A 71,427-nucleotide genomic window follows, 5' to 3' on the forward strand; every position below is an offset into this window, starting at 1 on the left:
CCACCCGCTTCCCACGGCGGCCATTATCGTCTCCGCCTGATGTAGCTGAAGGGTTCCTTGTTTATTTCTTGCAGGTCAGTTTGGAGATGAGCGCATCCGCCTCATCTCTCTGCATCTTGTCCTCGCCCTCCGCTTGTTTGATTAAACCGGGTCTGGGATGCAAGACAAAATCTTAAATATGTCTTTAGTCATGCTAGCACGAGGATGTTTGGGAACTTTTCACCACCGAGTTGCGGTGACCTCTGGGCTTGTGCACCGCCAGGGGTCAACCAACAATAAAACGGAAGCAAAAAGTAAAATAATCAAAGTCTCTTTCCTGAACACATCCATGGTATGGCAATCTCGCTCTCATGCTGACAGGACTGGGAGATGACAACAGTTTCTCTTTTACATGTAAATAATATGAGATCTGTTGTTTTTTGGAATGGATGCACGAACGCGGTAGACTATGTCAATTTAAAAAGAAGATACACCCAAGGTCTATCATTTATATCTCTTAACACACAGCGGGTTGCCGTATTGTTGGCCATCGTCCCTGAACACTAGTGTTTCGTGGACCACTGGGGTTTATTCGACTCATACACCTAACACCGGCTACTACTACTACTACTACTACTACTACTACTACTACTACTACTACTACTACTACTTTCGGCTGCTCCAGTTAGGGGTCGCCACAGCGGATCAACCGTTTCCACCCAACACCGGCTCCGGGCTTTAAATGGACAACAGGGATGGCATATGAAAAACACCTGCAGCAGTTCTTGATCATTTCTAAATCTCTGAGGGGAAATTGGTCTTTTCCCGTTTGCCGGGAGATGTACCGTGACGTCAGTTTGCAGAAAGAAAACCCACAGCCTACGTAATTAGGTTTCTAATTTTTTGCTCCGATCTGCTCTAAAGATGCCGTTCGAAGAACACGCCCTCATTCTCTCAGCTAAACTACTGTAGCGATCGGGGGAAATCCCCTTCTTGCAAACGGGACAATACACCCCTACCTTGTTCCCTCACAGGACACCGTGCCCAAGGCACCGGGTGTCATGGGCTTTCTTCTACCGTACCCCGGAGTTGGCCTGGATCTGGCGGGTGTTGTCCTGGACCACTTGCAGGCAATCCCTCAGTCTCCGGAGGTAGTCCATCTCTTTTTTTCCACCGCTTATCTCAGGCTCAGGCGGGGTCCCAAACACCTAGTCCACCGGTGTCCGGAGTTCCCGCCCAAACATGAGGGCAGCGGGTGTGCACTGGCTGGACTCCTGAACAGCAGTCCGGTAGGACTACAGGACCAAGGGCAGGTGGCGGTCCCAGTCCCACTGACGTTGGCTGGTGAGGATGGCAAGTTGAGTGGTCAGGGTACGATTGAACTGCTTCACCAGCCCCTCACTTTGAGGATGGAGCGGTGTCGTCCTCGTCTTCTTCACCCTCAGCCGCTGGCAGACCTGGACAGGTCGTGGACCAGCTGTCTGAGGTGGTGTACTGGGTGCGCATGCCCGGCCAGGCCCTGCGCATGATGGTGCTGCACCAGGGCAGACTCTCTCCATACCGCCCCCTTGCTCCACCTGTTGTTGGGGCCAGGGCTGACAGTAGCACCCCATGCGCCGATCAGTGTGCTTCTTCTCCAGTTGCTTCCTTTGAGCCATAGGCGGCCTGTTCGCCAGCGACGGCCCCCTGGACATTTGAGGGACTATGTCTTGAGTGAAGGGGTTGTCGAGGACAACTGACCCCCTTAAGGGGAGGCTATGTAGCGATCGGGGGAAATCCCTTTCCTGTGACCTCAGATCAGACGAGACAACCCGCTGAATTTATGCATATTACTAAGTAGAGGAAAAGAAACTAACCAGGATTCCCCCAGTAGCGGCGAGAAAAAAGGGAAGAGCCCAGCGCTGAATCCCCACCCGCAGTGGGCGTGGGAAATGTGGCGTATAGAAGACCGCTTGCCCAGTGTCGGTCGGGGGCCCAAGTCCTTCTGATCGAGGCTCAACCCGCGGACGGTGTGAGGCGTGGCACCGGGGTCCGGTCTTCTCCGAGTCGGGTTGTTTGTGATTGTAGCCCAAAGCTGGTGGTAAACTCCATCACAGGCTAAACACTTGCACGAGAGTTGCAAACGAGAGATCTCTATCGCTCCATTCTTCCACGCCAGCTCGCCACACTATCTTTCCAACCATGGAAATGACATCACATAATATTAGTGCATATGATTTTATGTACGCTTGTGCGCAATGCATTCTGGGACATGTTGGCATTGTGGGAATGGCTCTGTGTTACCAGATGCACGATAATTATTGTATTTGTACGATAATTTTGCCCTCTGTACGATCAAATATGTCAAAAGTCCCATAATGGACGATAATTTGATCATTTTTGTGACTCTTAGTATTGGTAGTTGTAATACGTCTAGGCCAGGGGTGGCTAACTATGTGCCATGGAGAGCCATGTGTATGCAGGTTTTCATTCCAGCCAGACTCCACACCGGTCGATTTCACTGATTAGCAACCCTTCAACCAAAGAGGAAGACTGTGTGGAGTCCGGTTGGAATGAAAACCTGCATACACATGGCTCTCCATGGCACATGGTTAGCACCGCTGGTCTAGGCCATCTCATTTTGATTCATTTCCCGACGCGATCAGGATGGTAAAATATGGGCATCCCTTCTCACGTGACGTCTTTTCAGCCAATCACGTTTCTTGTGATGATGAATGCATCTCACGAGAGCGGCTGTCGTCCATCCATTATCCATCCGAACCGCTCGTCCTGCCCTCAGGGTCGCGGGTATACTTTAAACCCTCTCTGCACAACATAGAGCAGCCTATTTGAAGATTGCACAACTTAACTCTGTGCAACTGTGTGCAACTTAAGCTAACAAGGTTAGCATGTTATTTATTCAGTTTCCATGTAAATGCTGTACAGGCTACAATTCGTGTTGTTATAATTTACTATTATAGCCTTTACGCTTTTGTTTCCAATGTTGGGACACTTTTATTTGAGTGAGTCCTGAAAGACCATCCCCTCCCACGCATCATGTAACTACGTCAGCCATTTTCAATTTTGTTTTAAACAACCTGGCTATATCTGTAGGCGGTGTCATCAAGTCGTTCCGTCTCAATAAATACATTTTCTGAGATCACACATTTACGCCAATTTTTTCCCCTCTTGATTAGGACTTGCGTACAATAATTTCCCTCAAAATATGATCATGTTAAGCCTCTGGTAGGATATCTTAACGTTTCCCATCTGGCAACGCCAGTGAGGATTTTACTGTTCAATCGACCACATTACCCATCAGCCCTGACTGCACAATGCTGGCTTTTAAATGTCATTGATGGGTGGTTTTGCATAAAATGATGTGTCTCCACATCACTGGGAAAAACGGGTTGTTATTATTAGAACTTCTTTGATGGACTGGTGAGGTCATCATTGGTGTCTGGCGAAAGGGAAAACCCAGGTTTCCTTCGTCAAGTTGAACAGGGAGGTCAGCCGCATGGGAGAGCAGTCTCTTTCATCTCTTCTTTTTCACTGACCTGGCCTTAATACTCTCTACCAGTCACCAGCACATTGTCTCGACTGGGGCTAATTGAGACCCGTGTTTATCATTTTTATGACTTTATCCGTGAAGACAGAGGTATGGTGGACTTCCTGCTCTCCAGGCTCCTTCTCGGAGCAGTCCCACTATTAGGTTCAACCTCAGCTCCCATTGCATCGCTGCATTGTTTTCAGTGGTGCAATGACCGGCCTCTGAAACTGATAAGACTTGTCTATTTCGGGGCGTTTTCGCGGAGTGATTTGTCCTTGACACATGAGTATGAGCCTGAAATAACTTCAGTTTCTTTAAAGAGCTTTTCACAAGCTCTCTCTCTCTCTCTCTCTCTCTCTCTCTCTCTCTCTCTCTCTCTCTCTCTCTCTCACACACACACACACGCACACACACACCTAGACACAGAAACACATATATATGCATACACACACAAACATACAAAGACACATCTATAAACAACTAAACCACACACACTTAAAAGTTACACATCTGACATACTGTTTTGTCCGTGTTTCAAGTGCTCGGCCATATGAGTGAACTCCTGCATGACTGCCGGTGAGGGAAAAAAAAACAAGAAAAGAAAAAGAAATGACACATTGTGTTCAAGCATCATTATTGTTTATCTGACAACCCGGAGCCCCATAAATACCAGTCTCCACAAGCTGACCTGCATTTGACCCTCCGCCCCAAGAAGTCCCTCAATCCATCTCTGGACTGTCTCGCAGCAACATGATGCAAGCTGAAAGAGCAACACTCTCACCCCGTAGTGCACAAATGCACCGTGGGTGCTAACCACACAATATCTACACTTCGACTCGGTGTTTGATGCGCGGGTGATGAAAGCCGGGGAGTTAATTACTAATCACCGTCTAGACCGGGTCTTTGGAAGCGAGGAGAGAAACAGCGAGGCCTTTGTATATGACAGTAAGGGTGTGAATTGATTCCTCGGCCGGCCAAACACTCCGAATCCTTTCATGTGTGGCCTTTGCCTTGCTGAGGCGCTGAAGTGTCACCGCACAACAAAACGCTGATACCCCCGAGGGGTGCTAGCATACCACGACGTGGGCTTGGGGTGACCGGTTTTGATCAATAGTGTGTGACCAGTGGCATCGCACCCACCTAAGAATTCTGGATCGATATATCCGAGCGAGGGAGCTGTGGAGGAAGAGTTATCTGTCTCTCAAACAGAAGATAAGAGGACCCAGTATCTGCATCGCCGATGACACGCAGCCACTCGGCCATTTCATCGTTTTTCTTTGCCGTGAAAAATAAAACCCGTACTGTTCATTTTCTGAAATTACAGAAGATGTACCTGCAAGACTCATTACCAGAACTTCCCCCCTTGGATGCAGTCACTTCTCTTTTGGTGGCTTGTGACACGTGCTCCTTAAAACTGTCACCCTATTTCCACCTAAATATCTACCTGCCGATAACGCAAGACGTCGACACAACATCGCCACGGTACACATGCACGCACGCCTTGCCTACACTGGCGGTGGAAACGAGCGCGGCGGCGATCTCGATCGCTCGGAGGACATGCAGGTTTGACAGAGTTACATCAGCGACTGCAGTGCGTTGAGACCCTATTGTCCTTCATTGTGTTAAAGTGAGAGAAAAGGCAGAGGAATGCACTGTGTGTTGTTTTCACACAGCTGTGGTTTTATGGAGGAAATGCACTGTGTGTGCGAGTGCTTCCTCCCTGGGTTGTTCCCTTTATAATAATGGCGTGTAGAAACAAGTATCGCCTGCACTTCCTGTAATCATTCCTTATACTTTCTATCTATCTATCTATCTATCTATCTATCTATCTATCTATCTATCTATCTATCTATCTATCTATCTATCTATCTATCTGTCTGTCTGTCTGTCTGTCTGTCTGTCTGTCTGTCTGTCTGTCTGTCTGTCTGTCTGTCTGTCTGTCTGTCTGTCTGTCTGTCTGTCTGTCTGTCTACATTCTCGTGCACTGAAATTACATCTAATTTGGTTATCTTAATGAATAATAATGTTCCTTAGAGGCTCCAATAAATTCAGTATCCTGCAATATTTGTTCTGCTTCAGTGCAGGTGGTCTGGGGTCAAATAACGGATGAGGGGGAAATCAACCTCATCTGTGTAACTTCACATTTCTGGTCTTCCTCTTTTATACCATGTCCTTTGTTTGAGAACCAAGAGAAGAGCCATATTAATCTATACCCCAAGTAATTGAATGTATCCGGCCTTATTGATTATAATCATGTTCGGGGGGGGGGGTGTCACGGTATAATATACACTGTGAGATCATTTTATCAGTTCACTATCTCACATATCTTCCATATCTTAAAACTTCAAGGCGATCCTGTGTTTGAGCACACCTGAGTTCACCTGCAGTTAAATTGGAGATTGTCTCCTCGGGGTGATTAACACACAATGGTCTGGTCTGGATCATCGGTAACCCCCCACCATCACCACCGCCGCCACCATCAAATGCCACTCAAACGACAGAAAACAGGATTTGCTCGCGAATATTAACTACGCTGTGGTAGAGAAACATCTAAACCAAACCCTCTCCATTAACTTCGGCTGACCTTTGACCTATCAACTGTACCTCAACCGCTAACATCAGCTGATCCACCCCCCCACCACCACCCCGCTGTGATATTCTCATGAGATAGGAAACACTTTTATCAAGGAAACTGTGGGGAAACCCCTTACTGATACGATCGTAATGTGGATCGGCACGACATGCTTCCGACGGCTCCGTCTCTGGTCCACCGTTTGAAACGGCGGAAAAGTCGGTGGATTACTGCCACCCGCGGCTCACCGATGGCGCACGAGTGTCGAGATCGATGCCCGTCGAGCAGAATTTTGAAAGGCGTCGGAGCAACTAGTGCATTCTGTGCGACGGCAGGTTATACTTTTTTGGCTCGGCCCCATCCAAAACATCATCTTATCGCAACAGGCTGTGGAGTATGGGGCCTTATCAGATGGCCTTGTGGCCTAACAATAACACAGACTCTATCATGCCTCAGCAGACTCGTATCTGGCAGCAATGTCACAGAACAACAGCTAGTTGCTGCATGCAGGCATTCGACTCCATTTTTACGCCCCGCTGAGATGCTGCCGACGTGTTATGGACGTTTACTAGACAGAAACGACATGGGCACGAGACGAGGGGGAGAAAACGCCCTGGTTCAGTGCCACATGTCGCGTGAAAGCGGGTCAAGGAGCTGGAGAACAGCGCTCCAGCATCTGCCAGAAGGGCAGATTCAGACTCTCAAACACGAGTGCACGATCTCTCCGACGCGATGCGCATTTTGCCACAGAGTCGACCACACGCCACCTTTTGTTGTGCGAGGTCTCCTTCCCCCTCGTTATAAAGCACAGATTCTTTTTTTTCCAGAGTAAATCAAAGCTGCCAGTTTCCTCAGCTCAAAGGAAAGCCCCGTAGAGGAGAATGAGCTGATAATGTCCCAGTGTGCCCATGGCTTCCTCTCCGATAAATAAATACATAAATAATAACACGTCCGACCACTACAGATTTATTGTTCCTCTCTGGGCTGTGAAGTAGAAGCTACATTGTTTATAATAAATGAGTCCATTAGCAGATTTGGTCCAGGTGGGTGACAGAGGTTGTGTGATTACACCCCCCCCCATCCTTCCATCTCCCCACTTCCAGACCCTAACAGGCACCCATACACCACCCACCCCCAGGCCACAATGCTTCCATTTAAGGCGGTGGTGGGACGAGGAAAAGGGGGCTACGGAGGTTAGTGTTGGTTCGACTAGGCTGAGCCCATGTCACGTTTTCTGTAGTGATAAGGCCAGGAGCAGGAAGCCATGAGAGGGCAGGAAGGAAGAGAGCTCAGGCCTGGAAGGAGAGGGGGAGAGAGAGAGAGAGAGAGAGAGAGAGAGAGAGAGAGAGCGAGTATGTGTGAGAGAGAGAGGAGAAAGAGGTGGAAAAGCGAGGGAGAAATAGAAACGTAGAGTGGAGCAGAAATGTTGTAAGATCAACACCGGGGGGTCAAACAGCAGCTAACAAGATATACGCCATTATGACTATAGTAGTGTGTTTGTTGAGTCATGTTAAAAGCTCAATAGAGGTAGTAACGCAAGCTGTCTGTGCAGCACCATGTCACATGCGGGCACGTGTGTGTTTGTGTGTGTGTGTGGGTTGGGGTGGGGGGTGGGGGTGGGGGGGTAGCATATTGAGTGAACAGCCACACCGGACTGAGTTCTGTGCTGGGAAACCCAGGGGGAACCTGGGATCAGAGGGGAAGTGAGCGTTATGACTAAATTTGGTCTGAAAGCCCACACATACACCTGTTTCCCACAAGCAAGTGAGCCACACAATGACCACAATATCAAGCAGTAGGCCTCTTTGTCTTTTAGTGGGCAGACCAGATCCTAGCAGTAGTAAAACGGGGGTGGGATGTCTCGCTCCACTTTCCGTAAACTGGAGGAGTTACTGCTGTAAGTGAACGGAGGTGTAAAAGCAGGTACGCAGGTTTCAGGTGGGTACGAGGTGATGGGGGGGGGGGTACCAGCGAACAAAACGGGCTTGTAAAACCCGTCGCTCTTTAGACTTGCTCAAAGAACAACCCGACAAATAAATGTGACTCTTGTATCGTTTTCATATTCCACAACGCCAACTCTCTGAACCGAAGCGAAGTGTCAGTGTGACGCGGATAAATAAATAAATAACCCCGGCCGGACCAGCGCTTCATTATTTGGTATGACTGAGCTGGCGGTGCTCGCGGCCCTATTAAGGAGACCCAATCTGAGATGTGGGAAGACGACGTGTGTCTTTTGAGAAATCCCAGGTGAGGATGTCACAAGCTCAGTCCCACCGCACGCTGGTCTTTCTTTTTTAATCAACCTGTTCATCTAAAAAGGATTTCTCTATTTTGAGATTTTAATCCAATGTGTGTGTTAATCTCTGAGACTCAGGGATTGGAGGAGGGGACCGACGGGACAGCAAAGCCACTCAACTTCGGCCCCCTCTCACAATTACACACACACACAACACACACACACACACACACACACTGCACATGCACACGTGCACACACACACACACACACGCACACACACACAGGCATCAAGGCGACCAATAAATCAAGGCCATCATAATTCCTCTCTGAAAATTAATTTTGCGAGGCTCTAGGCTTTTGGTCATGTAGGTCAAATAGTCACCGCTGGTTCGGTCGCTTTTCGGGCATTTTTCAGTCAGATTAGATGATGCAGGGAAAGTGCTGCGGTAAGCAGAGGCAGGTTTGTGGCGATTTAAACAGATCAAGTGTCTTTAAACTGCGAGGCTTTACATTCAGTCAACAGTAACGATAGTAAATAACCCACTGTGCACTTGGGTCACAACTGTTGTGTCTACAGTGCAACAGCAGCTGGCCGATTAAGAAGCCGTATTGATCTGCATCTGAAATGCAAATCCATTAAGACGGACTGACATCATACAACGATGTTCGTTTTATGCTTATCTACGCGCGCGCGCGCGCGCGCGCGCGCGTGTGTCATATCAAGTGAACTGATTTATTTCATTTGCACTCAATAGATGGTTAATGGACTGATGTGCTCTGGCAGGCGCTCCAACAGAGTGGGCCCTCTGCTGGAAGCAACAGGTAATGCAGCCAGGGCAATCCACAGTGTCGACGTTAGTCTCTATGGCTCCTATATATTAAACCTTATACTGCAATCAGCTAGTATTTCTATTGGTCAGGTCAGGTGCTATAAGAGTTCAAAACAGAGTATTTTTTCAAGTGGTGGGGCAACAGTTTTATGCCACTTTATGACACAACATACTTCTCCGTGTTTGAAGGGCTGCACAGTTGCAAAGCAAACAATGCAACGTTACTATTATTAATCATAACTATTGTGAATATAACCCACATCAGAAAAGATATTGAAGGGGCACCCCGGTGGCTCACCTGGTAGAGCACATACCACATTAGGCTGAGTCCTTACCGCATCGGCCTGGGTTTGAAGCCGGCCCGGGTCCTTTGCTGCAGGCCTTTCCCGTCTCTCTTGACTATCACTATCTAATAAAGGTGGAAAATGCAAAAAAAAAAAAAAAGGTATTGAAAACAAGCAACAACACTGTGTATAGCGGCCTTCACCGCTACATACAATACAACGTGTGTTTCTCTACCGAGCGACAACAGGTTGAATGTGCAACTTCAGGTTCTTTTCGGTGTTTTACTTTTGTCTTCGCTACTAAACACAAGTATTTTTTTTCTCTATTTGTACCAGCTCAAAAGGCGCCGAAAACCCACGCCGGGACACCTCTGAGCAAGAATGGAGCAGATAAAGTCTAGCCTCTAGTTGCCCTCTGAAGGGCCTCCATCAGAGGTCTATTACAGTAAAACTGCTATCAGCCATGGGGGTCTCCCTGGCTGCCACTAAGCAGTAAATAAATATGAGCCTATTGTATTCTTGTAGCCCAACTGTCCTTGCTCTCCCATGCTGAGTAAACGCACACATACAATGGGAGGCCGGACTGCCTTGTCATTCCTGATCTCTCTGGATTGCTCCTCTACCTCCCCCACCCTGGGAAAGTGGCAGTGGAGGAAAGACGAGGCAACAAAAAAAAAAAGGAGGGAGGGGGGCGTTGCTTTTATTCATCATGTGGCAGGACGTAGTTCGATCCTATCTGAGTATGCTTCTCACACATCCAGTCCCGCCGTGTCCAGGTTGTCCTTGCAGAGCGCCAAAGGCCAGAGTCGGAGTCAGTTGTGTCGGCCACGTACCTTCTCTCAAGAGGCCTTTGACTTGGTACGCTATTCTCAGCTACACGTAAGGGCGGGGATGTGTAATTAACCGAACTAAGCAAAAACTCAACGCAATGATTATAAGAAATAAAGATATCGTTAAAGATAAAGATGTGATAAAAAAAAAAAAATAATAAAAAAAAACAAGGACATGGCATGAGTACCCAACCAAGTCTGAGCAATATCCAAGGTGAGTCATAACACGGCCGTCCAGCATGTCGGCCCCGGTGAGCCGAGCTCAGGGTGTAGCATGAAGCCTTCCTCGCCCGCCGTGAGTAGATGCGTTAACATGTTGTACAGCGGGCAGCCGAGGAGTCTGTTGTTTGTGGGAGCGTGTTCTCACTGAGGATAAAAGAGAAAAACTGAAAGTTGTGCGAGTCTCAGGGCCACCTCAGGGTGGTGGAGCTTCCTCTGCTGTTCCTCCACAGGAAGACTGCTGACACGGCTGCACAGACTCAGGGAGTTCCTTGCGTGGAAAAAAAAAATTAGAAAAAAAAAAAACGAGTCCTTGTGCGAGGAGAGGTGTTGGGACAAACCCTGGCGGACGAGCGTTACTCAGAGCAGTCCCCCCCCCCCCCCTCCGTCTCTGGGGTACGGGCCCCGGCCTGCCGATGCCAAGCGCAGGCGGGCCCTGCCATCCTGTAATCACCGATGACATATATGAAGTAGTTTTCCAGATAGGCCTTCCTGCCCTTCCAGCTGCGTGTCGGGCAAACAGCACAGGAAGAATAACACAAGTTGCAGCTCGGGGATTTTGGCCTTTACAAACACGGCACAAATACTTATAGAAAAAAGAAAAAAAAAAAAGGAAAAAAGAAAAAGTTAAAAGGCCCACTGCTCTATTCCAGGGGGGCCTTAGAGGGAAGTGAGGCCACGTCCTGAGAGAAGGCCCAACCTTCCTCAACAGCCCTACGGACTCAATAACACCCTGCCAATCACACCCTGTTTACCCTGACTCACCGACGCTGCGCCACCTGCAAACGCCGCCCTGCAGCCCATTGTGCAGGCCATGCCACACGCCGTTACACGCTCCCTTAGACTTACAGGCGAAACGCCGAAAAACATTCAGCGTTTCACCCACTGCGGCCACCGTGCCGGAGCCCCCTTTCTCTTTTTTTTTTTTTACCTCCGCTTAGCACACAATGCGGCGCCGCCGAAGCGCCACCAACTCGCTGCTAACGGTCGGACGCCTCGGCGAGGGTCACGGCAAGCCGTAATGCTGGGGCTTACCCAGCCACGGCAATCACTGCAGGTGCTAAAGACCTCACCTCAACACAAACGTGCAGGTGGCCACCACTGAGAAGGAGGTGTGTGTGTGTGTGTGTGTGTGTGTGTGTGTGTGTGTGTGTGTGTGTGTGTGTGTGTGTGTGTGTATGAAGGAAGGAAGAGTGTGAGGGGTTGGTATCTCAAATACAGTGACCCTGGTATTGTCATTGTATGGAAATGTGCCATTCCTTTTTCTCTCTCTCTCTGCACACACACACACACACACACACACACACACACACACACACACACACACACACACACACACACACACACACACACACACACACACACACACACACACACCTGCTGCAAGGATACCATGGTAGCTGGCTGACCCTGTGCCTTAAACAGAGATTTTCCTTTTTCCCTGTGGGATTCATACAATTTCAAAAGGCAAAACCCCATAACCATAACCATAACACACACACACACACACACACACACACACACACACACACACACACACACACACACACACACGCCGCTATGAAATGAAAACCTTTATTTCCCACAAGTCATTAGTATCTTTTTTAGCCTTGATCAATAAATGCCTTTCCAGCTATTTTCAATGACTCACAAGTGAAACACCAGTAACTAAAAGGTGAATGAGTGAAAAATCAGTCGCGGTTTGAGCGTAACTCCAAACCCAGCTGGGACGTTTGAAAACACGACACTGTAACTCACTTATCACCTACCCAGCCACTATCTCCTCTAGACTGCAATATTGGCATAAATAATCTACCTTATCATTAATAATTACATCGTAATCTATTTTATTTCAGTAGAGGCAGGTAGTGCGGCCATTCTAGTAGTGGAAAAAAGCAAAACAAAAACAATAAAAACCCAGAATGATAAAGCAGAACATCTTAGGTGTGTCTCTGTCTGGTACGAGAATAACAGAATTAATCCTTTCCGTTCTGTGTTTACACTGGAAATCTGGAAACGCCATTAAACCCAGTATCCTAAAAACACGTACGCTCACTCTGGACTCCTACACACACACACACGGACACACACACAGACACAGACAGACACACACACACACGCACAGACTCATATACATACTCCACGACTGAGTCATAAAGCAGTAAGGGAAGTGGCATGACGTTATTTCCAGACAAAATAATTCAGCGGCAACGGTGTCGCACAAACATCCACGATGCTCTCTTGTGATGATAACACTCCAATCAGATCACACACGTGTACAGCTATCAACTGCCGTCATTTTGATTTAGCATTTTTTCTTAATAGAAATTTGATGAAATTCATCAAGAACACTGCACACACACACACACACACACACACACACACACACACACACACACACACACACACACACACACACACACACACACACACACTTTTTGAGTCCTAACAGTGTGTTTGTTAATCATCCTCAGAGTGTGTGTTGACAGGCGGCGGTGTCAGTATTGTATCTGCCCAGGAGGCCACACTGACACACCCAGGTGCTCCTGTCTGTTGGGTCCGTCTGTCAGACCCGGTTACAGTAATCCTCTGTGTGTCTTGTCTAGTTACTGCCTGGCTCTTATCAAGAAACACATCTCGCTTTATGATAACCACCTACGCCATCTCTCTTTCCCTTCATGAATGTTGACTGAGTGCCCCCCCTCCCCCACCCCTCTCTCCTTTTCCCTTAAGGAAACCTGGTGCGTAAAATGATATGATGCGTCCAGGAATGCGGCTGTAAAACTACCGATTCACGGAAAATGGCAACGCAGCGGCTGAAAATGTCTTACTTCGAGCCTACGCCGGTGTCTGTGAGTCCTATCTGAAGTAACGCAGGCCGCTGAGCACACAGAGCTGAGAGACACACAGGTGAAAAGCCTTGAAACGCTGGGGCCAGGATGGCTGTGATGAGGTTATAGTAACCTGATAGGGCCATTTAGAGCTTGATTAGAGCTGGTGCAGACTGACACACTGACACAATGAAGTGCTGCTATCGCATTACTTTCCTATCAGGCACAGACCTTTCAGCCCCCCCCCCACACACACACACACTCAAAAATCATTGTCCTACAAGTCCTGCATAGCCCATTTACAAGTGAGACTTCAGTTAGCCCCCTTTGAGTGTTTCCTATAGGCATCACTATTTGTTTCATATTCTTTAATTGCAGCAGGGAATCAACGAAGCCCTCGCCCTGCTCCATTATTATAAGAGCACGTTTTAGCAGGATAAGAAGCTGTCAAGCGTCTCACTTCGCACCGTTTCCTGTTTGAATTTCCTCCTCAGTCCCAGGCAGAGGAGACATCCCTGCACGATAATACTCCTGTGAGCATTATCTGCAAGGAGCAGCCCCGAATTTACCCAAAATGCACCCCGGGCAGGAAATCATTGACGACCTTCGTGTTTTAGTTAAGAGGAGTAGACCTGATTATGACACAAGAAATCTCAGGAATGCACCCAGGTAAGTGAAACCGTCTATTTCTAGTTTGATATAACCCCCCCCCCCCCCAGCTATTTTGCACATCAATATTTGACATACTGGACTGACATATTTACAAATTCAGTCTCTAACAAGGAAGCTATTTTATTTTGGACTAATTTTCTATCTGGACGACGATATGGTTGACATGTCTGGATTCCACAGATTTTTCACACCTGATTGACAAGCACAGGGAGGTTTCCAGTAGATTTACAATAAAGTCTCACCACGACGTGCACAGAAACAACACTGAACCGCTGAGGTGTCACCTGCACAACTCGCACATTCACTGTAATATGCATTATTACAAGTTTACTTTTCATTCATATCAAATGATGAGCGATCGCAGAGGCAACACGTGTTTTTGATGACGTCACACTTTCCCCCATTTATGATATGGATAAATCACAGGACATCTTGATTCATGGTATGGATAAATCACTGGATTTCTTGATTCATGGTATGGGTAAATCACTGGATTTCTTGATTCATGCGAAAGTTATAAATAGTGTGCAAAACACGTGGACTCTGAAGGCGTGGCATGTCGACAACATGTTGGCCCTGCTAATGCTAAACGGACAATAGCCCTTGAATGGACGTGGCCCACATTTCGTAAACGAAAGAAACTTTACACTGCCTTTATAAAGCCACTTCCGTTTGTGCCAAAGGGAGTTTTTGCTCGGTGTTTAACTCACGTCGATGTCGACCGCTTTTGCTGACCTCCATCCATCCTGTCATCACTATAGAGCTAAGCTCTGCATCGCCATGTCAGTGCGCGTTCTTCATTTTCACATTCTGATCTAAAACGCGAATCACCTGATAGAAACCGACGAAACTCTTGAATTTACAAAGACATACGCCCACAAAGGGTTTCACCGGAGTGACACAGACGTACCACTCTTGTCTCGCAGCCAACCCAAATCGGGCGGATCGTATTTTCATCCTCAACACTGATATCCGGCGGTTTTTCCACCAGGAAATTCCTGCTTCTGAATATTGAACGTTGCTGAGAGGCCGATGTGCGAGAGAAATGGAGTTTAGCACAGACAGGGGGGAAAAAACAAGAAGACGGATGAGTCAAAACCTCAACAGAAGGCGTGATTAAGCCGCATCTCTCCTACTCGGCCTCTGCATGCCTTGCAGTAAGTATCCTCATAGGACTAACGCGTGACGTCAGACTTCTTCCGCGTATTCAGGTGGTTTGGGACCGGAAGGTCTCGTCATTTGCATTCCTCATCAGCCCTTCAACTCTCTCCTTCTGGCCGTGTCATCCCTTTCTCAGCCAACCCAGCCCTTGTTTATCTCCTCCTACAAAGGATAAAAAAAACCGTTTGTTTGTTTTATTTTTTTTGTGTCATTATTCATCAAGACAGCCGGTGAAAAGGTCTTCGTTGCGTCTCACATGTATGAAGGGAGAACAACAAGAACGAGAAGAAGAATGGGAAGGCGAAGAAGAAAAAGGAGACGAAGAAGAAGAAGAAGAAGAAGAAGAAAACGAAGAAGAAGAAAAAGACGCAGAAAACCTTTATTGTCGTTGTATAGAATACAGCGAAATTAAGAGCACCAGTCCTGATATTTACGTTAAAGACACAGGGAAACAAAACAAAAACAACCACAATATCCAAACAATCACTGCCAACAGCAGAGGCTCTAAAATAATGACTAAGATAAATAAATACAGTGTGATTTTGTATACTTATTGCGCTAGAATGAATGTAATGATTGCACTAGTGTGAATGTAATTATTGCATTACGTAGAATGAATGGGAATATTGCACTGGTATGAATGGTTTGCCCTAGAGAGACAGTCAACATATTGCACATGAGGGGTTTGCTTCGCTCTCTGTGGCCTACACAGCCGCAGCAACATCCAGTTTTGGCATGACTATATCTATGAGCTCGGTCTCCACAGCTCAGACACAGAAGCATTCAGGGCAGGAAAGTACAAACACACTCATAAATGGGTAAACATTTGGCAGCCAGAGTCAAAATTGAGTTTGGCGATGTGTCGATACTTGACATATTTTTAGAGCCTTTGTGAAATGTTTTAAAATGAAACAGGAAGTTGGGAAGTTTGTGCCCCTGCGTGGCGCCCACCCTTTTTCCCCCCACTCTCAGCCAAGACAGACACGGGGTCCAGATAAAACAGTGTGTCAACAGCTTGGCCCCTGCCAAGAGGAGGTCAATAGCAACAACAGTGACTGACACATAGCACTTTTTAAATTTGTTTATAACCCTTCAATCATAACGTATTCAAAAGAAAAGGATTTTGGATTTAGCCTATATCAAGGCGTTTGAGCCTGATATATAATTCATGTCTGTTAATAAGGACACAGAGGCTTTATTTTTTACTTTAGTTACATTTATTTATTGATATACACAATAAGATTGACACACACACATTTTACTATTCAAGAACACAAGTTGTCTAACAAAAATCACACAATGCACAGCAAAAGGAATAATTTTCCCACAGTCACTGCTACACTCGAGCTGAACTGGCCACATGACAAATTGAAAATAATTTAAATAAATACACCATGTTCATACTATACACACACCAAGAGGGATTATTTCACGATAGTGATCGACCCTCCTTGAAACTACCCTGCTGACGGTAACCGCTGGGATCCACGGAGTCAGGCCTGCGTGGACCAGGGCCCAGGTACTGTTCAAATTCACTGCGATCTAGATCATGGAGCGTGTCCAGCAGGACCTGGTCCAGGTAGAAGTCCGGGGAAGGCCCGGTGGGACACAACTGCCCGCGAAACACCCTGAACTCCCCCTGCTCCCCGTGGAAACCTGTGACGGTGGAGCTGCAGGGGTCAAACTGCATCTGCCCCTGCTGGCCGCCAAAATACATCTGGGGCTCTGCATGGTACGCTGGTAGGCTTGAGTACATCAGAGGCTTATTTGAATAAGTGTCTGCCATGTCTGAAAAAGCAGGCATGTTTGCATAGGAACAATGCATGGGTATAAAGTGAGATGGAGAGTTGGGGAAAGTAGCTGCATTAGAGCGAACCTGTTGCTGGTGCTGCAGTACATAGCTGAGGTCATAGGGCACGGCGAAGGCCTTGCTGCAGAGGGAAGAGAGAGGGGCAGGGGCTTCTGCACACTGCGGCCTGGGAGCCTTCTTCAGCTGCTTTCTCCTGCGAGGCCTGTACTTGTAGTTTGGATAGTCGATGGTGTGTTGCACTCTCAGGCGCTCAGCCTCTTGCATGTACGGACGCTTGTCGGCCAGAGACATAGCCTTCCACGTCTTCCCTGCTAGTACAGAAGCACTCATCAGTCACCTGCATTCTCACTAATTAGACTACAAAATGCACTCGCTGCAGAGCATTGCATGAAACACACTGTGCAGCAAAGGGAAAATTTAGGCTAAGTCAATGGCTGTCATGCGCTCTAATTAATTAATTAATCCACTGCTCCTAGCTACACAGCCAGGATGGGTTAAATGCAGAGTGTAAGTTCCCTCTATGGGGATCATAAAGTATCTCCAAAAAAAAGTTACAAAAATTTAGCTAAAAACATATTCATAGTTGTTTGTGTGTGTGGGTGAGAAAGTGGGTAAACATTTATCTTGCCTAGGATTTTGCTCAGGTCGGTGTTCTCCAGGTCCGGGTTGAGCTGCGCCAGTCGCCGGCGCTCCTCTTTGGTCCAGATGATGAAGGCGTTCAACGGCCTCCTGACTCTCTGCTGGGCCGACTGTTTCACCTCGGGACTGGAGCAGCTGGACTCGGAGTTGACGGACAGCGGACTGGACGGACCAGTACTCGGGGACCGGACTTGGGTCACCTGCTCGCCGTCGGCTGCGCCCAAGTCTCCGCCCTCGTGTGCCGCCGCCGCCGCCGCCTCGTTCGCGGGGACGCGGTCGAGACGCATCGTTACGCAGCGCTGCCGTTTCTCCGCTCCGGAGGCCTGCAGCATCCTCTTGCTGACGGGAACACGCGTGGCTTCTATATCTGCCCCCTCCACCAATGGGAGGCCAGTAGGAGTGGATTTGGATTCGAGGTGTGAATTCCAGGTGTTCTCTCAAGTCGATGATAGGACTATCTGGATGTCCCCAATCGGCTGTAAACGCGGGGCTACTGAGAACCGAAAAATGATCCTGGGCCAATAACGGTCGTTGTTATTGTTATTAATACGCTTATACATAACAACGTCACGTCTTGGTTTCATGATGGCGCACAACCACGATCACTTTCAAGAAATTGATCGGGATTCTTAAAACTGTGATTTCACACGTCTTTGGATTTGCGTTGCGTTGTTTTTTGGCATTTCGTAACCTTTGTCAGCTATAGCCGAAACGTGTTTTTTTGGAAGAATATATTTTGGGGTTGTCCCCCCCCCCCCGAGGTCTCCCCCCCCCCCTTTGATTCACGTACTGAACCGCTATGACGCTCCTCTGCGACGGACTAGTTTACATGAGACGGGATTTCATCAGCGGGTTGTAAAAGATGGTGCGTCGATAGATGGACATATGGGTTTCTTGGACGCAAGCTTGAGTGATTACAAACGGCTTTTCTGCGAGTCACCTGTCCCCTTGTTGTCAATGCTTATCGGCCGCCACTGTCTTATATCAAAGTGCATTTTACAGACCTGCAACAAACATGATCAAGGCGTGTTGATGGCACGATTACCGCACACAAATATTTGGCCAACGAGGAGATAAGCTTGTCTGACATTTCGACAAAAGCTACACCCACGCTACAGGAAATACGTACGGAGAAACTGCATAATAAAGGAGACAAATGAGCCATCCTCAGGCTATTTGGAAAAAAAAACTTTTTTTAACCCCCTAACAGGATTTTAAAGGAATGAGAAGTGTGACGAAGTTATACTTTTCAAGCTAGGCTATACGTCTCCAACTCACACCGAACAAGCACACGCTAATGGCGTCGCCTCCCCTTGCGTTTCAACAGGTGTCTCCCCTTTCTTTTGACACCGATGGCAGGCATCAAACAACCAATAGATGTCGCTCTGTTAGAAACAAAAAAGACATTGAATGTGGGTTGAATACACGGAATGGCTAATAATAGCCTAGCATAGCACCTGCCCTCTTTTGTCACCGGCCCTCGACTGTTAACGCGTGTTAAGTATTAAAGGGCTCCGTTTAGGCTGCCTGAGCCACGCGCGCGCGCACACATACGCACGCGCACGCGCGCCTTGTAGTATTGCGACAGACAAACGAGGGTGTTTCTGGTCCTGCCAAAAAGAGAGGGTAAAACCAGATTAGGGATAACGGAACTTGACACCTTAATCAAATGGCCGGTTCAGTCCTGTGGCATGGGGACAATTCAATGACAGGGTGATTAGGGTACTGTGCTACTCATCTCCTCTTCAGAGCTCGAGATTAGACTAAACGAAACTTTGAGCTCGTACGGGCCGAATCGATTGCCAATCAGCACGATTTAAATGCGCATGTAAATCTAGGTCTCTCTCTCTCTCTCTCTCTCTCTCTCTCTCTCTCTCTCTCTCTCTCTCTCTCTCTCTCTTTCTCCCCCCCCCCCCCCCCGTTGTGCGTGCGTGCGCGCATGCGTGTTTGGGAATTCCATCAAACAGTTTACGAAAATCTTCATAAATTAGTACAAAATAATCCCCGAGGACGAAATGACATGGCTACCACGGCTAAAATGAGCCTGCCTTCGCTTTCTTTTCCGTTTCCCCGCAAGTTGTCACGCTGGGGCCCAAAATGTGCTCCGACATGTCGGCACATCTGGATTTCCCCGCTGTGCCGGTTGACAGTCGGAGTTATGACGGTTCGAGCCCTGCACGCGCACTCCGCTGGTTGTTGTTGTTGTTGTTGTTGTTGTTGGGGGGGGGGGTCGGTCCGTTTTTCACAGTCTTTTGTTAGACTTAGGACTCCAATTCACATCCGCGGTGTCAAACGGATCAAACGCGTCGTGGAGGGGGGAAAAACAGTACTAATGGATTTAATCAATTGGTTTGAACGACTCAGCGTGAATACAATAACGTTAGTTTCGGCAGACCTCTGCAAATGAGGTCGGCGTGGGACAAAGTCGACTCTACCGCCATTCTATTGCCACTACCATTAAATAATGTTTGCGAGGGAATCAAACATCCTCTTCACTTCAGAGTGATTATTTTCTCGAATGACTGACTAATCTCTGAATAGATGACAGTATAGCATTGTCTCATGGCCAAACAAGGACAGAGGTATTCTTGAATGAGCACTATTCTCTTTGAATGGGGACTGTTTCATTGTATTGGACAGAGGGCATAAATGGGACACTCCTCTCCACACTCACTTTGTATCAGGGGCGGCCAAGGTGGCACAGGTAAAGGTGTGCACCGAGGAGCTGAACGGAACTGTTGCCAAAGACGTCTCCTATGGATAACTTTACTGGATATTCACAAGCCTTGGATCCCTGGACATGGCTCATTTTCTATTAGACATTTTTTTTACATTTGGAGCCACTCCACTGGTGTGGCATTTCCATGGTTGAGATGGCATCTCCTTGTTATGGATCACCTGGGACTGATAGCAGAAAGCGGAGGTGCACGGTGAAAGCCGCGTGCATGCCAACGGTGAGCTCATTTTCTGGGACCTGTCTTGTTGCACGTCCGGGCAGTGTAACCTGTGCGGTTACAAGTCGGCGTTACGCTTTACAGCACCTTCTCGTGGAGTTTATCATATTTCCACCTGCGCTGTTGGGGTTTACATACTTGGAGATGTGCGGAGTGGCATATCAGCTTGTGCTGAGCCAAAGACATTTTGGAGAGCCAGGAAGAGGAAACTGGGAATAGGCCCGTGTCTTGACCTTTGTGGTTACGAGGCACTGTATTCCGGTCCGGGCTTCAGCCACCGTAGCGCTGTTTACCTTCCTTACAGTGGCTCGTGAATAGCTGCATTGTTTCATGGTTCAAAGTGCGAAGGGGACATATACCTGCTGTCTCAGGTGACTGCATTTTCACAGCAAGGACTGTATCCTGCATTGTATTGCACTGAGCTGTATTGTAGTGGCACAGCAGGCTGGCATCAAGATATGCACTGTCATGACCCAGACACCACTCTATGCAGTGGCCTGCCACCCCCCTCTCCTAACACCTTCTCCATTCCATCCTAACACACACACACACACACACACACACACACACACACACACACACACACACACACACACGCACACACTATTTTTCCAAGATTACACTTGGTCTAATCAGGTGTTTAAGCACTCTCAACACACAACCGTAGACCCTGGCCCCAAGTGCTAACCTCCACACGCCACGGTAAACAGTGCCCTGCCCAGCCCTATGCGAGGACAGCTGAGAGGATTACATGCCCCCTGGAGAAGACAAGCTTAATGTAGCCTCATTAGCAGAACACAATGATGGCCCACCTCCCGGCATAGATAACAACACAGACTCAGCCGGACTTCAAACGCACGCTTACAACGCACCGCCATAGACTCCAAGGCCAGGCCGCATACAGAGAGAGGCACCGCGGTGAGTGCTGGAGGGGGCGTTAACTGCAAAAATAGCCAGTTTGCTCCGATGTCAAGGATATGAATTTGAAATGTGTGTATTGTAATTGTGTTTTTTTTTTCTCTCACTCTTTTTTAATCACTATTTGGTTGAAATATGAATATCAATGCACGGCAAAAAGTTACACACCGTGCAGGAGTATCGCTCGTAAATAAAAGAAGCCCACCCGTCACTTCTTCACACCAGCTATTTTACTCACTTGTTGGTACATCCCGCGTCTTGGTGCAACATCTTTGTGCATCATGCAGAAGTGCTCAGCTCTGGGGCACTCTGGTGAGGTAAAACCTCTTCCCTGCAGGGGAAAAGACACAAAAAAAAAATCCCGGTTCTATTCGTTGTAAATGAGAGACTGTATTCTCGACACTAGTCCCTGATAAGGCTCTTATCTACAGAACTGAATACGTTTCTTTCATTGTGCAGACATGTGAGCTTTGGCTGTTGATGGGCTTACAGCCCCAGCAGGCCCGCCATGGCATCGTTTGGAGTGTCAAGTTGTCTAGTGGTCTGAAGGCCTGTACCCCATCCATACCCCTCCCCACCACCACCACCTCCACCCCACCACCACCTTCTGTTAGCTGTCAGCTCCTCTGTAGGAATCCCTGCTCCTCCCTCTGCAGCAGAAGCACTGCATCTGTCTGCATGACCCTGACCCCAGACCAACACAACACGTCTCTTTGGCCGACAGTGGGGGGGAGTGAGATCTTCCTTTAGCTGTAATTAACCCTAATTATTAACTAGAACTGGAACGAGGGCCCGTGAGACACCGTGATAGCTACGTCTGTCTTAAAACGACTCACTCAGAGACGGCAGATAACCGCCACAATCTGACCCGATCTGGTCATCTCCACCAGCGGCGGTGTTTGGATGTTTAATTAGATAGTGTGAACTGGTTACACTCGGGCGCCGGATTATGTGGAGGGCAAACCATGACGAGAGCTAACGAATCTCTCGAGCCCAAAGTGCAAGACTGTTTCCTCAAATGAAACCGATAAAACAGAACACTCTGTCCCGCGCATCCATCACTTTTAATACCAGACAGTTTGTTGTTTCATTCTTCCACATGAAATATGCTCCGCTGCAAGCCTGCCGAGGGGTTTTCTGCACTCAAGTCTGGAGATGTGAAATGTCCCCACTCCAAACTCGTAGCTCGCTTTTATGCTCATCTGAGACCTGATACAAATTCAAAAGGATCTGCTGCTTTGAAGATAAGCATTGCAGCACTGCCATAAACAATGATTGTGCTGTTTCTTTCCTGTGTCGTGATTTATTTAAAGTATTATGCTGTAAGGATTTGGGCTGGTTTTCCTGGCAGGCCTGGCTGTGTATGTATCCACTACTTGTGCAGTTTATTATTGGCTACTTGAGGTTTAGAAAAACACTCTTGGGAACAACAGATCCTCGCCTGCAGAAAACTCATCAAAGCCACCAGTTATAACCTTGCACCGGCTTTATATATATATATATTTTTTAAAAAGGCATTATACTTGCAAATGATCCGATGTCAACCTGACCATTCTGAATATTTTTCTATTCGTGAATACAAAAAAATATTTGCATTCACTCAGTGGTGTTCAATGTTACTGTTAAATGTCTTGGCATTTATATTTATTCCCTAAATTGCCTCATGATTAAGAGCGAACTACCAGAAACCCACATAGTAATCACAGCTGTGCAAAGAAACACAATGCTGGTTCTCTTGCACACACACAAACATATGCTTCCTTAGATAAAGTGTTTTTATACCAGCAAAAATTCTATGGCAGCCGCCCTTAAGACAATATCTGTGTAAAAATGCAGTTATTTATAGAGAGTGTGCCATTTTGACTTCAGAAAATAAACACTAGTGTAATGGAGAGGTTAGCTATAAGGGAAACATTATCTAAGTGGCCTAAATGCAGCCATGCTTATTCTAGTTGTGTGTCGCTACTGGGCCAGGCTTGATCTTGATAATGTAAAAGGTTCAATCAATAAGACTCTTCAATTACATATACATATATATATATATAATCCAGTGATTCGAGTAAATTCTTTATGAGACAATACAGGCTTGTACTGTCTCATAAAGAATTTACATAACATTTATATATATATATATATATATATATATATATATATATATATATATATGTGTGTGTGTGTGTGTGTGTGTATATATATGTTTGTGTGTGTGTGTATATATATATATATATATATATATGTTTGTGTGTGTGTGTAATATATACTTAGCACAAAAAGTAAGGAAATGTGTTTTTGTTAGATTATGTCTTTGTTGTAACAATGCTTCTTGGCAATAAATCTTATACCGTTGGAAAGCCCGTTTATTTCCCTTTTAAATGGCGCCACATTTGTAAGGAACATGAATGTGTGGGATGAGCAGCAGAGCTGAGTATGTGGGTTGCGCCCATGAAAAATTTGCCAAATCTTCTCTGCCAATGCCAAACAGCTTATTTTGCTGTTGCTATTGACTCTTGTTTTGAGCTTCTGGTACCCCAGGTGCTGACTATCAGGTGCCTGATATAAGATTTATTGCCAAGAAGCATTGTTACAACAAAGAAATAATCTACCAAACACAAATTTACTTACTTTTTGTGCTAAGTTCATATACTATATATATATATATATATATGTGTGTGTGTGTGTGTGTGTAATATATATATTGGCTTGTACTGTCTCATAAAGAAATTACTTGAATCACTGGATTATTTTTCTCCCTATTTGTTGAGCACTTTTCCTACCGATGAGTGTTTCTTTTAACAAAGTTTTATATATATATATGCATATAAATATATATGCATATATATATAGTGTATTTTATTTTATTTAAGAGTGTATTTTTTAAGAGAGTATTTTGAGTGGAATTTCGTGAATGCATGGGATCAGGTCTTTTGTGTAACACGTCAACACAAGACACTGTGGAAATGATTGCGATCTTGTCACAAGTCTTACTCAACGGCTTCAATGATCGTCATGGCATTTTCGAGCCCTCGCCGGTCACGTTTCTGAGGCATAACAGGGCAAAGCTGCAAGTGCATGCCTCTGATTGTATTCCAAGGGGGGGCGGGGGTGTTGTATGGGGGTCCGTTTGAACGTCCAGACCAGGATACAGCTGCCTATGACTAATTTCTAACTCCCCTCCTAGGCCCGGGCAACCCATTTCACATGTAACACACATCACCAGGCATCTGTTTCCTGTTTTCATTCTTTGAGTTATCTTATTTTCCTTATTTCCCCCTCACCTGTTGCCGTCCACGTTCCTTCCATCATATTGAACAATCCATTATGCGGCGACATGGCCATCAGACGTAAGAAGAAAAAAAAAAAAAGTGATGTCAATAAAAAGCTAATGTCATGAACCTGTTATAGATATGCAATGCAAACACCTTGTTAAGGAAGTGCTATTTAACCAAAAAGTAATCAAATCTGGAAACATCTTCAGGGGACATATCATCGCACCTATTTATTTTAAAATGACGTATTCGACAACGTTTGAACAGCCATACTGCTAAGATGTTATTTGATGTATGACCCTCCAAGCTGGCAGGACCCATTTTACATAGCTTTTGCACGAAAAAAGAAAAAGAAAAAAGAAGACGACATTTTTCAGCATTTCACTCCAACTTCAGGCTGTTTCGACTCGGTGAGTAAATATAACACACGAGCAGTCTGTATTCAAACCTCACGTGTTCTCCTCACATTTTCTATACCCTAATGTACAGCAACACTTAGCTTTATACATTTATGAACGGTAGTACTGCAGCAGTTTCTCATCTGTAGGTTTCAGAATCTTCTTTTCTGTCATGTTGACAACCCAGCCTGGGGACAGGCCAAAGAAGATCTGTCGAACATCCTTTCTAGTAGACAGCATGTGGTACAGTTCATCCTTTGAGATGTCTGGCAAAACATATCCGTATTTCTGTGCCAGGGCTAGCCGGGCTTGCTGGATCTTCTCCGGGTCTGCCAGGTAACCTCTGTTCGCAGCGTCCACATAATACGGGACCATATCCTCCCCTGGTAACATTTTCTTTGGAATAGGCTTCCCTTGCAGAAAGAATGGGACTGGCTTGATGACAATCGCTGCAAAGGAAAGTTTGTGTTTACTTGTGAATGCATACTGTTCAACGTCACACTCACCTGAAATATGGAGTGGGGAAAACACTCGGTAAGATGGTGCAATGGCATGAAAAAGCAAAAACGGCAGGACGCAGATAGTTACCGAGGCTTATGGGATCATAGTAACTGGTAGTGATGGTCCCTCCGTTCCTCTCAATGGCAGCAATGGCTCCCTCTGTTGCTCTCTGAACCTCAATGTTAATTTTTGCAGCAAAAATCTCATTACCCTGGCAAAGAACAAAAAAATTAAAATTAAAATTTCTGGCACAGCAGAACCGATAAAAAAAAAAAGGTGTCAAAACGACATGTTCAGTTGTGTCAATAAATGTGACAACCTCGTTGTTCTATAGTGCCATCTTCTGGCATAAGGAGGTGTGAGAACTTTGACTCAGTGGATTATTTCAGCATTTGTAGTTCTACATTTTCCAAAACTGGTTTAAGTTTCAGTTATTCAATAAGAGGTCTCCTTTATACCTTGCATTATGTGCTGCATTCAGATATGTCACATTTGCATTTATTTACAAATGGATTTAAGACTACAGCTCCATTGTTAATTTTTTCCCCCTCTCTCAGCGCAAGGAAACTTGCTATCACTTCGCACTGGAAAGTATATGTAGCTGGGTTTCAAACTTTCCCTCACTGTAAATAGAAATATATTTATTTCATGCATTTATAGTAATAAGGCCCACAAGGATGCATATTCTCTCCTCTTCCCCGCTTTACTCCCTCCAGACTGGTGACAGTTTCCAGATTGGAACCTCCTGAAGTTTGTGTATTGAACATCCCAAAGTTTGCTGGTGACACAACACTATTAGCCCAACATGCAATGACAACTAATCAGTAAACAAAACAAAGCTCAAACAGCTAGCTCCCTGGTGCAGCCACAACAGTCTGGCGCTCAATCCTCTGTAGCAGTGACAATAAAATTTGCAGAGGTCAGCCCTCACTGCTCCCCTTTAATGATCAGTGCTTCAAGAGCCTTCAATGTGGAGTCATCCCAATTGCCGAAACGCACATTTCCCAAGTCAGTGATAAGGCCTATCCCCAACCCCAAGCCCCTCTGGGGCTCTGAGAGACCAACAAGGCCAAGCAGCGGAGGGTGATCGATCACTTTGGGGTTCAAGCTCTGTGGAGGGCACTGCTCAATCCTCCAGCGGCTCTGTGATCAGAGGGTGGTGAAGAAAGCAAGTAAGATCGCGAGGGACTCAACTCATAACCTCAGCACCTGCTTTCAGATCATGCCCTCTAGTAGGACATATGTCGCCCCTGTATTCAAAACGAAAAGGGGCAGGGCCAGTTTCATCCTCTCTGCTGAAACCCCCTTTGCCTTCAAGAACTAAACCTGCTAACACCCCCCATGCATGCGCACGCACACACATGCACACACATGCATACACACACACACACACACACACACACACACACACGCGCGCGCGCGCACTCCTAGAATGAGTAGAAAGTATTGCTTCTTTTAAAAATCTTTTCTGCTTTTACTGTGGTGTTATTTATTTACTTTATTGTCTTGTTTGTATACAGTGTAACGACCTGAGCAAAAGGAATTTGTCTTGTGGACAATAAAGAACATCTATTCTTTTCGAGAACTATTTGGTTTAAGTTAACCTCCTCACAGGACAGAGCCAGGCTATGGTGCATCAACCTGTCAGTGTGAGTAAGATCACTGGCACCAGCCTGCCCACCTTTCACGACCTTAAGGGTTTCAGGTCCAGAAGGATGTGGGTGAATCATCGCCTACCCCTTATACCCTGGCCACCAGATATCCCAGCATGCCAGTGTTACTGTGTCATTATTTATGGCTGCATCCGCCCACAGAGATGATAATCAGTTATCTGACAATCATCTCACTCCACAATATCCCATTATGTAACATTTTTTGGGCTCATTTTTATTTTAGATCACTTCCATTGTACATCTTAAAATATCTGTAAAACACAAGGTAGTGATTAGAATTGTTGGGGGGGGGGTGTCAAGTGTGCACTTGCTTTTGGAGGCGAAAGAAAAACTGTGACACTGAGGACCCAAAGTCACATACAAGATATGATTTGCGATTACCTCATCAACAAGCTGAACTCCAAAATCTTTCTTATGTGGCTGGATTGTCACTCCCCTGGCATTGACAAGCTGCGTCAAGTCAATTGGCTGTGTGGGATCAAGTCGCCCAAGATCAATCAAGTACTGCAGTCGTTTCAGAGACATGGGGTGGTACTGAGGACGGTGACTGGAAAAAAAATCAATTTTTTATTAAGATCAAATTACTACTGAGCCACAATACTATTGTACTGCTTGGCAAAACGCAACACAAACATGATATAACGCTGATCATCTGTCTCTTTATGGATGCTCAATAATCCACCAAAAAAAAAAAAGAAATCAGAAAATCACAGAAAGTTGGATCGGTATATCTGGACACAAAGTTTAGTGAGAGAACGTTTCATCACTCATCTAAGTGCCCTCTTCAGTCTCAACTGGCTGCAGGTATCCCCACCCTTATGAACAACACAGTGGCGTAGAGACCGAAAACAACAATCGGTTTCACATGTGCAAATGAAACCGATCGTTGTTATCGGTCTCTATGCCACTGTATTGTTCATAAGGGTGGGGATACCTGCAGCCAGTTAAGACGAAAGAGGTCACACACTTAGATGAGTGATGAAACGTTTCTCTCAATAAACGTTGTGTCCAGATATACCGATCCAACTTTCTGTGATCTGTCACTTGTGTCATCCAACATATTAATGTAAAGCACACAGCTGCAACATGATTTCACCTGTGTCCTTCGTTGAATCCATATTTGGGGATGACGAGATAGAAGGGAGTTTGTCCGCCCTCAAATCCCAGACGAGGACGGGTGCCTCTCTGTCTTTCTCCTTTGTGTCCCCGACCACTTCTGTTCCCACCATGCTGACCTCTACCTCGCCGTTTATCCTGTTAATATGGAAATGGAGAAATGCCGACTGAGCTGCTGTGTCAGTTTCTATCCGCTTGCTATACTGCACGGTTAGCATAGCAAGCCCACACCGAGTACCACTGGCTAACACAATGGATGTGGCTAACTTTAGCACAACGTTATGCTACTACTACTACAAATGACCAACGGACACTTACCAGTTTTTTCGATCCCGGCTCGGGTCTCAAGTTTGCTAATGTTATCCGAGGCAGATTCTGCAAAACATCCAATGACTTTCCACCGGGTTTTTTGGGAAAAGGCATGTTTCAGCCACTCACATGTCAATACCAACGAAACCAAGGACAAACAAATCATGTGACAAGTACGAACGGAAGTGCATAATGATTGGCTGGGCGATGTGTTCCTCCAAAATAAAAGCCTTTCCAAGTATATCCTGTCGAAGTGCCAGAGCAAATAATTTAGCGATTAGAAAGACTTTTCTGTGATGATCAATAGCACCAAAAGTAATTCCTCTGTTTACGTAGCCCTACAGAGCTGAGAGTACATTAAGAGCCTTTATGTGTTTTTTTTCCATTACAAGACTGCAGACCCAAGTCGCGCGTCATCGTAGCGCTCGCACTGCGTATGTTCAAAGCCTAACTGACGGTCAGGAATATTCAATGTTGTCAAAGGGCAAAGGGCAGAGGGAATCGTTTTAACGTGTATGAAACACAAAAATGTAAATAACATTCCGATGGCTACCCTCATGTTACTATTAGCGATATTTTTCCCTAAATGACGCCTTTACTCCCAGCGATGGAGCTTTGGTTGTCAATAAACCGCTGTCATTGACATTCCAATCTACCAATGCCTTCTTTGCATTTGCGAGGGCACTTGCGTGCCCCCCAATCACGTGGCGGAGAGGGCGGGGCTACAAAGTGTGTCAGTGCGATAGTGGAAACGGCTGCGCGTTGGTTAACTGGCGTAAGTAAATCGGTTTATTTTATTATTTAAAAAAAAAAAGCAACAACAAAGAAACCTCAACTTCGAAAAGTCGCCAATATCGTCGTCGCCGTCAGTTACAACCGGCGGTTTCCGGGCGTCCTTGTTCGACTTGTTTTTTTTTTTTTTATTTGTATTTTAGCTCATTTTTTTATGGCGGCTATCCGGGAATCGAACCAAGGGCGATTGTAACCAACAGCTCGGCGCCGCGTGTCTGCGCTGCACGTGTTTTAACGGTGTGTTCTCTGTTAGATGTCCGCCGTCTGAGCGCTGTATGTGCGGTAACAACATGTCAGCGCCTCTACCTGCCATTGTGCCCGCCGCTCGGAAAGCCACCGCAGCGGTGAGTTGACCTGGCCCCCGGTGGCCTCATTTCGGATTTCGCATGGAGTTGGTTTGTGAATGGGGGCCTTGGAACAAGCCTCGCTGATATAGCGGTCTGCTTAAAATGCGTGTTTTTCTCTCTAAAATCTGGCACCCATTAGTCCGTACCTGCGTGGCTAATTGTTTCCATTCGCACAGGTGATATTTCTCCATGGCCTGGGTGACACCGGGTATGTATAGTTCCCACCCCCCCCTCTGATGCTTCATTTTTGTCCTTGATTATTAAAATGAATATTATTATTATTATTTATTTTAAAGATTATTTTCCTCTGTTCAACTGTTTCATTTCGTTTACCAATAGACATGGTTGGGCAGAGGCTTTCGCTGGCATCAGGATACCACATGTCAAATACATCTGTCCCCATGCGTAAGTAGTATTATACTATAGCCTTCTCCATCTTTAATCTTCATTTTAAACTTTTAGGATTTTCTCATTTTCAGCTGTTGGGTTGATTTGTGATATACATATATTTTTCTTTCCATGAACTGCACAGTCCAACCATGCCAGTTTCCTTAAATATGAGAATGTCGATGCCCTCTTGGTAAGACTCTTAGTTTGTAAATCCAATCCTTTACATGGCTGTGGGATTTTCATGTACTCTGCAGGATGTGTGGGCTTCAAAGCTCACGTTTGCAAACTGTTTCGTAGGTTTGACATCTATGGATTGAGCCCGGATGCAGATGAAGATGAGTCTGGTATCAAAAAAGCGTCAGAGAACAGTATGTCTGTGAAACTGAAATATGCTCAAATATTTCAATATTCATGCTATGAATGTGTGGCTTTGTATTGTATTTTCTAAAAGCTTCTTTAGTTTTCGTCATGCATGATTATGACTGAACAAATTCTCTACAGTTAAAGCCTTGATAGACCAAGAGGTGAAGAATGGCATACCTTCTCACAGAATTGTGCTGGGTGGATTTTCACAGGTAGGAATGGTATATAGATTAGGCATTGCATAACAATGAGTTTTAACTTTTTGGGGGATTTATCTCATGACTTTGGCATTGTATTTTTCTCATCAGCCATTAAATAGTTTGATATATTTAGACGTTAGGTGTGTTAGATAGTGTTTGATTTTGCACCGTACACATGATGTGGGGCCCTGTGATGGGCTGGCGGCCTGTCCAGGGTGTCTCCCCGCCTGTCGTCCAATGACTGCTGGAATAGGCTGCAGCATCCCCGTGACCCTGGGGGCAGGATAAGCGGTTCAGATAATGGATGGATGGATGGATTTTAGTGAGTTTCCTTTTTTGCATTTGTTGCCTTTGGGACACAGAAACTGTGATGCAAGTTCTTTGCATCTTTGTGAGTGCTTGTTTTACTTTGCAGGGCGGAGCATTGTCTCTCTACACTGCCCTGACAACTCATCAGAAGCTGGCAGGAGTTGTGGCCCTGAGCTGCTGGCTTCCCCTTCGCAACTCCTTCCCTCAGGTGGGGAAGTGTGAGGTGTTTTGTTGGGGGCCTGCACCATTAACAATTTAAAATGTCCAAAATACTAATACTTGAGGGAGGGGGGGTGTATGTATATTCAAGAGTTATGACGAAGGCCTAAATGAATCAAGGTCCAGGAAAACCCTTTTGACCAAGACATAATCTAATATAATCTGATAATAATATAATCTCTTCTGTTCTCAGGCTTCTGCCAACAGTGTTAACAAGGACATGCATGTCTTTCAATGCCATGGTGATGCCGATCCACTGGTCCCTTTCGTTTTTGGCAGCCAGACTGCGGAGAAGATGAAAAACCTCATCAATCCAGCCAACATCACCTTCAAACCCTATCGGGGACTACCTCATAGTGCCTGCCCAGAGGTCAGTGTCATAAAAGTTGTACAGAATTTTCCAATGGCACTTGACTGTGCCAGACAATTCATGACATTGGATGTGCGTCAATCTGTTGCTATCTGCCAAGTATTTCTGCCTAAGCGTCTGTGTCCTTCATCCAACAGGAAATGGTGGACATCAAGCGGTTTATAGAAAAGCAGCTTCCTCCTATCAGCAATGAATGAGCTCGAGAGTGGCTGCGCCCTCGCACAGCTCGCTCATCAGAGTCTTTTGAACTTGGCTCCTGTGGTTCTCCGTTGACCTGTGGAATCACTGACTTGATTTGATACAATACAGCCCCTGCTGCTACTCTCAAAGCTGGACTGGACTGGGGGCCAGACGATGGCCCCAGAAAAGGCATGACTGAAATCACACAGTATTCCAGACTGCAGCCACACACACCCGAACCTCAGAGTTACGGTAGAGTAACATTAGTCGCCGCTGTTGTTGATTGTATAGCTATTTGCTATTCAAAAGCCATTTCTCGCAAGAAACTACTGCATTTGAAAAAAAAATAGGGCTATATTTTAAGGTTTAATACTTAAGATCTCACAATAAATGGCTTGTGGCTGGGATATGTCGACAGTCATGTAGAAGCAGTTACCAACAAAGCACAATGAATAAGGTTACATAAGTGTATGATATAAAAAAAAATCTTTGATGAGTAGCCCTTACATGTGACTTTTAAAATTAGCATTGGACTGTATAGAATAGACTACATAGATTATATAAGATTACATTCATATTTAGTCACGCAACTGAAAAAGGCATACAACATACAACTGTGCTTTATTTAGTTTGTGAATACACAAACATGAAATACACAAATATACCAGTGCTCATAGTCATGTATTATCTAACTTATGTTTCCCTGTTTTTTTTTCTTTTAAATTAAATATGACTAATATCACAGTATTTAAACACACAGGCAAGTTCAACTTTCAGATATCAGCTCGTCAGTTGTAAAAAGTACTTTTTTTTTTTTTTTTTAACGAGAAGAGCACCAACATTGTATGAGCTCATCGTTGCACCATTCAGATTAGGCTGAATGTGTCGTTGTAAAAGATCTTTATATCAAGGCACTTTCCTTCTTAAGTTAATATCAAATAAAACCCACGTGTTTCTACAAGAACTGATTATGCATTAAGGCTGACGATATACCTAAACACCAACGCAGTGCTCACAGATTACATGCTTTCCTTTGTAAAACAATGTAGAAAAGTGCAATGTCAAGCGCTAAGGGAGTATATAAAAATATAGGTTTTTTTTTTTGAACAAGAAACTGATGCTGGACCTGGCGTTTGTTCTTGTTAGCGCCAAGGATTTTGGTACGCTAATAGTGGGTAAATAAACAGTAATTACAACTTGATGAAGACTGTAAGTACTGCTCTTTGTCCTAGCACTCTAAATGACCGGAGACAAAATATTCCTTCAGGTGGGATGCATGCGCCGTTTCAGAAGCTAAGTATATGGGGGGGGGGGGGTAAGTCTATGGCTCTTGAGGAGGCTCTTCCAGGCTCTTTAGAAGATCCGCATACACTGTCGAGTTCATGTAGCGTGGATATGAGTCCCTTTGCATCAGCGTGTAGATCTGCTGCTGAGCGTCATCGAACGTATGCGACGTCGGTTCCAGCATGTTGCGGTTTATCACATCTCGAACGCGTGAGTCCAGGCTAACCTGTAGAGCAGAGACACACACACACACGAAACCCCACCCCCCCGGCAAATCTCTTATTAGAAACACTGCAGGCAGTAAGAAACAGCCCACCTGCAGGAAACCCATTGACCATAATAGCCGTGGAAAGCTCACCTCTTTGGGGGAGAGGATCGAGATGAAGTCCTCGTATATTTGCCGGACCTTCTCCTCCACCACGGTCTTGTTGGTCTCCTTTTTGAGCTCCTCACAGGCCAACCAGAACATCATGTTCTCCTCGCTGAACTCTGTGCGCAGGAACTGCCTGAAGCAGCTTCGTCCAGCCGCACTTTTCATGAGCTTCTCAAATGAGGTGGACCAGGAGTGCGCATCCTCCAGGCTGGGCTTGGTGCTTAAGGAGAGAACCATAGACTTTGGTTTTTGTATTTTGATAATATAATACCTTCTCTGCAGGGTAAAATTCTCTTTTTGCCTTCATGTCACCCCGCAGTGGGGACCGGGGCTCAGAGCCATGGAGCTGGGACAGGAGATTCGGATGCCTGCGGACTTGGTTTCAGTTGACCCGCCGCATTCATCAGTACAGCTTTTATGGATTCTTGTGGATAAGACCAAACTTTATTAATGGTATGTCGTTGATAGAGTCTTTACCTGTCATCACAATTAGTGGATCCCTCTGTCCTCCTCTCATACGTCGTTCTCTGAATTGTCTCGTCTTCACTCCTAACAGTCAAACTTGGGAAATGAAAATGGAAATACGTTTATAAGAACCTTATTGAAGGTCTGCTCATTTTTTTTTGTTGCTTTCACCACTGATCAGATGATTCAAGACATTTGCATTTGAGTATGTGTCCTTCTGAAAAGAAAATACCCTATCTGCTCATCATAAAACCTGTCATAAATATCCCATCAGCTCATCATAAAGTCCACAGAATACACTTATCACAGTTTTTAAAATCACTCATATTTATACTACAGTACAAATGACATCGCTAATTACTTATTCGAAGTAATTCTAGCCTGCTATTACTCCAGATCAAGGCAAGCAGGAAGACTGTGAGAGTGAGGCACATTGTTTGTTCCACATTGAAAATAACACAACATTGGCGTCTAGATCGCCCACACGGAGTGAGTGTGTGAACAGTGTAGTGTATCAGCCACGCAAGTGGGTCTATGGGGATCTGCTCTGTGTAATTGAAATGTTCTGAACACCTGAGGTATCCGCCACCCGTTGGCCAATTAGGAGTAGGTAGGACTCCGGCGTGAGCACTCACATTTGGGAATGGAACTATTGCATCTGCTCGGCAATTAGCTGAACTTATCGAGGAAGCTGTTGGTACAGAAGTTAGACTCATTCCCCGTGGAACGAGGTAATGTGCAGTGCACCCCATGCAAAACAGGCTGGCTGTCCTTAGAGACCAGCCGCTCAGGATGAGAACGAGCGTTCAGCGCTGCACTGGAAAATGGTAAACGTCCCCGAAGGCCGTGATGCCGTGAGACAGTGCGTGGGCCGTGGTCCACTTTACATCTGTATTTGCTCGTGGTCTGCGTCTGTGTGGTGTGGGTGTAGCGGCGAGGGGTCGGACCCCACGGTCTTACCAGGAACAGCTACAGCAGCAGCACCAGCAGAAGCAGCAGGCGTTTGAGGCGTTGGCGGGGGTGTTGCCCATTCTGTGGCGTGCTTGGAGGACACTGGCAGCAGCTTCCTGGTGAATCTGCATCTGTCTCTTACGCATCTCCACCTGCTCTGAACCCATGAACTGCAGAAGGAGTGATAGTGCCTTAGTGAGGGGTTGGGGGGGGGGGACGCTCCACTGCACACTCCCCAATGAAGAGAGGACATGGGGCGTTACTGACGACGTGGTGTGTTGTCTCTGTAAGAGAGACTGGGGGAATGTTCCAGCAGGTGCTCATTCAGAACTAAAAGGTCTGACGGGCTTGACTGCAGGATCCCTTGGCCTGCCGGTTGAAGAGCATGCGCAGTCTTGTTTAGGTGGAAATGAATGGAAGTTGATCGGTGGCTCAGCTTACCAATCAGTCCCTCTTGTGTCTAAAATGTGTAAAAGGGGGGGAGGGGGGTTTGATCGCGCGTGTCAAATGTGAGTGCAGCGTTTAAGGCGCCCGTGCGTCGTTTCCGCGGAGCGCGTCTCTCTCGCGGAATGCACGAACGCGTCAAAAACGACGCGCGCGCCAACTTCTGCGAGCCTGATAAGCAACGCGGAGTTGGTGAGGCAAAAGGGGGGGGTGTGTGCCATGCTTTAAAACGTGCCCTAGAAAATCAATCTGGAAACGGGTAAAGGGACCGTTATTGGCTCTTTGCCATGTCTGGTTCGGTCAGGGTGCACGTGACAACATATGAGATTGGGACGAGCGTCCTCCCCTCTTTTCGCTCCGGGAAGGATGAGCAAGGAATCCTATCGACGAGGCGTTCCTGCAAGACTGCAGCCTCCATAAATCACATCCTCGGGAGCATGCACACTGTAAGGATGCTGCTTTAAGAAGCACACTCGCCCTAAACGTACAGTAGAGCCCCCCCCCCCCTCACCCGCTGATATTCAGGGATATTAAAAAAAACAAAACGGTTTCGAGCACCGACGTCGGATCTGTCATGCAATCAACAGAATGTTCTCCAAAAAGCAGAAGCACACTTGCAAAAGCACCAATTTGCTGGCCGTTAACGTTTGTAGTCTCTATGCATTTAAAATCAAACGTATTAAATATATATATCCCCCCTCACCCCCCCCCCAGAGGGCATGTTATGCTTTGCTCAGTTGCAGCAATACAGCAGCGCAGATAAGAGACGTTCAGGCCCCCACTGGAGGAGAATCGCGCCTCGGCGCCCGAAAGCTGTGCAGAGGTGGGTTGAAGCCTTACCGCTGGCCTCCATCCTGCTCCCAGAACCGAACGCGAGTCTGTGTACTCACTGTGTCACCATGAATGCCGGGATGCTGGGGGTTTGGGCTGGATCGCATCCGTCCGCTCCGGCTTGACACAAACCAGTTGGCTCCCCTCCGCGCGCATGCGTTTTTTTACTCCCAAGTGTGAAAAGCCGTTCCTGCGCTCGTGATGTTACGGGCACGCAGCGCGGCGTGCAGCATCGAATAGAGAGCCGGCGCGCTGCTTTGGGGGGCGGCTTTCACGCGGCATCGGGCAGCCGGGGGAATTTGGACGTTGGTCAGTGGCAGTGCAGGGGGATAAGAAGAAAAAAAAATATTTCGCTCTGATTTCTTCGCATCAAAAACTGGTAGCCATGGTAGCCACGATGAAAACGGTGGGTTTATCCCTCGTTATCGTGTGGACACGAGGAGAGATGGAGAGAGAGAGAGAGGCGGACTTCAGTTTAGCCTCTGGAAAACCATCATCGCCATACGTTCCACACCCTCGCGTCAAACCGCGCACGGAGCGCACCGGGCCCGTCTGCTGCGCCCCTGTGAGAAGCGACCGGCAGGGGGCGGTAGCTATCTATTTGAAAACGTGTGCGCTCGCTCGGCCCTGGAAGGTGGAGGATGGTTTTGAAAAGAAGATAACGGAGCCTACAATCTTTTCACGAGGTCCTTATAAGAAATTACCTGCACAATATATGGTAACGCTCACCCTGCAAAGTGGTCTTTGCGCTACCTAATGGACACATGCATGAACTGAACATGGACCGTGATCCCCCCCCCCCCCCCAATCAATAAGTCCAGTATGTTATATTTTCAGTATCGGTCTTGAGGTTACTGATGATACCTTCTCTATAAACTTGCACTGGGTTGCAAATAAGTTGCACTAAGTTTGCAGAGAACACGAGACTCCGGATCATCTTTGACGCGCTCACAAAATAAAGGAAACCTGGACAGCGTCTTTACATGGTCAAACACCTTTCAAGTGGACTTGGACCGCAGTTTGTATTTGTATCACGGTTAAGCTTACAATTATCATGTTTGATTTTCTGACACAGACACACTCCCTTGCCAAAACAGCACTTCTAATTGGCCCCTTGAACTACATAGCCCCCCTGTTACACACACACACCCACACATTCCTGCTCTCTTATTTCACAGTACAGCACTCTGTATGGAGCGAGTCTCTCCCCTGCAGCTGAAGTTGCAAATATGACAGGGAGATATAATATATGGTGATTGGGGAGCAGCAGAGGAAAGAGAGGGATCCCTCCCCTTCCACTTTGTATGAATGACAGCGATATAAAATGAATTCAATATCTGGCCCCTTCTCATCTCGCTCTCTCTGCGTTGTGCGATGATTCTTGTTCTCCCCCAGAAATAATTGTCCCTTTTCTCAGTGAATCAAGCCCTTGCCGTCCATCCAGATAACTGGCTGCCCCATGTCTCTCAAGAGTAATGAACTCTGGGTGTAATGGTGGATTGGACCGTACATATCCAGGTGCAGGTCACAGCCCCAGTCAATGCAGATGTCACCTTATCATTCCTGCAGGTCAATGAATATTTAAACTATTTGCAAATGTGATGAGGCATTATTTTTTCCTGACCTGATGTGGCATCACTTGCAAAGCAATAAATCATACACCCGGATTTCTGCTGATATAGTATCAAACAAAGAGTGAAATTCCTGCAAAAAAAAGAAGAAAGTGGCTGTGTTAATACTGGTCACTATATGTCCCATTGCCCCAGCCTTATTCCAGCTCAATACAAGTCATTGTTCACATTATGAGTGTGGGTGAAGATCTCCCAATGTGTTGGGGCTGAAAGTAATTGATGCGTATTACATTTGCTCTGTAGTACCTTGTAATGAAAAGGGGAGTAATGTGCTGTAAACCCCTCTTTGGCATTTATCTTCGGGCCATGTGACTTTTCAATCTAGTGACCCGTCTTCAGTTTTATCTGGGAGATGAATTGCCAGCTTTTACATGCTTCACAGCTTGGTCGGCCCTGCGAAAGCATGGCATTGTCTGAGCGGGGCGGTTACCCCGGGCCTCCCACTCGTTACGCTGGTTAAAGGAAATGATGAATGCTGAATACGTCCCTGACTCACATCAGCTATTTCTTTATTTAGAGCCTTCCTACAAACCCTGACCTGGCCAAGTTTACACAGAGTGCACAGGCTTCGAAATAAACCCGTAGGAAAGGACCAAGGATCTTACCAATGCAAAATGGGACGTGTGCTACACTAGGCCGTAGCGTTATCATTCAGCTGAGGTTTCTGTTTGTTGGTTCCAGGGTAAGGCGTCAATTTGAGAAATACTAAAAATCTGCACCCCAGAAAGTTGAATCGGTTCATCTGGACACAACTTTTAGTGGGAGTCTCCCGCTAAACGTTTGTCCAGATGAGCTGAGACGACTCCCTGGGATTTCCCTACCTGGATTACCGAGCATGCATCAACACAGTAAAATCTGCAAATCTTTTTGCCACCGTGCAAAACGATCGAAAACACGAGCTCTGTAATGCATTAGGCATAAGTCATAAGCCATCCTAGCTGTGTAGCTAGGAGCAGTGGGCACCCAGCCGCCATGCAGCATGAAGGGACCAGCTCCAGTTATTTCTTCCCATTGCCTTGGTCGGGGGCGCAGACAGGAGTATTAACCCTAACATGCATGTCTTTTTAATGGTGGGAGGAAACCGCAGCAGCCGCAGAAAACCCACCGCAGACACGGGGGAGAACATGCAAACTCCACACAGAGGACGACCTGGGATGACCCCCAATGGTTGGACAACCCCGGGATTCGAACCCAGGACCTTCTTGCTGTGAGGCGACAGCGCTAACCACTGGGCCACCGTGCCGCCGTTATCTCGAGTGTACTTGAGAATACGTTTGTATTAGCTCATCATTGCTGACTAGCGGTCCGCTGGAGGCAAAAAAAGTACAAATATGGCGCTCATTTAAACTTCAGTGCCCAGGAATGCTTTGGTGACTTAAGCAGTGACATGCAGTTTACCACTTCTATCATCTGGTCTCACGCAGAGGCCATTGGCATGCCTTGATCTAAACCAGCCACTGGCAGCCATACAGACTGTCATTCACGTTTACATCTTCTCATTTAGCAGATGCTTTGATCCAAAGTGACTAACAAGAGAGTCGGCAAATTAACGGTTACATTCGTGTATCAGCCCACATGCATCTTACAGCACTAAACAGCACACATATCACAGCCAGGAGTGCATGTGCAGGTAGCGAACTTGTGCAATAGGTAGACTGATGGCATTGACATGAGTAATGTTAGTGGGGGATTCAAACTACAAATGCCCCAAATTGGTGTAAAAGTCTTGCTGCGTCGGGGCGTCCAGGTAGCATGGCGGTCTATTCCGCTGCCTACCAACACAGAGATCGCCGGTTCGAATCCCCCTGTCACCTCCGGCTTGGTCAGTTGTCCCTGTGGGTGGGAAGCCGGATGTGGACATGTGTCCTGGTCGCCGCACTAGTGCCTCCTCTGGTCGGTCGGGGCGCCTGTTCAGGGAAACTGGGGGAATAGCGTGACCCTGGCGAAACTCCTCACTGTCAGGTGAAAAGAAGCGGCTGGCCACATGTATCGGAGGAGACGTGGTAGTCTGCAGCCCTCCTCGGATCGGCAGAGGGGGTGGAGCAGCGACCGGAACGGCTCGGAAGAGCGGGGTAATTGGCCGGATACAATTGGGGAGAGAAAGGGGGGGGGGATCTTGCTGCATCTATGAATGAAAGTGGGCCTGGAAAAGGAAACCTTTTTTGGCCTATCTGGAATTAAGTAAGCAAGTGTGTAGCTCTGATGGAAGACAGGAGTTAGTTCCAACCTTTTGGCACCGGTTGTGAGAAAAGTTTGGGCCTAGAGCTCAGTCCTTTTGAAAGACTGTCACTGAGCTGCGTTAGAGAGTGATGGTGTGAAGCAGAGCAAGAAAAAAGACGGGCTTATAATGCATACAGCTCCAAACAGAGGGCGCATGATAGATGTACAGCCAGCGAGACACCGGTCCTTTGGCAAAGGCGCAACGAACTCCCATTCATCACAGCGATACTCTCGTTCCCTTAACCTTAAGAACGGCAGAGCCTCTGTTGCTATGATGTTCAAACGTTCTGCTCCAAGTCATTGTTTCTAACAGTTGGTCTCTTTAGCACGCTGTGTCAAAGCCGACGTGGTGTTGACACGCGGAGAACTCGGACGGCGTCGGCGCCCGCCGTGCACTTCCTTCCTTGCTGGCAGGTTAAATCATTGTGCCGAGAATCGCATTTCTAGGATTTGCGGTGATGCATTAAACTTTTATATATTTTTTTTTATTCGGGAGATGAATTAAAGATTTATGTCTCCCTCCTCCATTTTCCACAGTGTCACTGTACTCTCTCCGCTCGCCGAAAAATGCACCCTAGACTTGCCAGACTGTGTGTGTGTGTGTGTGTTTACATGTATGCCTTTGTCCCTGCAGGAGTAAAATCAAATATTCTACCTCAGCTTAGCCGGTTTATATTACCATAACAATTACATTACAATATTAAAGTCTTTTTTTTTTTTGCACATCATGGCTCTGAAATATTTCAGTGAATTTCTTTATCTTGTATCAAATGCGATAGCCATAACCTCCAACCCATCAACATGCATTTGAGAAGTCATGCAACTCCTTCTGTGCTGATTCACGTTCAGCAATAGTGTGTACTGGTGTGTGTGTATGTGTATAGTATTGTTAACATTGTTAATGATTTCACAGTCTGTTTAACTCAACACGAGTCATACGTTTACATTTTAGTTGTGAGTTAAGGATTCCTAATGACTTGCATTCAGCAAATTTACGCGTTTTAAATGTTTATAATTAGATTGTTTTCCCCTAGTCTGCCTTCATTCTGTGCAGAAAATACATATATGTCAAGCCTGCTACTGTGTTTCGGAGAACCTGGCAGAAGCACGGGTCAAGAGACTTGCTTTCTTTTTGCACACTCCATCCATCCAGCCACTATCTGTACCCGCTTAATCCAATTCGGGGTCATGGGCGGCTGGCTTTTATTTATCCCTGCAGGTACGGTCTCTTATTCTCACACTCTGGACAGGTTGGGAGTCCGCCACAAGACTCTGACCTGTCTACACATACAGTCACTCATGCCACTTGGAGTTAATCCATGTGTGTCAGAAAGGGAAGATACACATTCTGCACGTAGAAGGCCCGCCATTAAAGCCACAGCCATTTTGCTGGGGAGCCGACCATTTCCCCCCCCCCCCCCGATCTAAATGAAAAGCCGAATTTGCCAAGTAGTTCGTTGGGTTTCCTTCGAAGTTGGGGTTGACAGCGCTGATCTAGTGACTCTCCGAGGAGCCCAGCTGTTGTCAAAGTCCAGGTGGGCAAAGGCGTTCAACACCTCCATCTCCGAGTGCTCGGCTGCCGTTTCTGCAGAGACGGCTGCGCTTGCAGCATATGGATCCCAGTGTGTTCATCGCAGCCCGTCAGATGAGGCCTGGCTAATTTACTGTCTGGGAGCCTGTTGGGTTTAATGCTCTGCCACTTACTCACATTACTCTGACTGCCGGCTTAACGCGTCTCCTGCAGACAGTGACTTGGAAAGTATGGTTGACTAATGAGAATTCACCTGGGAAGAACACGAGGAAGATGGGGAGAAGTGGACCATGTTCCTCCACTATAATTGGCCCAAGACGGTCATTACGCCCTGAGAAATTGGTGCAATTAGGCTGCAAAAGTGCACGTCTGTCTTCCCATCGCCGCCATTTCACTTTCCTCTAAAGTCCTGCGGTTCTTTCTTCTGCTGCCCGGTATGATGGTGACGGCAGGGCTCGGGCCAGAACAGCGGCGGGTTTGTGCACACAAACACACACGGTGCAGCCCGGCAGCCGCAATATCCATCAGTGAAGAGCGGCACAGTGGGGGAAAAAAAACCCCACACTTTGATATTTGTAGTTGCAGCTTTTTATGTATTGAGTTGTAAATGTATTTCATAGATTAGGGGGTGGATCTCCCTACGAGTTAAAAATACGATCTGGGAGACGAGGAGCTCCTTGGACAGAAAGAAGCCTGCTCTCACACGCAGGCTGCTTCCTTCCATTAAGTTGAACCAAGTTGTTTTTGTCTTCTCCCCCCCCCCCCTTTTAATCCCCAATTGTATCTGGCCAATTACCCCACTCTTCCGAGCCGTCCCGGTCGCTGCCCCACCCCCTCTGCCCATCAGGGGAGGGCTGCGGACTACCACATGCCTCCTCCGATACACGTGGAGTCACCGGCCGCTTCTTTTCACCTGACAGTGAGGAGTTTCGCCAGGGGGACGTATAGCGTGGGAGGATCCCGCTATTCCCCCCAGTTCCCCTGGACAGGCACCCTGACTGACCAGAGGAGGCGCTAGTGCAGCGACCAGGAGACATACCCCAATCTGGCTTCCCACCCACAGACACGGCCAATTGTGTCTGTAGGGACGCCCGACCAAACCGGAGGTAACGCGGGGATTCGAACCGGCGATCCCCGTGTCGGTAGGCAACGGAATAGACCACCACGCTACTCAGACACCTTTATTTTTGTCTTTTAACATATATTCCTGCATTTAAAGAGAAAGTCGGATGGTGGTGTGAAATAAAACTCAGAAAGGTTTTGTGTTGGTCTTGAAAGCACAGTGTCTAGTTTGATAGTTTTGTCATGTACCAGTAATGATTCTTGATCACTTTTGACCAAGCGGCCGATGTAGGGGAACAGTGCCCCCTTCTCGGTTTGTTGTCCGACTCGGCTATTTGCCTTCCAGCTGAAATACTTTGTGTATACAGGCCTCTTTGTGTTGTTTTTCTGTCCCTGCCTCCTGTCCTCCACAATGAGTCATCATGACTCAGAACCGATATAAAAGTCTATTTTTGAGGAGATTATAATTGTACTAATGGGCTTTATGTCCCGCGGCATAATTCCACTTTTTGCATGAAGGGTTTTGAGAGAGACACAAGTAGTCAAGGTCCCCGTTGAGTATGAATCACAGACTGATATTTCTATATTAGTATGCAAAAGCACTGAAAAGTTTCGTATTAGGCTCATGGAAATCTGATTACACAAGGAAAGAGGCTCTCATAATGCTTTTTCTCAGAAATATAATCCCAGAGCATCAGTATGGGGAAGAAAAACCAAATTACTGTTATAGTCAAAGGTTCAACTCCCGGGTCGAACGTTAGTCACCAAGTTTGATTCCCCATGAAAATGAAATGCTTGGACTTTGGGGTGAGAATCAACAGCAAGGACTTTGGCTCCAGTTAGTTTTACCTGATATGCCCATTCCCTTTCTGGTAGGGCTTCAAGGGAACGTGTGTGTGTGTGTGTGTGTGTGTGTGTGTGTGTGTGTGTGTGTGTGTGTGTGTGTGTGTGTGTGTGTGTGTGTGTGCGCGCGCGTGCGCTTGTCAATGTGTGCGTGTGTGTCCATATATATATGTGCATTTGTGTAATGTATCTGCAGGAGAAGCCATTACTTAGATGTCCCTGGTGGGGCGCTTGCAGCATCTTTCTCCCACTCTGAAATGACTCTGTCGTGAGGAGAAGAGGTGAGGAGTCCCTTAAAACCTCCTCACTGCTCACTCATATCAGCCGAATAAAACATATGAATGAGCCATGTGACAGAACTGGGCAGCCTTGTGGAAGGCAAAGTCATTTACAAAAGGTCAGTAAGCTGAAGTTCAATCAGATCAGCTCGAGAATTAAATTTATGGAAGGGTCGAGTGGGCGCTCCGGGCAAAATATTGAGTTTAAGAGACGCGCTTTTTCAGATACAGATTCTGCTTTGTCACGGGGAACATCCTTATTTTTTGTGACATAGAAATTACTGTTATGAGTCATGAAGACCCACTGAATTTCACAGAATTGAGCCATGTCAGCACACAAGCCACACGAGAGAACCTTCTTGTCTTCAGTGCATCGATGTATTGATGAAAAGGATCTTTTTATGTATGTTTGTTTGCCCAGGGTTTGATTTACACAACCATCTTATGTCATTCTCTGGCATTTTTGGAGGGACTATACAGTGTTTGTTACTTTCCTATAAACTGACCAGCTAATAACTCACTCAAGTTTAGATCTGCTTTGTTTGATCATTACCAACTATTGAAACAGCAATAACTGGGTGTCCGGGTAGCCCAGTGGTCTATTCCATTGCCTACTAACACAGGGATCACGGGTTCGAATCCCCGTGTTACCGCCGGCTTGGTCGGGCGTCCCTACAGACACAATTGGCCATGTCTCCGTGTGAGAAGCCGGATGTGGGTATGTGTCCTGGTCGCCGCACTAGCGCCTCCTCTGGTCGGTCAGGGTGCCTGTTCAGGGGAACTGGGGGGAATAGCATGATCCTCCCACGCGCTATGTCCCCCTGGCGAAACTCCTCACTGTCAGGTGAAAAGAAGTGGCTGGTGACTCCACATGTATCAGAGGAGACATGTGGTAGTCTGCAGCCCTCCCCGGCTTGGCAGAGGGGGTGGAGCAGCAACGGATGGCTCGGACAAGTGAGGTAATTGGCCAAGTACAATTGGGGGGGAAATAGCAATAACTTGGCCTCAAAACTGCCAACCCCTTTGATATTAGCCGCAAGTGTAACATGTATAAAATTTCTACCCTGGCTAACATGATGAGATTATTTGTGATTATTTTATCAGTTTATCTTGAAATCACAATACCTTTGGTTGTTTCCCCTGTGGATTAGTACATTCCTCTTCTGAAAAGAAATCCCTCTGGCTCGGCCATATCTGGGATTATTGTATGCAGACATATCAGCCATTCACGGTTTTTAACTGAATCACCAGTTATTAATACTGTCTCACCCCACTCCTTGTGTACTTGCATTTTTAATGGATCTTTAATGAATGCATTAGACAAACTGAGACACTAGGTGGAGATATCTGGTACAGCTTTACAATGGTCTTCATCTTACCCGTCACCGCTTCCGGTGTGGGAAGATGGCAGCACGAATTCATGTTTGCAGAGGCCTCACCCAGTACCGTCCATGCAGTGTCCTTGTCCATGTCTGTGTCTAAGTTTGTCTTCATTTGATGGCTGGGAGAGCTGGCGCTGTATCGGCTGGGAGCGCTTGGTCTGCTGCGTCCTGTGGGCTCAGGGACCACGGCCCTGCCTGGAGCTGTACCCGAAGAGGTACCACCAAGGGCGGTTGGACAGGACGTGGAAGCGGGGCAGGCTAAGCTAACTGCTAGCCCATGCAAACCGGCAGTTCCGATAACACCGAGAGCGGTCTGGCGGCGGCTTTGCCTAGCCTTGAGTGTGCTTTTAGTGTCATCGTGTGGAGTGCGGGGAGGTGTGTCGAATGTGTCTGGCTGGGGGAGCTAGCATTGGATCAGCTAAGGGAGATTGGTCTGCAGCGTCCTGTGGGCCCAAGGACCACTGCCCTGCCTGGAGCTGCACCTGAAAAGGAAACACCGAGGGGGGGGGGGTCTGTCAGGACGTGGTAGCAGGGCAGGCTTAGCTAACTGTTAGCCCATGCAGACCGGCAGTTCTGACAGTCATCCTGGCTGGCGTTTGTTCTCCTGGACAGTGATTTTTTTTGTTTTTTTTTTGTTTAGATATATGTGTTAGTTTGGATATATGTGTTCTTGCAGTTTTTGGACATGTGCTTTTGTCTTTGTGTTGCACTGCTGTAGGCTGGGGGAAATTATGTTTCATTTCATTTCATTTCATGTGCACAAGTGCATGAAATGAAATGGCAAATAAAGTGTTTCTGATTCTGATTCCGAATAGGAGGTTCTGTGGCTCTGTGAACAACCCCGTTTCTTCATTTTCTTCTGTTAAGTATGGTGTGCCTCAGGGGTCCATTTTGGGACCAATTTTATGTTCTTTATACATGCTCCCCCCCTCAGGCACATTATTCAGAGACATGGTCTCTTCTTTCATTGTTATGCTGATGATATGCAGATGTAGCTGCCTGTTAGATCCACAGACTCTTGAATGCTGAGTTCACTGACAGACTGCCGTTGTAATGTTAAAAGCTGGGTGTCAAAAAAATGTCTCCAGCAGGATTCAGACAAAACAGAGATCCTTGTCATTGGGTCTCAGCACATGGCAAAACAATTCTGCCATCTGCTGGTTACCTATCAGATCACATCAAGCCTGTTGCAAGGAATCTTGGCATCCAGTTAGATGGTAATTTAAGTTTTTAGTAGCACACCACAAAGCTGGTACAATCATGTTTTTATCATCTTAGAAATAGTTCAAAAAAAGGATCTTTGTTAACTTTTAAAGACACAGAGACCCTTTTACAAGCTGTCATCTCATCATGCCTGGATTATAGCAGCAGCCTTTTTACTTGCCTGAACCACAAATCTATTTGATCGACTCCAGACTGTACACAACTCAGCTGCCAGGCTTTTCACCTGAACAAAGAGACGTGATCACATCACTCCTGTTTTAGCCTCTTCACAATGGCTCCCAGTATGTTTTAGAATAGATTTTAAGATCTTACTGATTACTTTTAAGGCTCTTCATGGCCTCTTTCCCTGTTATATCTCTGACCTCTTAGTACGCACCGGTACGTCCTTTGAGATCATCGGGCAAAGGTCTTTTGTCTGTTCCAGAGGCCTGGCTGAAAACTAAAGGGGGCAGAGTGTTTGCAGTTTGGGCCCCGAGGCTCTGCAACGATCTGCCCGAGGAAATCAGGTCAGCTGATTCAGTGAGCTCTTGTAAGTCTCTTCTTAAAGCATGCTTTTATCGAAGAGCCTTCCCTGATTTTGATTGAGTTTTGATTTTCTTTGAACTGTCTTTTATTGGTTTTTATGCATCAAAAATTCTTTTTTATTTTATCTTATTTTGCTGCCTTTGTAAAGCACTTTGTAACATGGATTTTGAAAAGTGCTCTATGAATAAATATGATCATTATTATTATTATTATTATGGCGGCACAGTGGCACAGTGGTTAGCGCGGTCGCCTCACAGCAAGAAGGTCCTGGGTTTGAGCCCCGGGGTAGTCCAACCTTGGTGGATCATCCCGGGTCGTCCTCTGTGTGGAGTTTGTGTGTTCTCCCCGTGTCTGCATGGGTTTCCTCCGGGGGCTCCGGTTTCCTCCCACAGTCCAAACACATGTAAGTTGGGTGAATTGGCTGTACTAAATAGTCCCTAGGTATGAATGGGTGTGTGTGTGTGTGTGTGTGTGTGTGTGTGTGTGTGTGTGTGTGTGTGTGTGTGTGTGTGTGTGTGTGTGTGTGTGTGTGTGGAGCGGGGCCCTGTGATGGCCTGGCGGCCTGTCCAGGGTGTCTCTGCTGGAATGCGGGGATGCTGGAATAGGCTCCAGCATCCCCGTGACCCTGAGAGCAGGATAAGCAGCTCAGATAATATTATTTATAAATCTCCATGTTTACAATGATGGCACACCTGCGTGGACTAAGAATCTGTCATGGCACATCTGCTCAGAGATGGAGATAATGAATCTGAGCATCAGATTTGTTCCACTGTCCCTGTTCATACTTGGTACACATTATCTGAAAACACCTCATCGGTTACATAACTCATTCGTTAATTTTAGACCATACAGATGAATAAACCTACTTCTTTCACTGCTCTTTGAGGGGAAATGATGTCGTGGAGAATGTTTCACGAAGTCGCGGCACTCTGGTCAAGTCAGATTTATTTGTCCGGGCCTTAATCACAGTTGCAGTCTCAGAGCTCTTTCCATTCACACAGTGTAAAAGTGGAAGATACAGTAGATGGCAACTGATGACACCCTCGATCTTGAGGCTCCCGATTCAGATAAGGAAAACCTCAGTGCTTTTTTTTACTTTGTTTTGTTTTAAATGGCGAAACCTCAGGAAGAGCGTCAGGGTTGGGATGCCTCTTCCAGGCTGCAGAGGCGTGCAATAGCGGCTGCGTGAGCCAAATGAGGCAACGGATTTAGAAATAAAACATTTATTGAAGACACTTAGCGACAAAGATACAAGGCAGAACAGAAAAGTACCATGCACGTATTACATCACCATTCATCAGCTGACCTTATGATCATTGTAAACTCGACCAAACGTGTGTGAGGATGTCTGTGCATGTGTGTTTTCTTGAAAATTAATGTCGCGGTAGGGATCGGGGGCCTAAAATGAATGTTTTGAGCCAGCTGGACTGACGCCTGACAAGTCGAACTAAATTTATAGTTGTCAACATTGTGGACAAGAACGACTTCATTGTTGTGAAGTTTGCATAGTCTGTATTGGTTCTACGGTAGTTGGTGCATTTGGTTTGAGGAGAACAGTGAGCGATGTAGTGGTGTTCTGGGAAAACCACTGTTGGTAAGATATACAGCGATGACGTAATGTGTCTGTGGTCGTGGCTATGTATCCCGTTGCTGTGCCGTGAATTGTTTTGTCTCATTTTACGATAATCTGACCCGGAGACGAGCGATTGAAGTCAATATATTGCAATGTCTAATGTTCTCGCTGATGGTCACTTGCTTATTGTGGTCATATAGTGGCATGAAAATTTAGCAAGACTGCTAAATAATCAATGATAAACTCCTCGTAGCAGCCTTCATGAAGGTCAGCGTTTCTTTCTTGGCTAGAAATTGATTAAATAACAGAATGCAAATATAGGTCAGAGAGGAGCAATGTTTATTATTCATATTGTTGAATATGTCAATGAAATGCCATTTACTTGTATCTCAGCCGAGATATCCCAAGAGAGCATAGGAAGAGAGGTGCAGAAAAGACGCCATATTAGACCAGGCACCTTATTACACAAATTTTTATTTTTTTCTTTTGGATTTTTCCCCCTTTTTCTCCCCAGTTGTATCCGGCCATCCATTATCCAAACTGCTTATCCTACACACACACCAAGAGACATTTTAGTATGGCCAATTCACCTGACCTACATATCTTTGGACTGTGGGAGGAAACCAGATGCTCCGGATCTGATGAATGGCTGTATCTGGCCAACTACCCCATTCTTCCGAGCCGTCCTGGTCACTGCTTCACCCCCTCTGCTGATCCAGGGAGGGCTGCAGACTACCATGTGCGTCCTCTGGTACATGTGGAGTCACCAGCCGCTTCTTTTCACCTGACAGTGAGGAGTTTCACCAGGGGGACGTAGTGCGTGGGAGGATCACGCTATTCCCCCCAGTTCCCCCTCCCCCCCAAACAGGCGCCCTGACCAACCAGAGGAGGTGCTGGTGCAGCGACCAGGACACATACGACCAATTGTGTCTGTAGGGGCGCCCGACCAAGCTGGAGGTAACACGGGGATTCGAACCGGCGATCCCCGTGTTGGTAGGCAACGGAATAGACTGCCCCGCTACCCGGATGCCTTATGACACAAAATTCTAACAAAACTCTATAAAAAGTCACATTCTGATTTCAAGGACACCGGGCACAAGAGACATCCCACTACTTCCATTTACCTACTGCAGCTGTTATAAGTTGTCATATTGTGTGACATATTGTGTGAAGTTATGTAATATGTGCTTCATGTGAGCAACCCACCAAGTCACTTTCCTTATACGTGCAAACTCGTTGCCCAACACAAACAGAGTGTGGTACTGTTTTGTAAGAAGTAATACATTAGAATACAACAGAATGAGGGAAAAAAGGTGAAAATGAATTCACAACAGACCAAAGAGAGTCGCAAAGCAGTTAAAGGGTCTACTCACAGAAAGTCAAATCGGTTCATCTGGACACATCTGATTCAACTTTCTGTGATCTTCCTACCTGAATTACTGAGCATACATAAAGACATAAAGGGTGTACTGTTACCGAAAAGTAACTTGACTGGAGTTGGGAGAAAGCAAATTGACTGAATCCAGCAGTGTTTTGGATATAAACTGGATAGACTGTTGGATATAAAAGGGTAAATAAAATAAAAGATCACTTTGTTTCCGTGATCCTTTTCAACTCCCTACTTTCGGTTACTATGTAAGTGTAGCTGTTGATCTATGATTCGACACAACCGACACAATACAATGACACAGACTGACTCAAAAGAAAGACAAGGATTTGGAAGTGATCCCCTGGTAGCCATCCGTAAACTATCTGGGAAAGCTACTTATTGTAGACCTGGTCTAAGCTACCATTTCTCACAGACACGAAGCATTTCTATGTCAAGCAAGACGTCAATACTTTAAAGCAAGATTTATTAAACTTGGCCTTAGTTTAATCGTGCATAGTTACATTTACCTTTCACATCTCTAGTCAATTAATCTAGTTTGCCTTTTTTTTCTCTCAGATTAGGAAATAGGAAAATGCACCTCGCTAATAGCACTTTAAGGGGAACATACATGCTTTTCACATTATCTCTGTATGTATGTAGTGGTGATAACACTGCATCAGCAGCCATGGTACTTAGCACTCTTCTGGGTGTTTATGATACACTGTCGAAATTGTGAGGAAAAGTGTGTTTTCACACTCTGTGAAAGTGAAAACTTACTGGTTTGCAGATAGGCTGCACTGTGTAAGAAAATGCATAGAGCAATTATATAGCTGCACAGAGCACATTCATTTGTGTCTTCTTATGCAGCGTTGATATTCACATTTTCTTATACAGTGCAGCCTATTGGCAAACCACAAAGTAGGTTTTCACACTCACAGTTTGCCCAGGAGTGACGTCACCGGTGGACACAATTTTGACAACGTTTGAAAGACAGCGAGAACTCCTCAGTATTATGGTTGCTAACAGAGTGTTATTTCATATGTCTATGAGAGAGAGAGAGAAGGAGAGAGAGAGAGAGAGAGAGAATGTTCAAAATCGTGATTGTTCCCTTTAATATAGTATTTAAAGAGATTTTTGATGATAACACAGAGTGACCTGACATCTTGGCGATAATGGAAGTAATGTTATCCAACCTCATTGTGTTCTTTAACCGAGGGTTTGTTAATGTAAAGTAACCTAATATGTTAGAACTGTTTTGATTGTTAAAATATGACTAAAGCCCTTGGAAAACTATCAAGTTGGTTATCAACATAATTGAAGCGTTTCAAAAAACCAGTCAGCTTCTGGTAATAAACTGTTGCGTTTGATACTCTGATTTGATTGGACAACCAATGAACCGACCTCATCAGTGTCAGTTGCTCTGTTTTCAAATAGTTGCCTTGCAACATCATGCAAGTTAGTTTAGCTTGCTATCAATACAGTCTTGTGAACTCAGCCGTGCCCCCCCCAACCTCCTGAGTACCTGCCATGCTCAGAAGGGGGCGCTACAACAGTTAAAACAAACCAAATGAGACTTCTGGAGCTGAAAAAAAACGACACTCCTGACGTTAATATTACACCATGTAACTTTTCTGACTGGATTAAAACGTTTGGACTGGATCTTTAAGGCTCATTGGGCACCTCAGTGTTGAAAATGAGGCGTAGAAGCCTGAATCTCAGGTGGAACCAATGCAGAAGAGCTCCCCACCTCATTTTTCAGTGCCAGCAAACAAGTCACTTGGTATTCAGCCTGAATCCTGAATAGTGCAGAACAAGGACGCAGTACTGAGGATGATGAAACTGGTCTAGGAGTTTGTGACTGACAGGTTCATTTGTTGTTGTTGTTGTTGTGAGATGGACGGACAAGCAGAGATAGTTCCCTTCAAATGTAACGACAGAAGCTGTTTATTAGATGCAATACAGGCCCCGACCAGAACAGTCGCTGACAGAAACAATATGAAATGCTGACTCCTTTTCTGGGATCTTCTGGGCCTCAGTACTTTTCTATCACTGGTCAAAACTTTTTTTTTCCCGGTTTCACTGCAAGCAGACATAGAAATAGATCAGTTGTTTATTACCTGACAGCTTGCAACCGAGACTACCAACCGGCAATGAATCACTCCTTCGCTCCCAGTTTGCATCCAACTTCTAATCCATATCCCACCTCCATCTGGCCCAAATATATATTTATTGAACTACTACAATACTCCAGACACTGTGGAATTATACCTAATGGTGATTTTGTTTATATGCATTGACACACAAACACATAACATCATGCATTATATATGGATGTGATTGGCACCTGATTTTTTTTTCTTTTTCGGAAGGAGCTTATTTAAAGTGTAAAAGAGCATAGGTTTTTTTTTTTCTTCAAATGATTGATTTTCGTCTCTGTAGACTTCGCAGTGAGAAAGCTGCCTCTTCTCTGACTTTATGTAATGTTGTCCAGCTTGTATCACTGACACACTAGAGGAGCAGGAAGATGGCTAAACATTCACACTGCTAGAAAGTCTTGAGATTGAATACAACACTTAAAAGGGATTCTGTGTCATGGCTTTGTGATCGTCACGAAACCCCCTTTAAGAGTCAGTTAACAACAAAGGCTTTCAATTAACCTTTGTCAGGCAATCATGATATCTTCTGGAGGATGTTTCTGACACGAGATGAGGTCTTTTGAAGAGCATTTAACCTTTGTAGCTGAAAGGTGGTGCTTTCTTAAATCATCTGGTCTATCAATGTGTTCTCATCCCATCCCATGCCATCTATATATTGATTATTATGTTCCCGTGCTGCTTTATAGGTGGCTATGATAGGTGGGGGTGGGGTGCAACTAGCCAATGAAAAACAGCTTTAAATATCTTCCACATGACTGATAAGAAAGAGAGGAAAGCTCTTAAGTCCTACTCTGCAGAACATAAGATAGGGGAGGATACTGACACCGTGATCAATCCAGAGAGTCTTTCAGGGCAATACAGAAAGTGAGAGATAAGCCCGGCACCACTGGGCATTCGATGCATTTTGAGCTGATGAAAACCGATTCGAGTATTTGTGCATTGAAAGGTCTAGGCTCACAACTGACCATTTGCAGAATAATAATTGACGCAGCGCTCCATCAATCAGTACTTATCAACCACCTCCACCTCTTCTGACATTGAGAGAAAGGCATTAACATTGAAATTGGGGCTCATTCATCAATGTTCATATGTGCACATGCGTCCTTGCACGCCCGTGGAATTTTTCAGCCCTGTAATTTGTCTCAAGAGGACAACCAAAACCTGGGTAACCTCTGAATTTAGACACCAGTTAGCTAACACTGATGTCTTTGCAAGCCTGGATGATTAATGGTTGCAAGAGGTGGACGCCAGATGTTAGGCGGAAGGAATTACAAATAACCACCAGGCTTTGCTTCTACCTGTCAGATAATTTTGAGGGCTAAAACATTCCATGGGTCTGTAAGAACACATTTTCATGTATGGATGATTGATGAATGAGGCCCACTGAGTTCTGACACATCTTTGACACTCCACTAACAAAGAGCAGCTTAAATGTAATATATTAGATGATGTTGGAGTGCTAAAAAAAAACATATCTGGCGTAAAGGGAAATAGTGAAGAGTTGTTGGTGGGGAAACTGTAAATCAGATTGACACCAACCCTGGTGACGGGAGAGGGCAAAGTATTTTTTGCTACCTTTCCAAAACCCAAAGCTTCTTTCCTAAACTGTGGGAGAGACCGTACCGCCAACCTAGTTAAGAAACTAGCCTACCAACACAGGGATCGCCGGTTCAAATTCCCGTGCTACCTCCAGCTTGGTCGGGGTCCCTACAGACACAATTGGCCGTGTCTGCGTGTGGGAAGCCGGACGCGGATATGTGTCCTGGTCGCCGCACTAGCGCCTCCTCTGGTCGGTCGGGGCGCCTGTTTAGGAGCGAGGGGGAACTGGGGGGAATAGCATGATCCTCTCACGCGCTACATCCCCCTGGTGAAACCTCTCACTGTCAGGTGAAAGGTGAAAAGAAGCGCCCAGCGACTCCACATGTATCAGAGGAGGCATTGTGGTAGTCTGCAGCCCTCCCCGGATTGGCAGAGGGGGTGGAGCAGTGACCGGGACGGCTCGGAAGAGTGGGGTGATTGTCCAAAATTCAACTGGGGAGAAGAAAAAAAAAGGGGGGGGTACTAGCAACAGGCTCCATTACATTTGCTCAAAGATGTGATATTGAAATTTAAACTAACCCGTAATTGTAGCAGACCGCATTTTTAGTGTCTGTCAAACATAGTGGCATTAACTACTAAGGGATGAGAGATGTGGGGTATTTTTGCAAATGGATAGAGCTAAGCTTCACAGCATGCTCCTCTGAAGAAAATAAAATCCAAAAATGAATTTGCCTGTATACCACCCACAACCTCTGAGAGATAAAAACAAATAATTTTTTAAAAAACAAAATAAATAAATAAAACATTGTGGCTGAATGACTGCACGTGTTCGCATGTTCAATATTACTGTAAGTCAATGTCGGCCTGATTGTGAGACGCTGTTTGCATCTGCACAGTCTCTGCAAACGTCTAATGAATAATGCATTTCTAACTGAGATATTTGTTTCTTGTGCTGAATAACCTGTCTGGGGACAATAACTATTTTTCTTCTTGTTAGTCAGTCACACACTAAATCACTCAGCCAGTCTCTGAATAATTCATGACTCAGAGTGCTATTGGTCCGCCGCAGATTTTACTGCTCAACTCTGGAAACTGTTTGATGAAGGCCAGACCCCAAACACAGAAAATGGATGGGTAAAGTTAACAGCTTGACATAAAGAATTGTGAGGACCTGGCTCTGTGAGACATTTCTCTTGCATGGAGGTGTCAAAAGAAGCCCTTTAGATGAAAGCATGTGGCACTTTGGTGAAAGGTTCTTGATTACTTGAAGCAAGACACACACAAAAAATCCTCCTGTACGTGACTTAAACTTTGACGGTGGAAATTTTGGAATAAAAGAATGCAAATGATGTGGCGAGTGTATTCTGATGCATTTAAGTGTTTCGACAAGTCAAGGTCAACTCAGGATTTTAGCCATTTTCTGTAGCACCATACAAACAATGTACAATACAATACAATACAATACAATACACTGATCTACAGACCAGTGAATGTTTTGACGAGCACCTGTAATGTCAGGCCTAGACGAAATTAAATCAGGATGGCTTTACTTGCCTTGTATTTTGTAATGCCTGCAGCCATACCAACATGTACCCTGGCTCTGCTGCATTACAGAAGTTAAGTAGGTATGGCCTTGGCTAGTACGTGGATGGGAGACCTCCCAGGAAAATGAGTTGCCGATAGAAGTGGCGTTGGTGGGCCAGTAAGGGGCTGTCTTCCCTCTGGTCCTAATAAATAACCAAAAAATCCCAATGCCCCAGTGCAGTGACGAGGACACTGTGCTGTCGGAGATGCCGTCTTTCAGATGAGATGTTAAACCGAGGTCATGACTCACTGTGGTCATTAAAGAGCCCATGTCAAACGAAGAGTAGGGGGTTCCCCGGTATTCTGGCAAAATTCCCAACCTGGCTGTGTCCATCTGGCCACCCCCCCCATGTAATTGGCTCAATAATTCCTTCCTCTCCACCTCAAGCTGATGTGGGGTGAGCGTGTTCTGGTGCAAAATGGCTGCCGTTCATCACCCAGGTGGGTGCTACACGTTGGTGGTGGTTGAGGTGAGTTTCTCCCCTTCAACGTGAAGCGCTTTGGGTGTCTAGTTAAAGCACTTTATAAATGCAATCCATTATTATTATTATTATTGTTAATGCTTCGGTATCACAAAGTGAAGTCATTGAGTATTTTATGTCTTGATCTGCTTGCTCATTTCCTAATTGAAATCTGGCGCTGTGCCCGAAGAGGTAACACCGGCAGTTTCGACAGTCATCCTGGCTGGCGTACGTTCTCCTGGGCAGTGATTTCTTTTTTTAACTTTAGATAGAGGATAAGCGATAAAGACGATGGATGGACGGATAAGTGTTAGTTTGGATATATGTGTTTTTGTCTTTGTGTTGCACTGCTGTGGGCTGGGGGAAGCGATGTTTCGTTTCATTTCATGAGCGCAAGTGCATGAAATGACAAATATAGTGTTCTAGGTTCTGGTTTAATCAGAAAGGCAAATGCAAAACCCATTATCCGCTAATGCTGAGGAGGCCTGAGTCGAGACTAGTTTTTAATAGACTTCTATCGAGGTCCATTTAGTTATTAACTCATGAAGGCTGTGGGAAGTTTCTGTGGTTGAATATAATTGGACAACTTTGGAGATGCCAGAAGTGCTTTGATTTATTGACATGTAAGAGGTAAAGTTAGAGATGAACGTCAGCTTCATGGAAAACAACACATTCTGTCACCATGGCAACAGTGTTATTGATTGCAGCATCACTCGTGATCGGTGATGTCACTTAAAAGGGAGTCAAGAATGCTCTCAAAGTAGGGGATTCATGCTATTTTATGTGTCTGAGAAGAATTTCCAAAGTATATCTGCTGTTTGGTAGCAGTTTACCACGGCCTTACAGGATCCTGGTACATCTTTATTTTGACTATCAGTCATGTTTGACAGATTACTTGACGACATCAGCTTAAGCTAACAGAGGGTACAACTGTCATATATCATCTGCAGATTAACCTATCCATTGCAAAACCCCAATAGGATTGTTAGAAGACTGTACATTTCACACAGAAGCATCAAATAAAATTCGATCATTTTTTTCCTGATAAGTAATTAATTTATAGAGTTTCTTTTATTAATCCCCTTGGGGAAAATTATTTAGGCTACTGCAAATTAACCCATCCTAGCTGTGATCTGTGTAGCTCGGAGCGGCAGGCCGCCGCCTTCATGCTGAGCCCGGGGACCAACTCCAGTTCTTTTCCCATCGCCTCGGTCAGGAGCACAGACAGGAGTATTAACTCTAACATGCATGTTTTTTTATGGCGGGGGAAACCGAAGCACCCGCAGAAAACCCGCCGCAGACACGGGGAGAACATGCAAACTCCACACAGAGGACGACCTGGGTTTGACCACCCCGGGGTTCGAACCCAGGACCTTCTTGCTGTGAAGCAACAGCGCTAACCACTGGGCCACTGTGCCCCCCTCCGGTTTTGTAAACTTGGCTCTCGCAAATACGATGCCTGATTCCTACTGGAACAAATCTTCATGTTGAGCTAATCCAAGAGGCTGTTTAGCCACGGCTCTTGGATTGAATCTAAGTTGTGATGTGTGATGCGTGCTGTCTTCCTAATGTGTAGCGTGTAGCGTACGCCTGATTGCAAAATGTTTTGTAAAATGGTTTGGATGAGGGCATGCGTATATTGAAGAAGCTTGTCAGGTCAGCCAGTCAGGTGGAGGGATACGGCACTCAGTAAGCTGCTTGCCAAGATATTGACCCATTAGTATGAAGGTGCATGCTGGTGTTAGCCCCATTAGCCTGCGGACTCATCTGGGGAGTCTGTCTGGCCCCAGAGGGGGGTCAACAAAACATAATTGTTCAATGGTGAATAATTGCACTTAAAAACAAGCAAAAGACCTGCAAAGTCAAGCAGTTTTAACCACTGTATTGACAAATATGTCATAGTACAAAGACACAAATGAATGCACTATTGGCTATAGGGAGATGCCAGGCCCACCGGTTTCAGTTTAATCTAGTTTCAAATGGGGATAGGTGACTCAGTATGTCTGAATGGCTCTCAGAGATCCACAGGGAGCACAAATGGATGCATCTATAGATCCCACCACTGAGCCCTTGCATTGACGAACAGGATATGTAGTATGTACAGTTATTGATCTGTCAGGGTGCTGCTCTTTATAGGTTTGCCACGACTGCATTTTGAATTGAATGAACAATTATTGTTGTTTTGTGTTAGCAGGTGATCTGCATGAACTCCCATCCACACAAAAATCGAAATTTAGTCAGTCTGTTTACAGTACAGGAGGCACGGTGGCACAGTGGTTAGCACAGTCACCTCACAGCAAGAAGGTCCTGGGTTCGAGCCCCGGAGTAGTCCAACCTTAGGGGTTGTCCCGAGTTGTCCTCTGTGTGCAGTTTGCATGTTTTCCCCGTGTCTGTGTGGGTTTCCTCCGGGAGCTCCAGTTTCTTCCCACAGTCCAAAGACATGCAGGTCAGGTGAATCGGCCATACTAAAATGTCTCTAGGTGTGTGTGTGTGCGTCGGCCCTGTGATGGCCTGGCGGCCTGTCCAGGGTGTCTCCCCGCCTGCCGCCCAATGACTGCTGGGACAGGCTCCAGCATCCCCACGACCCTGAGAGTAGGACAAGCAGTTTGAATAATGGATGGATGGATGTTTACAGTGCAAAATCTGTTTAAACGATATATGAGACAGAGAAATGAAATGTTAATGATCACCTGTGGGGAAATTGAGTTGCAACAGGAGAAAAAAATCCAGAATCTGGCAAAGATGAAATGAAAAAAAGATTAAAATCATTATAGCGATCACATTATGTGTATGACACAGCAGTAAGCGCAGCATGGTGTGCAAGAATAGTAGACCAGAATTAATTTCATGCAGCATTTTTTTTTATGCACATGGATGTTTATACCGGATATCCCCTGCAGGTATGATTCCATTACTCAGTTTAATACCTCACGACGGCAATCTCAGTGGGTTTGTCCACATTATCACTTTAAACGAAATATCAGCTCATTTGGAGTATAAAGCTCGGGAAAGTTAACACCATTCAAAAATGATTACGCATGCACGAATGAAATAAGACTTTTACAGCTGATTTCCACAAATAGTATAGCTGAAATAAAGTTATAAGGGCCTCCTAAAGAGTGCAGTTTATACCAGCAGTAAGTTAATCACGGTCTCAGACGATTCTCCACTGGACCCGAGTAACCTTGATTTAGTGTGGTGAAAAAACAGGTATAGGATCTCCTGTTTTAGGTTGTCAAAGAGGGCAATTGTTTTGGTAGAGGATGGATCTATGGGATGTTCCATTTCGACAGGGCTCATTAGTGAGAGTAACGCCTGAATTCTGGAATCCCACCTCTGGTCCAGAACTAATTGCCTCTGCTGCTCTGTCGCATGAGCTGTTTGGTTTGATCTGCTCCATTTGAAATGAGAGGAACTGTTAAACACCTAATGGAAACCGTCCTGATGCTGTAATGCTCACTTTCAATTGAGTCTATCCATCCATCCATCCATCCATCCATCCATCTATCTATCTATCTATCTATCTATCTATCTATCTATCTATCTATCTATCTATCTATCTATCTATCTATCTATCTATCTATCTATCTATCTATCTATCTATCTATCTATCTATCTATCTATCTATCTATCTATCTATCTATCTATCTATCTATCTATCTATCTATCTATCTATCTATCTATCTATCTATCTATCTATCTATGTTTTTACTCCTCAACTATGATTCATTGCTTCTAAAGATGTTGGGAGGGGAAAAAAAGCAAGTCAACCTTCATTTAGACTGGCTGTATACTGTAGAAACAGAACACATCCTCCAATTTCTTTCATTTCTAAACAAAAAAAAGCAAAAACAAAAAAAACTAACAAAAAAACACTTGAATGCTCACTAACAAGCTACATGGCATGATAGTGTATTATGATGGTTTATTTTTGTGTTACAGAAAAATCATCTATAGAATAATTCAATTGCACCCGTGCTTTCATGTCCTTAAGAGTCCAAGATGTCTGTGTGTACGGTGTTCCAGACAGTTGATATAATACTCTTTAACATTCATTGTCTTAGCCATAATATGGGCAAAATGTGGTGGTCATATTCACAAAAATACAAATGGATTAATGAATAGATTAATTAAATCTATATCATATAATTTTATCCACATAGTGAAATGGATTTTGCATGGAATCAAACTTTTAATTCTAAATTTGATGAAAATACAAGGGAGATGAATGGGGCCTCATCACAATGGTAAAAAATATATATTCATATACACACATTTTTTTGCCACAGCATGTTTCAGCAATAATGTGTTTTCATTACAACTTCCACAGGGCATAAGTCATGAAAGGAAAACATGTAGCCACCATTAAGGAACAGATAATTTCTAAGCGGTGGAATTATAGTGCTTGGAAAGCCTCAAGCTGTTGTGAGAAAAACGTGATTATAAAACACGTACAACCTCATCCATTCATTCAACCATCTCCTCTGATGAACTCCAGCTCGAGGAAATGAAATTCCAGACAATGTACTCCACCCAGCTGGAGAAGAATAAGACACAGTGCTTGACAAACATCCATGTGCCATGTTTGCAGAGCTGACCGTGATTTCAGGTATTTTCTGGAGACCACCAGCCGTCAGTAACAAGATGTTGACGGGGAAGAAGTCACCTGATGGGACACAATCATAACATCCATCTCCCGCATCCCATGCATCTTCTCCCATGTTCAATCACTGCCCGCCATGCCGTTGTGTCCTTCGCCTTTCTTTCCATTCTACCAGTTGCTCAAAGCTTGCTGTTGTCATGGAGACCGCGGGCGGTTTGATGAGATCGCCTGGGTCCAGTAGCACAAAAGAAGCCATTTTAGGCCCGTGTCTTGATAGGATAGTAAAGAGAAACACAAGGCGGCAAGTGTTACGGCGCCAGGTGACCTGTCCCTCAGTCTGCGTGGTCGGCCAAATTGGATGGAAGAAAAACGGTTTCGATTAGCGTCAGCAATGCAGGACGCTAACTTTGAAAAGGAGAAGCTTTGATTGTGCAGCCCTTTTTCCATGCAATTCCAAAAGTGTCGTGAAATAATGGCAAACACTGACACAGAAACGGGGTTACACGAGAAAAGAGGAGGACGGGGTCAGAAACATGGAAGGATGGATGGGGGCGGGGGGTACTGAACACAAACCACCAACCAAACATTATAGTGCAAAAATTAACGAAAGAGAAATGTAATTAGATGAAGGCATGCATGTGGAAAAGAGATTCGGAAGGGATTTAAAAGATGGCCTCTTGAGCCTCTTAGGAAAGCCATTCCAAATAACGGGTTCCCTGACCGCAACATCCCAGGTTTTGTGTAAGACTTACATCTAGATTTATAAAAGACCAGATGACCCCCCGCCCAGGGATCTATGGTTGTACATCAGGAACCAGGAGCATTTAGTTGTCATTTCATTCCATGCACCTGCGCACATGAAATGAAATGACATATCGTTTCCCCCAGCCCACAGCAGTGCAACACAAAGACAAAAACACATATATCCAAACTACAGGGGGAAAAAAAACTACAAAAACCCATATATCCAACATATATACATATATATAGTATTTTTTTTTTTTAGAAATCACTGTCCACGAGAGCGAACACCAGGGTGACTGTTGGAACTGCCAGTCTGCATGGGCTAGCAGTTAGCTTAGCCTGCCGCGCTTCCTGTCAGACCACTGTCGATGTTTCCTCCTCGGGCGCAGCTCTAGGCAAGGCTGTGGTCCCCGGGCCCACCGGATACAGCAGACCAGGCTCCCCTAGCCGATCCAATACCAGCTCTCCCAGCCAGATACCTTCGACACAGCTCCCCGCACTCCACACGACGACACCAAAAACACAGTCAACGCCAAGCGAAGGCCACCACAAGACCGCCCTCGGTGTTATCAGAACTGCTGGTCTGCATGGGCTAGCAGTTAGCTTAGCCTGCCCCACTTCCACATCCTGTCAGACCGCCCTTGGCGTTTCCTCTTTGGGCGCAACTCCAGGCAGGGCCGTGGTCCCTGGGCCCACAGGACCCAGCAGACCAAGCTCTCCCAGCCGATCCAGCACCAGCTCTCCCAGCCATCAAACGAAGACACAAACTTAGATGCAGACATGGACAAAGACACTGCATGGACGGTACTGGGTGAGGTCGCCACAAACGTAAGTTCGCGCCACCATCTTTCCACACCGGTACTGGGTGAGGCCGCTGCAAATGGGAATTCGCGTGGCCATCTTCCCACACCGGAAGCGTCTGTTAACATAGGCTGTTAAGGGATGGTTAGGGACGCAACATCATGTTACCTGTGCTTCGAAACAGATTTGCCAAAATGTTAATTTGTAGAACTAAACATCTAAGAGGTGATGCAGATTTGGCTTTCTGTGATTTCAGCTGTTCATCTCAGCTAAAACCCTACATTCTGTGCAATGTATTAGAGAGGGGGCTTTGACTGGAATCAAAACAGATGAAAATAATAAAATGAGTGATGAGAGGTTGGGAGTTGTGAGAAATTCTGATCTGCTTCTGTGTGATGAGGACAGGCCACCTGTGGAAAGCACGAGACGGGCCAAAGTCTTGATTGATTCAGGCCTCTCATTATTCAGTGGGGCTTAGCCAGAGTCCATCCAGTCTGTGGCATAGTCAAGGGCTCTGAAGTGCTTGTGTCTGCTGGTGTTACACAATACACAAGAATTTAATCAGTGACTGAAATGCCAAGCCTCCCAGTCATCTAGAACTTATACATTTACACCAGAGACAGTCACATACTGCCATGCATGTGGGTGAAACCTCAACCTTTCTTTTTTCTTTTCAAAAAAGATGCCATTTATTGAAGTGTGTACCACCACGATCAAAACCAACAGTTTGCAGCCATGTATGAGATAGATCGATCGATCGATGGATAGATAGATAGATAGATAGATAGATAGATAGATAGATAGATAGATAGATAGATAGATAGATAGATAGATAGATAGATAGATTGATAGATAGATAGATAGATAGATAGATAGATAGATAGATAGATAGATAGATAGATAGATAGATAGATAGATAGATAGATAGATAGATAGATAGATAGATAGATAGATAGATAGATAGATAGATAGATAGATAGATAGATAGATAGATAGATAGATAGATAGATAGATAGATAGATAGATAGATAGATAGATAGATAGATAGATAGATAGATAGATAGATAGATAGATAGATAGATAGATGAAGAGAGAGAGTGAGTGAGAGAGTAAGCAGTAGACAGGGAAACTGAAATAGATGAACATAGATAGGAAAATGTCTGATTGAACGCCAACTACTCTGAAAGATGTCACGGCTCACAGTCCCAGATGAAACCACTTTTTGCAGCATGAAATACACTTGTCTATGCATAATTTTTGGTGGGAGAAATTGAATGATCTCGTCATCACTTCCTTCATGTATTTTATAATTCCATTATAATTCTGTTATCCTCTTTCAAATGTTGTTATCTGTAAATTGTGTACACACAACATCCATTGTATGCTGCCCATCTTGGGAGAGAGATCCCTCCTCTGTTGCTCTCCCTGAGGTTTCTCCCTGTTAAATGGGTTTTCTTTAGGGAGTTGTTCCTTATCCGCTGTGAGAGTCTAAAGACAGGATGTTGTGTTGCTGTAAAGCCCCTTGAGGCAAATTTGTACTTTGTGATATTGGGCCACACAAATAAAATTGACTTGACTTGACTTGACCTGAATGCTCTGACTCTATAAACGACAGTGAAAAAGCCACCCAGGATTGCTCAAACAGGGCTACAGCTGCATCTATTAGGGGTAACGCTCATTTTTGCCACCAGAAATAACTCACATCCAACAGCATGAATGTAAACAAGGCAATTTTGCCTGATCCTTTTTCAACTCCACTCATCCCTTGCTGTTTAGATCACACTCTCCATTAACATTCGTCCCATCTCTTCTCAGAGGGAAACTTTCCTATCAATTGCCCAGAAGCACCCTTTTCGGTTTCAGTTCTCAGCGTAGCAGTTGCCATCGAGAAAAATAATATTTCAGCCAAACTCCTTAGTGCTCGCCAGATGCAGGTGATGCAAAGTCCTCAGAACAATTATTAGAGCAGCTGTACTTGTTTGAATGGGCGCTGTGATGGATGAATTGAGTGCGCTGAAATTGTCCAGAATAGATCCGCTGATGAGCACTTAGCAGCTTTGACATCATTAATGGGCGCAATGTTTGTTATAAGCTCGCCCTTGAGGTTTGTGAGCCTGGGACTGATTGGGAAATGCGTGGTTGGCAGAAAGAGGGATAGAGCGATAAAGACGGAGAACTACACCCCTCTCCATCGCAGGTTTTTTTCTTCCTAAGGGAAAAGGCCTTCTACCATAGCATTTAAACCCCTCTTCCCTGTAGCCTATTATATTATGTGTTGGTGATGCTCTACTTTTCATCTTGAGACCGCTTGCTGTAAGGGCAGAATAAGAGCGTACAGGTTCATAACCTGTGAATAAATCCATTACAACAGAATCTTTATTGTGTCTATATATATTATTTTTTAAATGTTGGACCATGCCTAAGTGCACCAGTGAGCAACCCACCAATCGGTGTTACAGATGTACGATAATTATCATATTTGTATGAAAATGTTTGCCCTCTCTACGGTCATGCTGCCACACGTCTCATAATGTATGATAATTTGATCATTTTGTGACAGTATTAGTAGTTGTAATCAGTCTAGGCTATCTCATTCTGGTTCATTTCCTGACATGATCAGGATAGTAAAATATTGAGCCTACGTCTGTGTTTATGCATCTCTTCTCACGTGACATCTTTCCAGCCAATCACGCTTCTTGTGACGAACGCTGACTCACGAGCACGGCTGTCGTTAACTTAACCATCAGAAATTTTAGGTATTTTATATTCAATGTACTTTTAGGCCAGTACTGTATTTCCCCAGTTTAATGCAGTTATCGTTATAATATTACAAGTTAAATGAGCTCATCGAGAGGTGAAGAGGAAGCCAGAGTCATTGTTGGAACAGCCAAAAAGTAAGCATCGCCAACAAACATACAAGAATGAGTGGGAAAGCGACCCCAATTTTACTAGATGGCTAAAACCTGAAGCAGGCTGTGACAGTAAAGCCTTGTGCCATTGTTGCAACATACAGATGGTGGATGACATCACCATTTTAAGAAAATCCCGCCAAGTCTAGAAAACATCAGGAGAAAACGAAATGTCTGGCCCCAACCCAATAGGTCAGTAGCACAATGCTGACAGAGAACGTCGGCAGAGAACCAGCTAGCAGTGAAAACAGCAGAGTTAAAGCTTGCTGGGTTTTTAGCAGAGCACAACTTCTTAATTAGGGCCTCAAACCATCTGGTGGATGTTATAAAGGACATCTTTAAAGATTCAAAAACGCCACAGAACATCAGTCTTGGCTGCAAAAAGGCAACTGCCATAGCCAAGCATTTATTGGCGACTGTTACTTCGAGAGTCTCTCAGAAATCCTGAACAGAAAAACCTCAGCATTTTGATTGTTTGATCCTCACGGTGATCTGTGGATGGAGGGGGCGGAGTCGTCCGACTCCGGCTCATCCAATGGATCTAGCAGGTCCAGGGCTTTGTCCACCGAAAAAGTGTCTTGCACTGGCCACACGTCTTTGGCCGCAACAGCGAAGGCGTCTGCCCTCCGCTGTTTCTCGGCCTGAGGCAGATGTGCAAAGTAGGAGCACAAAGCTTGTGGGGTGAGCGCCGAGCCGGCATGCTCCAGACCTAGGCAGCCCTCGTAACGGCCATGTAGGTCCAAGCCCATGATGTATCCTTTGTTGCAGATAGGGCACAAATGGACATCGTCACTCATCTTGCAAGAAGAGGTCATCTTTCTGTTGAAGTCGGGTGGCACGGTGGCCCAGTGCTTAGCGCTGTCACCTCACAGCGAGAAGGTCCTGGGTTCGAACCCCAAGGTTGTCCAACCTTGGGGGTCATCCCAGGTTGTCCTCTGTGTGAAGTTTGCATGTTCTCCCCGTGTCTGTGGTGGATTTCCTCCGGATGCTCCGGCTTCCCCCACCATCAAAAAGACATGCATGTTAGGGTTAATACTCCTGTCTGTGCTCCTGACCGAGGCATGGCAAGACGAACCGCAATTGGTTGGGTTGGGTTAAATGCAGAGAAAGAATTTCCCCATGGAGATTACTAAAGTAGTGAAAAAAAAAGTCTTCTCAGTGGTTACAGCAGAGTTGCTAAAGAAAAATGGGAGCCGATTGTACGACCCCATTCAGTATATGGACGAGTTGCAGCCATAAGTGGGGCCTACAATTAGGTGGCCGTGGACTAAACCTTTAGCCTTAGCTTAGCTTTAGCCTTAGAGGGCAAAGTCTATACGAAAAAGAACATCACGGGGTTTTTGTCATTGAGGGAGCGACCGCAGAAAGGCTTTATTATGAAATGATAAAGTCGTTCATCGACACAGGCATGCTGCTTGAAAACATGGTGGGGTTCGGGCTGGATGGCTGCAACACAATGATGGGAAGAAACAATTCTGTCCCCCATTCTTACAAAAAACTTGCCAGAGATCACAGTGCAGTGCTGTACTTGTCGCTCATTACACCTGTGTGCTAGCGTGCAAAGAGTTTCCTCACCAGTGTAAGGATTTAGCCTGAGACATTTATGGATTTTTTTTTTAAAGTACTAAAAGTGTCGCGAATCTCAAGAATTTTGCCATGTTGAGCCCTACAAAATACCGAAGCCCCTCCAGACGTGATGGCTGTCATTGAACGAAGTTGTCAAGTGTGTGTCCGCCCGGTGGGATGCCCACAGGCTTTTTTTTCACTGACCAGTGGCTTGAGGCCAGATTGAACGCTGCAGAGAATATTTTTCACGCACTTAACGATGAGTCTCTCCAGCTGTATTACCACTTTCTGGCTTAATCAATATTTTCCGAGCAAAAAAGTGATGATTATGTCACTGAGGAGCAAGAGTTCTCTGGTAAGGGTCAATAAAGGGTCAAGATTTATTTCTATAGGAGGTTACTTTGCAATCTGCCAAATGAAAATTATACAATATTGGATGTTGTAGGATAGCAAGAATGACGTATTCTGCCATGTTTGATTTTCATCGCCAGGGTCAAAGTGAAAAAGAACACCTCAACCTCTTATGAATCCGCCGGTCACAGTTCACCAAGTTTGAACCTTGCAAATGCCTTGCAGACAGACACCTTTTCCCGCTCTCCGCATGCTTTTGAATTGAAGTCAATGGAAAACCAACGTGTATTGCCCTGGGGCAACAGTAACAACTTTGGCACTCAAATTAAAACTCTGGCTCTCACGTGGCAGTGCAATGGATCTAATATGGGCGACCACGGTCCTGTTGCTCAACGAAGGACACAGCGCAAGCAGGAGACAAAGGTGTTGACTTCACCGTTTTCTGAAATTGTGATTGGAATCGGGACTGTCAGTACTGTTTCAGTCTTACCCCCCACAGTATTCTTTGCCGAAAAGGGAACCGAGCACAGGAGTTTCCCAGGAGGCCTGGGTTTGGTTTCCAGCTCTTGTTGCAACTTCAAAGAATATTTCACGGGGGAATAATCCCTCGTTTCCTCGCCGAGATCAGTAAATTTGTGATTCTGGTGGGTGCGTTGCCTTCATGTATATGCTGTCTGATGCTGAATTCTTAATCCACCTACTTGTGTGTTTGAGTGTGTGTGTGTGTGTGTGTGTGTGTGTGTGTGGGGTGGTTGGTGGGTGGGTGGGGGGTGTTGTTCATGCCTTAGATAATAAACATGAGTTAAAAGAAGAAAAAAAATGGCCTAAGAGTGGTCTGTTACACCTCACAAAAAAATACAGGTTTGGTTGCCTAATTGAAAAGGCAGAGAAGATACAGTGTTGAGATCGAAATCAATATTTGACACTTCAGTGATTCTGGATGATCCATTAGGTTGTCATTGATCATGGCTCAAGATGACACTCAGGGATTAATATGTTATGGATTACATTTTGAAAGTTGCCCTATCAATCCAATGGGATCATGCAGTCCATAATTTATAGGTTCATGCTTTCAGGGAGGGAAAAGGACACTTGAGAAATGTGACAAAGTGGAGCTCTGACAGGTCCCCGAATTACAGATTATCTCTTCTTTGCCATCGAATGAGAAGATTCATAAACTGGCATGCACAGAAAGCACACCTCCTAAGCTAATGTATGTAGCTCGGCTGCTGCATCGTGCCACGGTGAATGTTGTATGGCAATTTACCATTTCTCTTGAAGCTGATGTAAGAAAAGAAATAAGAAACAGGATCTGTGAATTCCTCTGGGGCTTCTGCCAACAACCTTAAAGTTAGGTGCTAATATATACAATCCATTCTCTCCACCTCGCATGTAAATTCACATTATCTTTTCACTGCATTCATATGTATTCAAGCACACCATGGATCTCTCCATTCTTACATCATCATCGCATACCCTGTGTTGTCATATATATATATATATATATATATATATATATATATATATATATATATATATATATATATATATATACACTACCGTTCAAAAGTTTGGGGTCACCCAAACAATTTTGTGTTTTCCATGAAAAGTCACACTTATTCACCACCATATGTTGTGAAATGAATAGAAAATAGAGTCAAGACATTGACAAGGTTAGAAATAATGATTTGTATTTGAAATAAGATTTTTTTTACATCAAACTTTGCTTTCGTCAAAGAATCCTCCATTTGCAGCAATTACAGCATTGCAGACCTTTGGCATTCTAGCTGTTAATTTGTTGAGGTAATCTGGAGAAATTGCACCCCATGCTTCCAGAAGCAGCTCCCACAAGTTGGATTGGTTGGATGGGCACTTCTTGCGTACCATACGGTCAAGCTGCTCCCACAACAGCTCAATGGGGTTCAGATCTGCTGACTGCGCTGGCCACTCCATTACCGATAGAATACCAGCTGCCTGCTTCTGCTCTAAATAGTTCTTGCACAATTTGGAGGTGTGTTTAGGGTCATTGTCCTGTTGTAGGATGAAATTGGCTCCAATCAAGTGCTGTCCACTGGGTATGGCATGGCGTTGCAAAATGGAGTGATAGCCTTCCTTATTCAGAATCCCTTTTACCCTGTACAAATCTCCCACCTTACCAGCACCAAAGCAACCCCAGACCATCACATTACCTCCACCATGCTTAACAGATGGCGTCAGGCATTCTTCCAGCATCTTTTCATTTGTTCTGCGTCTCACAAACGTTCTTCTTTGTGATCCAAACACCTCAAACTTGGATTCATCCGTCCACAACACTTTTTTCCAGTCTTCCTCTGTCCAATGTCTGTGTTCTTTTGCCCATCTTAATCTTTTTCTTTTATTGGTCAGTCTCAGATATGGCTTTTTCTTTGCCACTCTGCCCTGAAGCCCAGAATCCCGCAGCCGCCTCTTCACTGTAGATGTTGACACTGGTGTTTTGCGGGTACTATTTAATGAAGATGCCAGTTGGGGACCTGTGAGGCGTCTGTTTCTCAAACTAGAGACTCTAATGTACTTATCTTCTTGCTCAGTTGTGCATCGCGGCCTCCCACTTCTTTTTCTACTCTGGTTAGAGCCTGTTTGTGCTGTCCTCTGAAGGGAGTAGTACACACCGGTGTAGGAAATCTTCAATTTCTTAGCAATTTCTCGCATGGAATAGCCTTCATTTCTAAGAACAAGAATAGACTGTCGAGTTTCAGATGAAAGTTCTCTTTTTCTGGCCATTTTGAGCGTTTAATTGACCCCACAAATGTGATGCTCCAGAAACTCAATCTGCTCAAAGGAAGGTCAGTTTTGTAGCTTCTGTAACGAGCTAAACTGTTTTCAGATGTGTGAACATGATTGCACAAGGGTTTTCTAATCATCAATTAGCCTTCTGAGCCAATGAGCAAACACATTGTACCATTAGAACACTGGAGTGATAGTTGCTTGAAATGGGCCTCTATACACCTATGTAGATATTGCACCAAAAACCAGACATTTGCAGCTAGAATAGTCATTTACCACATTAGCAATGTATAGAGTGTATTTCTTTAAAGTTAAGACTAGTTTAAAGTTATCTTCATTGAAAAGTACAGTGCTTTTCCTTCAAAAATATGGACATTTCAATGTGATCCCAAACTTTTGAACGGTTGTGTATATATATATATATATACACACACACACACACACACACACACACACACACACACACACACACACACACATATATATATATATATATGAGATGGTAAGCTTGGAATGAATATATATATATATATATATATGTGAGATGGTAAGCTTGGAATGAATATATATATATATATATATATATATATATATATATATATATATATATATATATATATATATATGAGATGGTAAGCTTGGAATGAATATATATATATATATATATATATATGAGATGGTAAGCTTGGAATGAATAATTTAAAATGTTGGTAGTTTGGTATTCTCCGTGTCCTGCTAGCGATGGTTACTTCAAAACCAGTAGTCCTAAAGCCTGGTACAATATGATGTCTGTGACTCCCATATCAAAACTTTTTCAGGAAATATTTCTTCTAATTTTCTTTTCTTTCTTTTTTTTTTGCCTTAGCCTACAATTAGTAGCTGCCTTTAAGTTGAGTACTTCACAACCTGTACTGCATGGCGGGTCGGTTTCTGTCTCAATGAATTTAGTAAGCGCTGTTCTGATGATGACATTATAGAGTACAGATCAGCGGTGCTACCCGTGTGCCGTGGAGAGCCATGCGGATGCAGGTCTTCATTCCGACCCGACTCCACACCGGGTGATTTCACTGATACAGTCTTCCTCTTTGGTTGAAGGGTTGCTAATCAGTGAAACCACCTGGTGTGGAGTCCGGCTGGAATGAAAACCTGCATCCACATGGCTCTCCACGGCACATGGGTAGCCACCCCTGGTATAGATTATTGACTGTTGCAAACTGTTCTCTTTTCTCACATGTCTTTTCTCTCTCTCTGAATGATGTCTTCTCCTTTCTCTTCTCCTGTGTGCGAATGGTGTGATGTGAGTCTCCCTTGTGTGCCATGTAGTCTGTCCTCCTCCCAGGTCTCCATGGTGATGGTGGTCGCCACCTGGACACTGCTTGGCATCCCCATCGTCACATTTTCTTTTTATATATCTCATGAATCGATATAATGTCATTATCCTGTTTCGATGTTATATCCTTCTCTCACTCAGACGTGTGACTATTTAAAAAAAATTTTTTTTTACATGGTGATGGTGGTCACGTGGCTCAGGTCCTGGGCTGTCCCAGTGGTATCTGGACCCTGCTTGTCATCATATTCTTCTTAATATCTTATAATGCCGTTATAATTCTGTTATCCTCTTCCGATGTTGTATTGTGTAAATTGTGTACCCACGACATCCATTGCGCGTTGTCCGTCTTGGGAGAGAGATCCCTCCTTTCTTGCTCTCCTATTTTTTCCCCTGTTAAAGACTTTTTCTTTTTTTTAGGGAGTTGTTCCTTATCCGATGTGGGGGTCTAAGGACAGGATGTTGCGTTGCTGTAAAGCCCCTTGAGGCAAATTTGTAATTTGTGATACCGGGCTATACAAATAAAATTGACTTGAACTGACTTAATTTTGAGGACATCGTTCTCCCACCTGTTCAGTGACCAGTTACCTTATTGGCTGTCGACCCTTTAACAGTCTGCACCATGCACATTGCCCCAAGTGCAGTGGTGCATGCATTATAAATGTAGTCAGGTCACTTTAAATAGCAACAAATGTGCAACATTTGATTTTTCCTTCAGTAACAGACCATTTCCAGTCT

General features: G+C 45.3%; 4 protein-coding genes across 5 annotated transcripts; 1 reads left to right on the forward strand and 3 right to left on the reverse strand.

Moving 5' to 3' along the window:
* Positions 1 to 16,574: 16,574 nt before the first annotated feature.
* Positions 16,575 to 17,881, reverse strand: sox32 (SRY-box transcription factor 32). The gene is made up of 2 exons (XM_056299222.1): positions 17,584 to 17,881; positions 16,575 to 17,263 (listed from the first exon to the last, which is right to left on the reverse strand). Exons 1-2 carry the CDS (start codon positions 17,879 to 17,881, stop codon positions 16,575 to 16,577), a joined length of 987 nt encoding a protein of 328 aa, XP_056155197.1.
* A 7,195-nt stretch (positions 17,882 to 25,076) lies between these two features.
* On the reverse strand, positions 25,077 to 28,896 carry mrpl15 (mitochondrial ribosomal protein L15). The gene is made up of 5 exons (XM_056299189.1): positions 28,739 to 28,896; positions 28,401 to 28,558; positions 27,686 to 27,851; positions 25,719 to 25,842; positions 25,077 to 25,579 (listed from the first exon to the last, which is right to left on the reverse strand). Exons 1-5 carry the CDS (start codon positions 28,841 to 28,843, stop codon positions 25,242 to 25,244), a joined length of 891 nt encoding a protein of 296 aa, XP_056155164.1. The 5' UTR covers positions 28,844 to 28,896; the 3' UTR covers positions 25,077 to 25,241.
* Positions 25,622 to 33,090, forward strand: lypla1 (lysophospholipase 1). 2 transcript variants are annotated; one of them, XM_056299191.1, is made up of 10 exons: positions 25,622 to 25,664; positions 29,775 to 29,865; positions 30,045 to 30,076; positions 30,208 to 30,273; positions 30,401 to 30,448; positions 30,556 to 30,626; positions 30,760 to 30,833; positions 31,237 to 31,338; positions 31,543 to 31,719; positions 31,857 to 33,090. In XM_056299191.1, the coding sequence occupies exons 2-10, from the start codon at positions 29,797 to 29,799 to the stop codon at positions 31,914 to 31,916; spliced, it is 699 nt and encodes a 232-aa protein (XP_056155166.1). In that variant the 5' UTR covers positions 25,622 to 25,664; positions 29,775 to 29,796; the 3' UTR covers positions 31,917 to 33,090. The 2 variants fall into 2 exon arrangements, with proteins under 2 accessions (XP_056155166.1, XP_056155165.1); XM_056299190.1 differs by lacking the exon at positions 25,622 to 25,664 and adding an exon at positions 29,472 to 29,504.
* Positions 33,091 to 33,220: 130 nt separating this feature from the next.
* On the reverse strand, positions 33,221 to 36,359 carry LOC130130020 (regulator of G-protein signaling 20). Its single transcript, XM_056299747.1, has 5 exons — positions 36,307 to 36,359; positions 34,982 to 35,142; positions 34,034 to 34,117; positions 33,542 to 33,776; positions 33,221 to 33,409 (listed from the first exon to the last, which is right to left on the reverse strand). The coding sequence occupies exons 1-5, from the start codon at positions 36,352 to 36,354 to the stop codon at positions 33,221 to 33,223; spliced, it is 717 nt and encodes a 238-aa protein (XP_056155722.1). The 5' UTR covers positions 36,355 to 36,359.
* Between the last annotated feature and the right edge of the window lie 35,068 nt (positions 36,360 to 71,427).

This window comes from Lampris incognitus, chromosome 19, assembly GCF_029633865.1.
Source record: "Lampris incognitus isolate fLamInc1 chromosome 19, fLamInc1.hap2, whole genome shotgun sequence".
Lineage (NCBI taxonomy): Eukaryota > Metazoa > Chordata > Actinopteri > Lampriformes > Lampridae > Lampris > Lampris incognitus.

What these genes read in the sequence shown, in the direction of transcription:
- sox32 (XM_056299222.1), bottom strand. Translation starts at nt 17,881, where the DNA reads ATGCGTCTCGACCGCGTCCCCGCGAACGAGGCGGCGGCGGCGGCGGCA. An exon ending in CGACCTGAGCAAAATCCTAG is followed by an intron (nt 17,264 to 17,583) that starts GCAAGATAAATG and finishes CTGTACTAGCAG; the next exon opens with GGAAGACGTGGAAGGCTATG.
- mrpl15 (XM_056299189.1), bottom strand. Translation starts at nt 28,843, where the DNA reads ATGCCTTTTCCCAAAAAACCCGGTGGAAAGTCATTGGATGTTTTGCAG. An exon ending in GGATTCAACGAAGGACACAG is followed by an intron (nt 27,852 to 28,400) that starts GTGAAATCATGT and finishes TTTTTTTTCCAG; the next exon opens with TCACCGTCCTCAGTACCACC. An exon ending in GAGTTCAGCTTGTTGATGAG is followed by an intron (nt 25,843 to 27,685) that starts GTAATCGCAAAT and finishes GTTCTTTGCCAG; the next exon opens with GGTAATGAGATTTTTGCTGC.
- lypla1 (XM_056299191.1), top strand. Translation starts at nt 29,797, where the DNA reads ATGTGCGGTAACAACATGTCAGCGCCTCTACCTGCCATTGTGCCCGCC. An exon ending in CATGGCCTGGGTGACACCGG is followed by an intron (nt 30,077 to 30,207) that starts GTATGTATAGTT and finishes GTTTACCAATAG; the next exon opens with ACATGGTTGGGCAGAGGCTT. An exon ending in TGCTGGGTGGATTTTCACAG is followed by an intron (nt 30,834 to 31,236) that starts GTAGGAATGGTA and finishes TTTACTTTGCAG; the next exon opens with GGCGGAGCATTGTCTCTCTA.
- LOC130130020 (XM_056299747.1), bottom strand. Translation starts at nt 36,354, where the DNA reads ATGCGATCCAGCCCAAACCCCCAGCATCCCGGCATTCATGGTGACACA. An exon ending in CCGGCATTCATGGTGACACA is followed by an intron (nt 35,143 to 36,306) that starts GTGAGTACACAG and finishes CTCCTTCTGCAG; the next exon opens with TTCATGGGTTCAGAGCAGGT. An exon ending in CGATCCTCTCCCCCAAAGAG is followed by an intron (nt 33,410 to 33,541) that starts GTGAGCTTTCCA and finishes TCTGCTCTACAG; the next exon opens with GTTAGCCTGGACTCACGCGT.